At 42.7% G+C, this 61,897-nt stretch overlaps 2 protein-coding genes across 2 annotated transcripts in view; both read left to right on the top strand.

Moving 5' to 3' along the window:
• The first annotated feature begins 3,217 nt into the window (after positions 1–3,217).
• On the top strand, positions 3,218–20,039 carry adhfe1 (alcohol dehydrogenase iron containing 1). Its single transcript, XM_083991646.1, has 14 exons — positions 3,218–3,352; positions 5,936–5,973; positions 6,193–6,245; positions 6,378–6,431; positions 7,220–7,374; positions 7,574–7,770; positions 8,454–8,531; positions 8,608–8,713; positions 10,083–10,235; positions 11,160–11,258; positions 11,431–11,509; positions 12,329–12,425; positions 17,762–17,919; positions 19,115–20,039. Exons 1-14 carry the CDS (start codon positions 3,300–3,302, stop codon positions 19,196–19,198), a joined length of 1,404 nt encoding a protein of 467 aa, XP_083847772.1. The 5' UTR covers positions 3,218–3,299; the 3' UTR covers positions 19,199–20,039.
• Positions 20,040–49,524: 29,485 nt separating this feature from the next.
• The window catches only part of wdr33 (WD repeat domain 33), a 28,095-nt gene continuing 15,722 nt past the window's right edge, over positions 49,525–61,897 (top strand). Inside the window, exons 1-6 of the mRNA XM_083991628.1 lie at positions 49,525–49,737; positions 54,563–54,780; positions 55,554–55,622; positions 56,664–56,768; positions 56,896–56,991; positions 57,728–57,879. Of these exons, the coding sequence (XP_083847754.1) occupies positions 54,577–54,780; positions 55,554–55,622; positions 56,664–56,768; positions 56,896–56,991; positions 57,728–57,879 (626 nt within the window). The 5' untranslated portion in view covers positions 49,525–49,737; positions 54,563–54,576. The remainder of the gene's footprint in view (positions 49,738–54,562; positions 54,781–55,553; positions 55,623–56,663; positions 56,769–56,895; positions 56,992–57,727; positions 57,880–61,897) is intronic.

The following is a 61,897-nucleotide window of genomic DNA, read 5'->3' as shown; positions in this document are numbered from 1 at the left end:
GACAGGTAGTAACAGTCAGTATTGATCGGTAACGGTCAGTATTGATCGGTGACAGGCAGTATTGATCGGTAACAGGTAGTAACAGTCAGTATTGATCGGTGACAGGTAGTAACAGTCAGTATTGATCGGTAACGGTCAGTATTGATCGGTAACAGTCAGTATCGATCGGTGACAGGTAGTAACAGGCAGTATTGATCGGTGACAGTCAGTATTGATCGGTAACAGTGAGTATTGATCGGTAACAATCAGTATTGATCGGCAGTACAGGACAGATACAACATGGCGGACCCGGTTCTGTCGGTCCAGACTTAACAGTCCCAGCTCTGACTCAGCTACAGTAACAACATTACAACAACACAACAGCAACACAACGACAGGTAAGTAAAACATTTAACCTGTTCACCTTACCTCCACAGCGGGACACAGACGGTGACACAACAGAGACCTTGCTCTTTGGACTGGGCTGCTGGAGGAGGTTGTGTAGCTGTTGTGTAGCTGTAGGTGAAGGTGTGGTCACATGATGCTGATATACGACTCTGACCTGCTGGGGGAAGCTTTCTAACCACATTACAACCTTTCTACTAAAGGGTTATCTGAACTTTGTGTTATAACTCTGTATTTGAACCTATTTATTGCACTCACACTGCAAAAACTCTAAATCTTTCCAAGAATATCTGTCTTATTTCTTGTCCAAATGTCTCATTTCTAGTCAAAACTAATCTCTTTCCACTTAAAATAAGACTCATCACCTACAAATGAACTTGTTTTAGATCATTTTCACTTGTTTCAAACACATTTTCACTTGAAATAAGTAGAAAAATCTGCCAGTGAAAGTAAGTTTTTTGTGTTTGTAATAAGGAAGAAAAACTTGCTCCACTGTCAGATTTTTCTACTTATTTCAAGTGAAAATATCTTTGAAAGAAGTAAAAAGTGTCTAAAAACAAGCTGCTTTTTATGTGATGAGTCTTATTTTAGGTAGAATGAGATTTGTTTTGACTAGAAATAAGACAAATATTCTTGGTAAGATTTTGAGTTTTTGCAGTGCACCGCACTTTCTTTCTTTTTTTGTGTATGCTTGTCATTGACACTGTTGTATATTCTGGTGTGTGTGTGTGTGTGTGTATGAACAAGGCAGTTGTTTCTAACTGCGCTACTTGCCCAAGACAAATAAAGTTTATTTGATTTGATTTGATTTGTTGCAGTTGAACTGGTGTCTGTGTATTGATCTCCATCATGGCAGTTTTTATTCCTCTCACTCATGTTCCTCTTCCTTATTCTGTTTGATGGGAATACTTTACTGGGATTATTTCTTTGTCTTATATGTAGGCTATGTTGTCGTGTGTTGTCTTATCTGTGTGTTTAGTTTTAAACCAATGACTCACTATTAATCTGGTTGTTCATATGAAATCTTTGAAATAAGGAATCCCAAAACAAACAAACATACGTGAAGGTCGAGTTTTAGAGTGAGACTTTTTTATTGAACGTTTTTATTATAGTTGAACACACAGATAGATCCATCAAGACCAGACATTTAGGTTTTTAGTGAATGAGTTGGTTCCAAAGACAAAAACCAAACAACTGAAACAACAGAACAAAAGGAACAAACCCACAGATAGACAAGACCACCACTCTGACACTTCTCAGTAGATAAGGATGATCAATCATTGACAGCTCTGCATTATCACAGCAACCATGAACTACAGCCTGCAGGTCAAAGGTCACCGTCTCGTAGGCAGCTAGCTGGCTGTTGTTAGTCGTCATGTTGCCAAAACACTATGTCTATGTTTTATTTTCAGTTGAATAAACTTATTAACCATTTCTTTATACGTTGTATTAATGTTATTTAAACATCGATAGATAGATAGATAGATAGATAGATAGATAGATAGATAGATAGATAGATAGATAGATAGATAGATAGATAGATAGATAGATAGATAGATAGATAGATAGATACGCTTTATTTCGGTGTCACTCCACAACACACAATAAAAATCCAGAGACAATATAAAAATACAATATTCATTACAAAATTACCTGTTCCCCCTTGACAAAATTAAAAGTGTTGGGGACCACTCAAAAAGAGAGTTGTGAGACACCAACTAATAAAATCATGAATAAAAAACGCACATTATAGTAGGCTACCATACAAACAAAACAAAACAATTGTTTTATGAACTAGAACTCATGAGAGACAGTCTTCTATTGAGGATGAGGTGGCAGGCTTTGGCACATTCGTTAATGCAGTGTTTGCCAGCTAAAATTACACACAATTTATTCATATCATCAAGATAATTAAAATTAAAATAGGACTTAGAAAGTGTACTAAATAGATCAGCGCGAATGTCCGTATAAGTAACACAGTGGAGCCAGAATCACATAAAACACAGTAATGTCTCTCCACTGGGGTGTTTGTGTATCTACCAGTTTCTATTGCCACACCTAGATAGAATCTAGGCCTACATGCTCAATTAAACACAGCATTAATAGGCAGGGCCGTTGTCTAGGGGAGAAAGGTGGTGATAACTCTAGGGGCCCAGCGCCCAGTGGGGCCCATAAAAAACCCCAGTAGTCTAATCTTTGTATGACTGATTTATTCTGCGTAAGACCCTGACTAATACTCATAGTACACTGTAAAAACTCTACATCTTTACAAGAATATTTGTCTTATTTCTTGTCCAAATGTCTCATTTCTAGTCAAAACTAATCTCTTTCCACTTAAAATAAGACTCATTACCTAAAAATTTACTTGTTTTTAGATCATTTTCACAATAAATAGAAAAATCTGCCAGTGAAAGTAAGTTTTTTGTGCTTGTAATAAGGAAGAAAAACTTGCTCCACTGTCAGATTTTTTCTACTTATTCCAAGTGAAAATCTGCTTGAAAGAAGTAAAAAGTGTCTAAAAACAAGCTGCTTTTAATATGAGGAGTCTTATTTTAAGTAGAATGAGATTTGTTTTGACTAGAAATGACATTTTGACTAGAAATAAGACAAATATTCTTGCTAAGGTACTTGAGTTTTTGCAGTGTAATGCTGCATTAGCATCAAAACAAAGAAGGCTAAATAAAAAACCATAATACATACGTAGTCTAAGAAAAAAAAAGGAAAAGTTAGGGGGAGGGGCCCACTTTAGTATTCTTTAAGGGGGCCCAGAATTCATAGCAACGGCCCTGGTGGAGACTTTTACTTTGAAAGGACAGGACGGAAGTAGCGTGTAGTGGTGTGTGTCCCTCTGCGGAGACTTGGTGGTGTTGTTGTGACCTCGGTCCACAGCTCGTGAGGATCTTCAGTTCTGAGTCATGGCGGGAAGAGACCGGGTGGTGCATCTGCTGCGGCAGCTCCAGACCGCAGCGTGAGTAAAGAGTTAAACTTCTGTAGTCCGGTTCGGCCCGGAATGTAACTTTAAAACCTGTAAACACCGTGTAGAGGGGCAGGGGGGAGGGGCGCAGTGAAGTTAGTCTGAAGTTGGATATTGGCTACTTTAAAAATTCATATAAAATATAAGATGTGTTCAAATGCAATAACAAGAGGAGTGTGTCATTGAGCCAACAGGTCACATGACCTGGGAGTTATTGAGCTCTAAGGCTCAGATTTACATGAAATAAATTAATAATAAATATTTAGAGATGTGAAATGTAAAAACAAGAGATGTATCACATGACCTGGGAGCTATTGAGCATAAATGCTAACATTTACATATAAAAAGTTCATTAAAAAAAACGATAAACAGGTGTTAAATGTACAAACAGCAGCCAGTGGAGTAACATGCAACACTAGTAGGGAGCTCCAGTTATGTTATTCTAACATGCCCCTAGTTTCTATTGGCTCAAAACCAACACTAAGCCTCCTCTATGATACACACCTTTTTATTGCATTTGAACACATGTAATATTTTATATGAATTTTTAATGTAGCCTATTGAGAAGGAGCGAATGTCACCGCAGTGAAGTTAGTTCGAAGTTGGATATTTGACAGACATTTGCTCCTTCTCAATACATCTCATACAAAATTCATATAAAATAGTAAATGTGTTTAAATGCATTAAAAACAGCTGTGTGTCATAGAGGAGGCTTAGATAATTTACCATCCTGTGTTGGTTTTGAGCCAATAACAGGTCACATAAATTTTTTATATATTTTATACTGTAAATATGAGCGTTAGAGCTCAATAACCCAGGTCACCGACAACCAACACAGGATGGTAGAGTTAGTTAGTTAGTTAGTTAGTTAGTTAGTTAGTGAGTTAGTGAGTTAGTTAGTTAGTTAGTCACCTGTTGTTATTGCATTTAAACACATGTAGCCTAATATTTTATATGAATTTTTAATGTATTGAGAAGGAGCAAATGTCTGTCAAATTCCTTCGGGATTAATAAAGTAAATCTATCCATCTATCTATCTATCTATCTATCTATCTATCTATCTATCTATCTATCTATCTATCTATCTATCTATCTATCTATCTAAATATCCAACTTCAAACTAACTTCACTGTGGTGACATTTGCTCCTCCTCAATAGGCTACATTAAAAATTCATATAAAATATTACATGTGTTCAAATGCAATAAAAAGGTGTGTATCACAGAGGAGGCTTAGTGTTGGTTTTGAGCCAACAGGTCACATGAATTTTTTATATATTTTACACTGTAAATCTGAGCCTTAGAGCTCAATAACTCCCAGGTCATGTGACCTGTTGACTCAATGACACACTCCTCTTTTTATTGCATTTGAACACATCTTATATTTTCTATGAATGTTTAATGTATTGAGAAGGAGAGAATGTCTGTCAAATATCCAACTTTAAACTAACTTCACTGCAGCGGGGGAGGGGGATCTGGTCAGAAATCTGGCCATTTAAAAATGTTCAGGTCCAAACTGAGAGGAACCGGGTCCTGGATCAGAATCATGTGCAACCAGGAAATGAGCTGTTTGTTCTTTGTTAAAGGACAATTCCGGGTAAATTCACCTCAGGCTGTATGTTTCTAACATTTTAGGTCTAACAGAAGGAATCTGAAGGTTTTCAGTTTAATGTCTCCTGTTTTGCGGTAGTTGTGTCTGTCCCCGCATCGCCACGGCAGCAATGAATGGGAGCGGATGTAAGTTCTGCTGCTTAGGCTGTTTCCATCCCTCAAAGCCACAGACAGCGTCAGATGGAGACTCAAACATGCAGCCAGAAGTTTATTTACTTCAACAAGCCGACATGTTTGTAAAACTAGATCTAATTCAAAGTCTGGAGGAGTCGAGACCCAAGTTGACGCTCGGTGTGTTCAGGTGCAGTGGGAAGCTCCCGTTTGTGTCGTAAACACAGGAATATCAACTCTGCACTGCAAAAACTCAATATCTTACCAAGAATATTTGTCTTATTTCTTGTCAAAATGTCTCATTTCTAGTCAAAACTAAACTCTTTCCACTTAAAATAAGACTCATCACCTAAAATTAACTTGTTTTTAGATCATTTTCACTTGTTTCAAACTAAATTTCACTTGAAATAAATAGAAAAATCTGCCAGTGGAAGCAAGTTTTTTGTGCTTGTAATAAGAAAGAAAAACTTGCTCCACTATCAGATTTTTCTACTTATTTAAAGTGGAAAATTTGCTTGAAAAAATTAAAAAGTGTCAAAAACAAGCTGCTTTTTAAATGTGATGAGTCTGATTTTAAGTAGAAAGAGATTTATTTTGACTAGAAATAAGACAAATATTCTTGGTAAGATGTTGAATTTTTGCAGTGCGGTGTGTTCAGGGACAGTGGGAAAGCTCCCGTTTGTGTCATAAACACAGGAATATCAACTCTGGACTTGCTTTGTCCTTTAAGATGAGACACAACGTAGGACGTAGGACATGCGTGCACACATCTTTCCTACACACAGTTTTATGAATGAGCAGAGTTCATCAGGTGCTGTCTGACTGACACGAGTGTGTTTGTGTGTTTGTGTCCACAGGTGCAGGTGTCCTGCTCACTCACACACCTTCCACCAAGGTACACACACACACACACACACACACACACACACACACACACACACACACACACACACACACACACACACACCTTCATCAATACTTAACCTGGACGACCCCTCACCTCCAGAGGAAACTCAACAACACAACTTGTGTTAACAGACACACAACAGTGTTGTATCTGTGTGTTATTGATCAATAATCTGTCATGTCACTTATAACTGAGTTTGTCCTGCAGGTTCTGCAGGAGCTGCAGAATGTACGGTCGGCAAGACAGACTACGCCTTCGAGGTGACACACACACACACACACACACACACGCACACACACACACTCACACACACACACACACACGCAAGCACGCACACACAGACACACTCATACACTGTGCTGATGGGTTCCTGTCCTGTGTGTTTCTGTCAGATGGCCAGTTCCAACATCCGGTACGGAGAGGGAGTCAGCAGAGAGATCGGCATGGTAACTAACCACCATCATCATCATCTTCATCTTCCTCCTCCTCAGTGTGACCTGACGCTCACTGAGCTGTAACGCAGCTGTAAAGGTGCAGACACACCAACTCCGGCAATGGACGTCAAGTCAACGGATCCCATTCATTGTCTATGTAGAGCAGGAGCTCCGGCCGCGCGGTGCATCATGGACACAGCACGTCCAGTTGACGGCCCCGTCGCCGTATGTGAATTTGCATAAAGTTCGATAGATTGAACTTTATGCAAATGACGTCCGTCCAACGCAATGCGGCCGGCTCAGAAACTTTGTTCAAACTATCAAACTAGGCCGTGTTGATCAAATATGAATCAAGATTCTGTTACTGCACTACACATTTCCTGCCTCAAATGTGTTCAGAAACATACTTTAGTGTGTTGTTGAACTGTAAAATGAGATCGTTTGTGACCCGGCCGCCATGTTGGAAACGGCAGAGTGAAACTTAAGCTCCGCACCACGTCACACAGACCCGCCCACTCACCGGTGCGCTCGGCGATTCGTTGCGCCGGGATCCGTCGCCGCCGGAGTTGGTGTGTCTGTACCTTAATGCCGCTGCAATTTCGCTGTAACGGTGCTGCAATTCCGCTGTAACGCAGCTGTAACGGTGCTGTAACGGTGCTGCAATTCCGCTGTAACGCAGCTGTAACGGTGCTGTAATTCCCCTGTAACGCAGCTGTAACGCAGCTGTAACGCTCTGCAGTAACACTGCAGTAACGCTCCGTCTGCTCCGTCTGCTCCGTGTGCTCCGTGTGCCGCTCCAGGACCTGCAGAACCTCGGGGCCAGGAACGTGTGTCTGATGACGGACCAGAACCTGTCCCTCCTGCCCCCGGTCAAGGCCGTGCTGGAGTCTCTGGCCCGGAGCGGAGTCAAGTACAAGGTGTACGACCGCGTCCGCGTGGAGCCCACCGACGCCAGGTGAGCTCACCACTCAGACAGGAAGTGATGTCACTCAGTAGAGCTACAGATGTTTCATTAGTCTGAACCAAAGTTAATATAGTAAGACTACAGCTACAAATACAACTACAATGTGTGTCTCTCTCTGTGTGTGTGTGTGTGTGTGTGTGTGTGTGTGTGTGTGTGTGTGTGTGTGTGTGTGTGTGTGTGTGTGTGTCAGTTTTAAGGACGCCATCTCGTTTGCTAAGAAGGAGTCCTTCGACGTGTTCGTGGCGGTGGGCGGCGGCTCGGTGATCGACACCTGTAAAGCGGCCAACCTGTACGCCTGCCACCCCGACGCAGACTTCCTGGACTTCGTCAACGCTCCCATCGGGAAGGGGAAGCCCGTCACCGGAGCGCTGAAGCCGCTCATCGCAGGTAACCATGGCAACCGCCGATCAGCAGTTGGTTAGGTCTAAATAAAAACTGTGTTTTTCCTGCACTTTGAAGGGCTGGAAAAAATTATAGGTAACACTTTACAATAAGGGTCCCTTAATTAACCTTAGTAAGTACATATTAAGCATTAATTAACTGTTTACAGATATATTAACAATCATTATTATGTTTTACTTAGGATTAGGAAACACATTAATTAATGTAGCCTATTAGTAAGCAGTTAATTCATGTTTACTACTCAGAGTTAGTTAATGAATTTAAAAGTTGAATAATGTAATTAGTTATCATTATGTATGCATTACTCAGCATTAATTAACACATTAGTTTATATATATTAATGCTTAATAATGTACTAACTAACGTAAATTAAGGGACCCTTATTGTAAAGTGTTACCAAATTATATTATAGCGAACAATGGAACTGTGTATTATTTTTCAGGTAAAACCTCTTTTAGGCCGTGAAAATAGGCCGTTTCTTTGGGTCTGTTCACAACACTGTATGTTGTAAATCTCTGGGCAGGGCTATTATGGGCTGGCGTTGCTAACGGGAGGAGTGCAGAGAGTCTTCTACTGCAATTAAAGTACTTAGGGGCTATTTGGAGATCATACAACCCCACTTTAAAAACATGCTACTATCCCTTTAAACCCATCACTGTGTGTTTCAGTCCCGACCACGGCCGGCACCGGCAGCGAGACGACCGGCGTCGCCATCTTCGACTACGAGCCTCTGAAGGCCAAGACAGGTGGGTGAGGTTGCTATAGAAACGTTTCCTGATGACATCACGTCAGTCTGAGCTGTGATTGGCCGTCTTGTCTCAGGTATCGCCAGCAGAGCGCTCAGACCCACGCTGGGCATCGTCGACCCCACGCACACACTCAGCATGCCGGAGAGAGTCGCCGCCAACAGCGGCTTCGACGTGCTCTGGTCAGTCTGTCCCTCTGTCCACATCTGTCCACATCTGTCCACATCTGTCAACTAGGGATGTCATGATTACTTGTTTTCACAATTAACCGTGGTACTAGACGCCTAAATACCGCCACTTTCCAAAAAAGATAATATGTCAGAACCGTGTCGGTAAAGTAAAGGTAAATGCGCAGATATTGGTAAATTTAAATGTACGTATGTCGGTAGGAATGTAAATGTAAACCTGTCATTTGTAATTTAAAAAAAAAGATTTAAATAAATGTAAACATTCGGTGTAGATTTGAAACATTTCCCATGGGGGATTAATAATTGGTCCTATATTAATACATATTTAAAATATTTTGTGTAAACAATCAGTTATGTAAGTATATTTTGGCTATATTTGATTTTACACATTCATGGTGTTTAAAAGAAATTGATTATTACAAAATCATCGTCATAATCATAATACGGTGATTATTTCTCTGACAATAATCGTACCAAGAAAATGTATAATCGTGATATCCCTACTGTCCACATCTGTCCACGTCTATCTATCTAAATCTATCCTAAGACACAAGTGAGATCACACTTTGTATCCCAAATAAACACGTTTTTTAAAAATGGCTGCCAACCATACTTGAGAGGCCCATCATACCTTTGCTTCTGTTGTAGCTATAATAACTAACTTGGAGTCAAGGAATCCAATAAAATAGGATTCAAGACTAAAAAACAATGATGTTCTCCTTACCATGACTATTTGAGCGCGACTATTTGAGCTAAAATATGCTTTTTTCCACTATGAACTATAATGCTTTCAGCTCCTGGATTTTATCTACAGCTTATTTGTAACATGATTGCAATATTTCAGGATTGTTTCTCAGTTTGAATGATAAACAAGGACCTAATGTTTTTCAATCTTTTTTTTTTAAAGTTTTATTAATGTTTTTACATTAATAAAACGCAATATCCTGTCACACAAGCAGCTCCATGTCGTCTCAGAAGCTGTAGATCACACCCAGGAGCTGAAGGTATTATAGTTTATATGGACATTCTAAATGCAATGTGTTTTTGGCATGCGTTTTTATCTTAGTATCAAATTGTCATGGTAAGGAGAACATCATTGTTTTTTTAGTCTTGGAACCTATTTTATTGGATTCCTTGACTCCAAAAATGTTCACTTTGACACCAAATCAGTTATTATAGCTACAACAGAAGCAAAGGTATGATGGGCCTCTCAAGTATGGTGGGCGGCCATTTTAAAAGAAAACGCGTTTATTTTGGATACAGTGTGATCTCACTTGTGTCTTTGCATCATGACTTGAAGTCACTAATCCTCACAACTAAGTCTCAGTTGACTCAGTGTGACTCTGTGTTGCCATGGTTACAGCCACGCCCTGGAGTCGTACACGGCGCTGCCCTACCACCAGCGGAGCCCCTGCCCCCCCAACCCGCTGCTCCGCCCCGCCTACCAGGGCAGCAACCCCATCAGCGACGTCTGGTCCCGACACGCCCTCAACGTGGTCGCCAAGTACATGAAACGGTGGGTAACCACGGTAACCACGCCCTCAACGTGGTCGCCAAGTACATGAAACGGTGGGTAACCACGGTAACCACGCCCTCAACGTGGTCGCCAAGTACATGAAACGGTGGGTAACCACGGTAACCACGCCCTCAACGTGGTCGCCAAGTACATGAAACACCACTAGGGGTGTGCATTGGTACTGCCCTCACGATTCAATTCAATTCGATTCACCAGGTAACGATTCAATTCGATTCACGAGGTAACGATTCGATTCGATTCACCAGGTAACGATTTGATTCGATTCACCAGGTAACGATTTGATTCGATTCACCAGGTAACGATTTGATTCGATTCACGAGGTAACGATTCGATTCGATTCGATTCACCAGGTAACGATTTGATTCGATTCACGAGGTAACGATTCGATTTGATTCGATTCACCAGGTAACGATTTGATTCGATTCACCAGGTAACGATTTGATTCGATTCACCAGGTAACGATTTGATTCGATTCGATTCACCAGGTAACGATTCGATTCGATTCGATTCGATTCGATTCGATTCGATTCTACAATGCATTGCGATGCATCAAAATTCTACTGCACACAACACGGCAAATTTTTCATCAGTCATGAGGTCTCAACAGATTTTATCGGCTGCTATGTATTATCACTCTGCTGTATTAAATAAAATAAAATTGAATGGTACAGGGCAAAATCAATGTGACTGGACTATATGAAAGACTACGGGGCTTTTATTTTGAAGGGCCAGATACAGGAAGTCGTGACACTTTTTTGTTGTTGTTTTTTTACACAGCAGGTCTCTTGATGTATTGATCTATTAATTGATCGATTAATCTATTGATGTATTAATATATTGATCTATTTATCTATTGATCTAATCTATTGATGTATTGATGTATCTCTGCTCTGATTGGTCCAGAGCGGTGCGGGACCCTGAGGACCTGGAGGCTCGGTCCAGCATGCACCTGGCCAGCGTCTTCGCTGGGATCGGCTTCGGGAACGCTGGAGTTCACCTGTGGTGAGGCGTTCACTGCCCGTGGTAAAACTAAGACGCTGCTGCAACACACACACACAGCTGCATCACCCTGACTGTGTGTGTGTGTGTGTGTGTGTGTGTGTGTGTGTGTGTGTGTGTGTGTGTGTGTGTGTGTGTGTGTGTGTGTGTGTGTGTGTGTGTGTGTGTGTTGCAGTCATGGGATGTCGTACCCCATCGCTGGCAACGTGAAGACCCACTCAGCTAAAGGCTACAGCGTGGAGCACCCCCTGGTGGTGAGAGGCCGCCGCTACACACACACATACAGCTACACACACACAGCTACACACACACACACACAGCTACACACACACCACAGCTACACACACACAGAGATATTTTTTTATTTGCTTTGTGAATGTTAGTGTGTGTGTGAGTTTAGTTATCGGCCGTGGTAAAGGAGCAGTTCCATGATTTCATTGATCTGTATTCTATTGTGTGCTTTAAAAAAAAAAGACACCGGGTGTTGTACAGTTCGTCCAGAGAGGGGAGTGGGGGGGCATCCAATGATCTTTTGGGCTGTGAATCATTCATCACACACACACATCACAGCTACACACACATATATATATATATATATATTTTTTTTTTAACAACTTTATTATTGCTTTACAAAATACATAAACAGTGCATAAAACCATAATGAGCATCATATTAATAACAATTGGATAACAAATAGACGTGACAATAAAATAAATACATACATACATAGAAATAAATAATAGTAAAAAAAAATAAGAAATAAAAATAAAAAGGAAAAGAAAAAAGTAAGACACACCAGGGGATATGAGCAACGGAAATTAAATTGAATTAAAGATATTAAAGTGGGAGCACAGATTTATAGTTCTGATTTGCTTTCTTGTTATTAGCAGAGGAAACTGACTTGAAATAGCTACAACCTCCAGTTCTGTCATGAAAACACTAAACATGGGTTTTACTTTGGCAAATTTATACTTGTGGATATAAAACTTTGCAAGAACAGCTGTTAATGAGATGTGTCATCGTGTGTGTGTGTGTGTGTGTGTGTGTGTGTGTGTGTGTGTGTGTGTCCTCAGCCTCATGGTCTCTCCGTGGTCCTCACCTCTCCGGCCGTCTTCAGCTTCACCGCTCCGATGTGTCCGGAGCGCCACCTGGACGCCGCCGAGATCCTAGGTAACTGTTCACCACTTCACCTGTTCACCCATTCATTCACCTGCACACACAGCTACAGTCCTACGCTCTGATTGGTTCACACTAGTCTTGGTGTTAGTAGTATCATTTTTTTTAAAGTGTGGTTGTATGATCTCCAAATAGCCCCTAAGTATTTTAATTGCAGTAGAAGACTCTCTGCACTCCTCCCGTTAGCAACGCCAGCCCATAATAGCCTTGCCCAGAGATTTACAACATACAGTGTTGTGAACAGACCCAAAGAAACGGCCTATTTTCACGGCCTAAAAGAGGTTTTACCTGGAAAAAAACTAAAACTGTGTATTTTTTTTCAGGTAAAACCTCTTTTAGGCCGTGAAAATAGGCCGTTTCTTTGGCGGCCATATTGGGAAGGTCAACTCTCCCTCAGAGCATTAAGCCTCTGCTGCATGTTCTGCTGTAACGACCAGAACCCATTTCCAAACGGTTTGATTCTTTATGAACGTCTATGCAGTTATGATGCAGCAAACTTAGAATCACGGATCAGTTTAATCATGTACTTTTTTATATAAAAGTAACATTATAGTGACATTATGCAAATAGTTAAAGTAATAGCTACATACTGATTTATTTTTATGAATATGAGTTATGAATCGTTTTTTTAGTGAAGATGACTGTGCACTGTAATAGTCTACTTGCCAGCCCATAGGGCCCCATTGTGAACCCGGAAATGTTGAGTACCCCAAAGTTTTATGTTAGAAATAGATAGTATGGGTCCCCAGTATTCAGAAACTGCCGGATGCTAACTTATATATATTGGGCAATTAGCATAACTGACATAATTAGCATAAATTAGCATAATTGTATATATGGGCAATATTTCAACAAAATTGACTTGGCTGATCTGGGCAATATTGGAGTGGTTTTAGGGGTTATTGATGATGATGAATCCATTTCTGACATTTTCAAAATTCAAAATGGCTGTCTAAACCGGAAGGGACCAGATTGAAATCCATCGAAATCGGCCCACTGGCGGTTTAAATCTGGTCACTTCCGGTTGCTAATTATGTCAATTGTGCTAATTGCCCAATATATATAAGTTAGCATCCGGCAGTTTCTGAATACTGGGGACCCATACTATATATTTCTAACATAAGACTTTGGGGTACTCAACATTTCCGGGTACTCATTGTTGGCAAGTAGACTATAACTGCAGCCAGAGTCAGAGCAAGTTGCCCGTTCCAATATGGCCGACTGTGAGCTACGCCTGCGTGATATCGCGATATCTTTTTTGACGATTTTTAAATCGATTTTTTTTTTGAAAAAAAAAATCTTTTTTGATTTTTTTTTTTTTTAATATTGTGCAATGTGCATTTGTTCGCCTTTTTTATATCCAGAGAGTACAGGTTTTGAAAAGGGTTTAAGTTCACTTTATAATGGAGTATGTTAATTTATAGGCTCCTACAGTATTTGTGTGCAGATAAATGTTAAAAATGCTAAAGACTAAAAATCATAGAGAGAATCGGCAATATCGTAGAATCATAATTTAAATCGAATCACCATCCAAAAAATCATAGAAGAATCGAATCTGTGTTGTATTCAGGTGTAGTAACATGTTGTATTCAGGTGTAGTAACAGTCTCTGTGTTGTATTCAGGTGTAGTAACATGTTGTATTCAGGTGTAGTAACATGTTGTATTCAGGTGTAGTAACAGTCTCTGTGTTGTATTCAGGTGTAGTAACATGTTGTATTCAGGTGTAGTAACATGTTGTATTCAGGTGTAGTAACAGTCTCTGTGTTGTATTCAGGTGTAGTAACGTGTTGTATTCAGGTGTAGTAACATGTTGTATTCAGGTGTAGTAACGGTCTCTGTGTTGTATTCAGGTGTAGTAACAGTCTCTGTGTTGTATTCAGGTGTAGTAACATGTTGTATTCAGGTGTAGTAACAGTCTCTGTGTTGTATTCAGGTGTAGTAACATGTTGTATTCAGGTGTAGTAACGGTCTCTGTGTTGTATTCAGGTGTAGTAACATGTTGTATTCAGGTGTAGTAACAGTCTCTGTGTTGTATTCAGGTGTAGTAACATGTTGTATTCAGGTGTAGTAACAGTCTCTGTGTTGTATTCAGGTGTAGTAACATGTTGTATTCAGGTGTAGTAACAGTCTCTGTGTTGTATTCAGGTGTAGTAACATGTTGTATTCAGGTGTAGTAACAGTCTCTGTGTTGTATTCAGGTGTAGTAACATGTTGTATTCAGGTGTAGTAACAGTCTCTGTGTTGTATTCAGGTGTAGTAACATGTTGTATTCAGGTGTAGTAACATGTTGTATTCAGGTGTAGTAACATGTTGTATTCAGGTGTAGTAACAGTCTCTGTGTTGTATTCAGGTGTAGTAACAGTCTCTGTGTTGTATTCAGGTGTAGTAACAGTCTCTGTGTTGTATTCAGGTGTAGTAACATGTTGTATTCAGGTGTAGTAACATGTTGTATTCAGGTGTAGTAACATGTTGTATTCAGGTGTAGTAACAGTCTCTGTGTTGTATTCAGGTGTAGTAACATGTTGTATTCAGGTGTAGTAACAGTCTCTGTGTTGTATTCAGGTGTAGTAACAGTCTCTGTGTTGTATTCAGGTGTAGTAACAGTCTCTGTGTTGTATTCAGGTGTAGTAACAGTCTCTGTGTTGTATTCAGGTGTAGTAACAGTCTCTGTGTTGTATTCAGGTGTAGTAACAGTCTCTGTGTTGTATTCAGGTGTAGTAACATGTTGTATTCAGGTGTAGTAACATGTTGTATTCAGGTGTAGTAACATGTTGTATTCAGGTGTAGTAACAGTCTCTGTGTTGTATTCAGGTGTAGTAACGTGTTGTATTCAGGTGTAGTAACAGTCTCTGTGTTGTATTCAGGTGTAGTAACATGTTGTATTCAGGTGTAGTAACAGTCTCTGTGTTGTATTCAGGTGTAGTAACATGTTGTATTCAGGTGTAGTAACGGTCTCTGTGTTGTATTCAGGTGTAGTAACATGTTGTATTCAGGTGTAGTAACATGTTGTATTCAGGTGTAGTAACAGTCTCTGTGTTGTATTCAGGTGTAGTAACAGTCTCTGTGTTGTATTCAGGTGTAGTAACATGTTGTATTCAGGTGTAGTAACAGTCTCTGTGTTGTATTCAGGTGTAGTAACATGTTGTATTCAGGTGTAGTAACAGTCTCTGTGTTGTATTCAGGTGTAGTAACATGTTGTATTCAGGTGTAGTAACAGTCTCTGTGTTGTATTCAGGTGTAGTAACGTGTTGTATTCAGGTGTAGTAACGGTCTCTGTGTTGTATTCAGGTGTAGTAACATGTTGTATTCAGGTGTAGTAACATGTTGTATTCAGGTGTAGTAACGGTCTCTGTGTTGTATTCAGGTGTAGTAACATGTTGTATTCAGGTGTAGTAACAGTCTCTGTGTTGTATTCAGGTGTAGTAACATGTTGTATTCAGGTGTAGTAACAGTCTCTGTGTTGTATTCAGGTGTAGTAACGTGTTGTATTCAGGTGTAGTAACGGTCTCTGTGTTGTATTCAGGTGTAGTAACATGTTGTATTCAGGTGTAGTAACATGTTGTATTCAGGTGTAGTAACAGTCTCTGTGTTGTATTCAGGTGTAGTAACAGTCTCTGTGTTGTATTCAGGTGTAGTAACATGTTGTATTCAGGTGTAGTAACATGTTGTATTCAGGTGTAGTAACGGTCTCTGTGTTGTATTCAGGTGTAGTAACATGTTGTATTCAGGTGTAGTAACGTGTTGTATTCAGGTGTAGTAACATGTTGTATTCAGGTGTAGTAACGGTCTCTGTGTTGTATTCAGGTGTAGTAACAGTCTCTGTGTTGTATTCAGGTGTAGTAACGGTCTCTGTGTTGTATTCAGGTGTAGTAACATGTTGTATTCAGGTGTAGTAACATGTTGTATTCAGGTGTAGTAACGGTCTCTGTGTTGTATTCAGGTGTAGTAACATGTTGTATTCAGGTGTAGTAACGTGTTGTATTCAGGTGTAGTAACATGTTGTATTCAGGTGTAGTAACGGTCTCTGTGTTGTATTCAGGTGTAGTAACAGTCTCTGTGTTGTATTCAGGTGTAGTAACGTGTTGTATTCAGGTGTAGTAACGGTCTCTGTGTTGTATTCAGGTGTAGTAACATGTTGTATTCAGGTGTAGTAACATGTTGTATTCAGGTGTAGTAACATGTTGTATTCAGGTGTAGTAACGTGTTGTATTCAGGTGTAGTAACAGTCTCTGTGTTGTATTCAGGTGTAGTAACAGTCTCTGTGTTGTATTCAGGTGTAGTAACGTGTTGTATTCAGGTGTAGTAACGGTCTCTGTGTTGTATTCAGGTGTAGTAACAGTCTCTGTGTTGTATTCAGGTGTAGTAACAGTCTCTGTGTTGTATTCAGGTGTAGTAACAGTCTCTGTGTTGTATTCAGGTGTAGTAACAGTCTCTGTGTTGTATTCAGGTGTAGTAACAGTCTCTGTGTTGTATTCAGGTGTAGTAACAGTCTCTGTGTTGTATTCAGGTGTAGTAACGGTCTCTGTGTTGTATTCAGGTGTAGTAACAGTCTCTGTGTTGTATTCAGGTGTAGTAACAGTCTCTGTGTTGTATTCAGGTGTAGTAACAGTCTCTGTGCTGCGTTCAGGTGTAGTAACGGTCTCTGTGCTGCGTTCAGGTGTAGTAACGGTCTCTCTGTGCTGCGTTCAGGTGCAGTAACGGTCTCTCTGTGTGTTGCGTTCAGGTGTAGTAACAGTCTCTGTGTTGTATTCAGGTGTAGTAACAGTCTCTGTGTTGTATTCAGGTGTAGTAACGGTCTCTGTGCTGCGTTCAGGTGTAGTAACGGTCTCTCTGTGCTGCGTTCAGGTGCAGTAACGGTCTCTCTGTGTGTTGCGTTCAGGTGTAGTAACGGTCTCTGTGTTGCGTTCAGGTGCAGTAACGGTCTCTCTGTGCTGCGTTCAGGTGTAGTAACGGTCTCTCTGTGTTGCGTTCAGGTGCAGTAACGGTCTCTCTGTGTTGCGTTCAGGTGCAGTAACAGTCTCTCTGTGCTGCGTTCAGGTGCAGTAACAGTCTCTCTGTGTTGCGTTCAGGTGCAGTAACGGTCTCTCTGTGTTGCGTTCAGGTGTAGTAACGGTCTCTCTGTGTGTTGCGTTCAGGTGCAGTAACGGTCTCTCTGTGCTGCGTTCAGGTGTAGTGACGGTCTCTCTCTGTGTTGCGTTCAGGTGTAGTGGCGGTCTCTCTGTGCTGCGTTCAGGTGCAGTAACGGTCTCTCTGTGTTGCGTTCAGGTGCAGTAACGGTCTCTCTGTGCTGCGTTCAGGTGCAGTAACGGTCTCTCTGTGTTGCATTCAGGTGCAGACATCCGGCAGGTGAAGCGTGCCGACGCCGGCGCCGTTCTGTCCGACACGCTGCGTCAGTTCCTGTTCGACCTGCAGGTGGAGGACGGACTGGGAGCGCTGGGATACAGCAAGGACGACATCCCAGCGCTGGTCAGAGGAACCATCCCTCAGGTCAGTGGGAATACATGGTTAAAGGGATAGTTCAACATTTAGTCAATCTGGCCCATCACCATAATCCCTATAGTCATAGCAGTAGGTTCGTTACCTTTAATTGTCGGTGCAAGCTGTTTTTAGAACGGCGGAGCAGAGCCGTGAGCTGCTCAGAGCTACGCTACGGAGGCTCATTATGGGATTTCTTGGTTTCCCCTCATCAAACTCATCAAATACACAATCCAACAACTCCACAACGCTCTGGTGGACAAGTTGTGAGCTGCACGTTCACCACGCTATGAGATAATAACACAACGTTACCACACAGAGTTGTTTTAGAGGGAAATACATGTAAAACCACTGATGCGTGTTGCCTTCAGGGACAGTTTTTCATCAACAGTCTCTGTATTTCCCTCTAAAACAACTCTGTGTGGTAACGTTGTGTTATTATCTCATAGCGTGGTGAATGTGCAGCTCACAACTTGTCCACCAGAGCGTTGTGGAGTTGTTGGATTGTGTATTTGATGAGTTTGATGATGAGGGAAACCAAGAAATCCCATAATGAGCCTCCGTAGTGTAGCTCTGAGCAGCTCACGGCTCTGCTCCGCCGTTCTAAAAACAGCTTGCACCGACAATTAAAGGTAACGAACCTGCTGCTATGACTATAGGGATTATGGTGATGGGCCAATTTAGTTTTTATATGTGTGTTATGTTTCTGATCCAGTGTTTTAATATTAATCTGCCTGTTCTTGTGTTAATTTATAGATCTTGTCATTTTTTATCCCACTTGACCCTTCATTGAAGCTGACTGTTGTGTGGCAGTCCACACTAGATAATAAGATCTAGAGCTGCAACAATAATCGATTATTAAATTAATCATCAACTATTCTGATAATCTAATAATCAATCATCAACTATTCTGATAATCTAATAATCAGTTTGAGTCGTTTTTTAATTAAAAAAAAGTCCAGATTCTCTGATTTCAGCTTCTTCAATGTGAATATTTCTGGTTTCTTGGTTCCTTTATGACAATAAACTGAGTCTCTCTTTGGTTTGTGGACAAAACAAGACATTTGAGGACGATGTCGTCTGGTGGTTTGAGAAACACTGAACGATGTTTTTACCATTTTATTGACCAAACAACTAATCGATTAATCGTAGTGTATTCAGATGACTGATGTGATGCTGTTGTTGTGTTGTTGTTGTTGTTGTTCAGGAGCGAGTGACCAAGTTGTCTCCCAGAGAACACAACGAGGAAGACCTGACGGAGATGTTCTCAGCCTCCATGAAGCTCTACTGACCCTGAACGCACCACAAAGCTCTACTGACCCTGAACGCACCACCATGAAGCTCTACTGACCCTGAACGCACCACCATGAAGCTCTACTGAGCCTGAACGCACCACCATGAAGCTCTACTGACCCTGAACGCACCACCATGAAGCTCTACTGAGCCTGAACGCACCACCAGACCCTGAACGCACCACGCAGCTCTACTGACCCTGAACGCACCGTCCACCAGCTGCAGTTCCTCTACCGGCCACTAGACGGAGCTGCAGCTCCACCTGTCACCTGTGTGACATCATCACCTCATCTTTTTTTTTTTTTTTTTTCAAAACTTTATTGAAAAGTTGCAGTCTCAGTCAGAACATCGACCATGGACAGAACAAACACAGTCTGGCTTCTCAAACCAAGAACATAACTAAATAAATAACTAAATGCAGTATGAGACATAAAGTGAATGACATGCGTCAGTCAGTACAGAGGAAGTTTAAACATTATAATAAAAATAAGTGAAATTAAATAAAAAAAGAAAGAGAAAAAAAAGGCAAGACATATTATGTTAACGGTGTTTATACATTTCTTATTATACATTCTTTTAATACATTCAAAGTAGTTATTGAAATCAGTTTCAGAAACAGGGAAGGAAGGTCGACCTCTGGAAAACTTGGTTTCATGTGGAATTTATGCAATTACAATAATCAAATTAATTAAGTGTTGCATTTTCCTATCATTATTATTATAGTATAACAGTAAATCTTTGGCTTTCAAATTAACTGGTATGTTGGAATGTGATGTGACGTAAACTTCAATTTTTTTCCAAAAAATCTGGGAAAAATTACATAAAAAAAAAAAGAAAAAGGTGCCAAATTGTTTCCACTTAGAAAATACACAATTAACATCAATATTGATAAATTTTGACAAAACTATGTTAGTGAGGTAAATGTTGTGTATCATTTTATATTGAATCATCGTCACCGTGTGGATCGATCACCTGGCTGTGATGTCATCGCCTCCGTCGTCCAATAGGAGACCAGGACTTTTACTCATGAACGAATCATTGAGGAGTTTTAATGGATCAATAATAAATATTAAAACTGATCAATAACATGAAACCACCTCGTTAACTCGTCTTTACAGAGTCGACTCATCTAATCAATACGGTTAATTATTGATTATGAATGTTAATGAGCCCCGAGTCCGAGTGTGTGTGAGCAGGGCCGTTGTCTAGGGGAGAAAGGTGATGATAACTCTAGGGGCCCAGCGCCCAGTGGGGCCCATAAAAAACCCCAGTAGTCTAATCTTTGTATGACTGATTTATTCTGCGTAAGACCCTGACTAATACTCATAGTACACTGTAAAAACTCTACATCTTTCCAAGAATATTTGTCTTATTTCTTGTCCAAATGTCTCATTTCTAGTCAAAACTAATCTCTTTCCACTTAAAATAAGACTCATCACCTAAAAATTAACTTGTTTTTAGATCATTTTCACTTAAATTCACAATAAATAGAAAAATCTGCCAGTGAAAGTAAGTTTTTTGTGCTTGTAATAAGGAAGAAAAACTTGCTCCACTATCAGATTTTTTCTACTTATTCCAAGTGAAAATCTGCTTGAAAGAAGTAAAAAGTGTCTAAAAACAAGCTACTTTTAATATGATGAGTCTTATTTTAAGTAGAATGAGATTTGTTTTGACTAGAAATGACATTTTGACTAGAAATAAGACAAATATTCTTGCTAAGATACTTGAGTTTTTGCAGTGTAATGCTGCATTAGCATCAAAACAAAGAAGGCTAAATAAAAAACCATAATACATACGTAGTCTAAGAAAAAAAAAGGAAAAGTTAGGGGGAGGGGCCCACTTTAGTATTCTTTAAGGGGGCCCAGAATTCATAGCAACGGCCCTGGCTGTGAGTGTGTGTGTGTGTGTGTGTGTGTGTGTTTCTGAGAAGAGTGTGTGTTAATCCAGTCTAACCTGATCTAGGAACAGTTGTTATATAAACTGATCTGACTCCATTTAACGGGTTTAACCCCGGGAACAGAGAGCGAGCTAAACACAGTCTGACCTTGAACGCACCACAGAGCTGCACACACACACACACACACACACACACACACACACACACACACACACACACACACACACACACACACACACAGCTTCAGTCTCAATATGGATCAATCACCTGATCAATAATCAATATGTCTGTTTCTCAGAGTTTAAACTGACCAATGAGAATCAACAGATGAGGAACTGAACCTGAACACACCTCATGTCCCGTGTGTGTGTGTGTGTGTGTGTATGTAACAGACACACACACACACACACACACACACACATAGAGGATTAGTGTGTGCAGGTATTTAAGCTCAGTGTGTGTGTGTGTGTGAGACAGAGAGAGAGCATCCATCCCATCATGCAGCAGATCTACAGACAGTCTGATGAACAGTTTGAGGTTTTTACCACCGTCTTCTCCCCCCAAGGTGAGTCCACACACACACACACACACACACACACACACACACACACACTAGCTTGTGTTTTCAGCTTAAAGGGATAGTATCATTTTTTTTAAAGTGGGGTTGTATGATCTACAAATAGCCCCTAAGTACTTTAATTGCAGTAGAAGACTCTCTGCACTCCTCCCGTTAGCAACGCCAGCCCATAATAGCCCTGCCCAGAGATTTACAACATACAACTGTGTTTTTCCTGCACAAAAAATTATATTATAGCAAACAATGGAACTGTGTATTATTTTCAGGTAAAACCTCTTTTAGGCCGTGAAAATAGGCCGTTTCTTTGGGTCTGTTCACAACACTGTATGTTGTAAATCTCTGGGCAGGGTTATTATGGGCTGGTGTTGCTAACGGGAGGAGTGCAGAGAGTCTTCTACTGCAATTAAAGTACTTAGGGGCTATTTGGAGATCATACAACCACACTTTAAAAAAAAAAAAGATACTATCCCTTTAATATCAATCAATCAATATAAACTTTATTGTCCCCGGAGGGAAATTTGTCTTGGACGGTGAATGTCTCCAGCAGCTGTATGTCATTAAGTTTAGTTTATCAGTTTATTAAAGGGACAGTTGTGTAATGACATTAATCATTTGCAGAAAAAAAAAATGAAGAGATGTTTGCACCAGATTTAACTCACAGCTCATTTCCATCTGTAGTCCCGACACGTTACATTAAAGATGACAAAATACACAGACCACAAGCTACTATACAAAGGTGATACACAGAATGACACACTTAGACAATACAGAAACATGTACGAGGTAGACAAACTGCACACACAAGACACAAGACAGACTTAACAGCACATTTAAATAACATAAAACATGTTTCCATTCACTCCTGAGTGAGTAGCTACAGTTCACAGACCAGCACAGCCCTTGTTGCCTTGGTTGCAACCAGGAAAGAAAAGAAGTAAACCTACAATAAATCTGGTAAATACATAAGTACTGTGTCTTGGGGACTTCTAAACAAAAAAGAAAAAAACTCTAATCTGAGTTAAAGTGGACAAGGTGTGTGTTGGTGCTCCACAACACAACCCACACAACACAAACCCACAAAGAGACTTTAAGATGGTTGAGTTCATTTCACACAACAACGACTGAGAAGATGTTTATACAATTAAAAAAGAAAAAAAACAAGAGAAAAGAAGAATCCCCTGGACCCTGAACTAGAAGTTATTTATATTCCTGTATTGTTACTGGGTGACAGAAGGAGTCAGTGTTAACCTGCTGAAGTCTGATTTGATCAACTTTATTAATCCCAGAGGGGCAGTCCACTAACAATAAAACAATACAATACAAACTCATCCACATTCGTACCTACTTACATACAGTACAGGTCAAAAGTTTGGACACTCTCAATGCATTTCCTTTATTTTCATGACTATTTACATTGTAGATTCTCAGTGAAATTCCACTAATGAACCTGACAAGGCTTCACACTGACACCTGTGAAGTGAAAACCATGTTCAGGTCAGGTTGAAGGTTCACCTCTTGAAGCTCATCAAGAGAGAGAGAGAATGCCAAGAGCAAAAAGCAGTAATCAGAGCAAAGGGGGGCTACTCTGAAGAAACTAGAACTGGTGGAGGGCAGAGATAGAGGAGGAGGAGGAAGAAGGAGAGGAAGAAGAAAAGAAGAAAGAGAAGACAAAGAAGAAAAGACCTGTTTTCAGTTATTTCCCCCTGAACATGTGTTCATTCATAGTTTTGGTAGAGAATTTCTAATATTGTCAATAGACTGGCTCTGGTTTTGGTGCCTTCAGTGAGAATAAAGGAAACACATTGAATGAGAAGGTGTGTCTCCCCCTGGTGGTGAGGAGGAGACACCGTCAGTCAGAGTCTCTATGGAGCTCAGACTGGAAACAGACTGACTCTCTCCTGAGACACAACCTGGGGTGTTTCCATGGTTTCCATCCATGTTTGTGAACAGCTGTTGTGTTACCGTTGTCTGAGCTTTAATGAGCGATCAGCCACAGAGACAAAGACCTGCTATTGGACCATGGTGCTGCTGCTCCTGCAATGACATGAAAGAACAACAACAGTTTGCAAAGTATTGTGGGTAATTTCACCTTGCACTATGTTCCTAGTCTGCCTCCAACCGGTTACACGCTGTCATTCTGACATCCCAGCATTCAGCATTCCTACAAGGCTTCCAATAGAAGGAAATGTGTGTTACCCTCTAGTCTACCTGGTCTCTTTACTAAACTTAAAGGGTCAGAAACGGCCGCTTGTCCTGTTTGTTGCGCCGAGTTGTCACGAGCTGCAACACGAGTTTACCCGAGTAAGGAAAACTAATCTGATTGGTCGTTATCGAGCGGGCGGGATATTCAAAGCTTGGGGCGAGACCGAGCTCCGTGTGTGTGTGTGTGTGTCTCAGATGTTTGATTGATGGATGACGGATCCAATATCAGTGGCTGATGAATCGTAGCAACGTGACGTATAATCCGTGTGCCTGCATTATCCAATGAGGAAACAAACTACCACACTTTCATCCTGGATTTACTGGAAAATAGAATTTAGCACAAAGTTTGTACGACATCGTCTGATAGATGAGTTATTACACTGATGTTAAGACCCACAGTGGAATCAAATTCTATTTTCTTTTCTGAACACCTTTAACCCTGTTTGGCCCAGTCGGTTCCTTTCCTCCTTCCTTCCTTCCTCTTTTGATCCAACTGACCTGATCTATTCCCTATACCTCCATCTTTCTTTCCTTCCCTTTTCCCTTCCTTCTTCCTTCCTTGGACAAATTTATTCCCTCCCTCCTCTTTCCTTCCTTCTTTCCACCATTCTTTTCCTTCCTTCCCTTCATCCTTCCTTTTTGATCCAATCTGTTCCCTCCCTTCTTCTATCTTTCCTCCCATCTTTCCCTTTGTCCTTCCTTCCTTCCTTGACCCAGGAGGACAACAGGAGGGTTAAACTCCTTTCTTCATTGCTTAACTGTGGTTTAAAAAACGACCATATTAGTCAAGAATTGTCAGAATGACGGGACGTTTGATAGAAAATGAAGTGTTGCCATTTAGAGAAGTAGAGGCCGATGTGGGACTGATGGGATGTTGTAAAACTTTGTGGAGTAAAACTGTGGAATAATATGAGTAACTGAAATCAAAAAGAATTTGAGTGTAATCATGTTTAAAAAGAGACGTAAAGAAATGATTCTCCAGAGGTACACTGAATAATTCACACAAGGTGTTTACTTACTTACTATCTGGATTAAAATGTGTAAAATGTTTAATTAGAACATATTTGATAGGGGTAGGATTAGATAAATTTATACTTCTTCCTGCTCCTTTTCACTCATGTAAACTGCTTATGAGATGTTACTGTTTTTGTGTATACATTTTTGCAGTTCACTTATTATAGCCTATTATTATTTTATCTTATTTATTTTATTATTTTATTTTTTTACATTGTCGTTTACATGATCGAAATAAAGATATTAGTCAATCAGTCATGGTGAACACTTCACTGACCCCCCCCCCCCCCCCCCCCTCTCTGTGTCTCAGTGTGCAGGAGGACCAGGACCAAACATGTGGACGATGAGAAGGTAAAGGATCAGTGCGTGTGTTAATCAGTGTTACATCAGTCAGCTCAGGGCATTTGCAGCTATTTAAAGGAGAGAACAGGACACACAGCGGCGTCCTGCCAGAGGAGCAGGTTTGATTCCTCATGGACCTCAGGGACTGACTGGTAGATTACCATCAATAGATAATAATAATAGTAGGGATGTCACAATTTATCGTGGTATTAAACGCCACAATTAATCGATCGTAAAGATTCCTAAATACCGTCACTTTCCAAACAAATATTCTGTATGAGCCGAAGGTGAATAAATGCTCAGATTCTGGTCCATTTACCTAACGGAGCATTGAATTGGTAGGAATTTAAATGTTAGAATGTCATTTGTAATAATAAAAAAAAAGATTAAAATTAACTTAAACATTTGGTATCAATGACAATTAATGACTTATATATTTCAAACACTTTAATAATTGGCCATATTTTAATAGATACTTTGTGTAAATAATTAGTAATGTAATTATATTTTGACTATATTTGATTGTACACATTAATAGTGTTTGAAATTAATAAATGCTTAATAATAATCATGATAATCGTACGTAGAAAATCTGTAATGGTGACATCCCTAAATAATAGACCACAGACTCTAATGGAGGTTTTAATAAGAGTCATTTCCTGTCCTTCAGACTTTCAAAGTAAAAGACAGGTGGATCTCAGACGGTCGTTAAAGGGTTAACCTCCTGAGACTGCGTCCTCATACGAGGACATTACATTTTTGCCTCTTAGCACCATGATACTCCATTTTTAAAAACTTTGACCTATTAGCCACATTTAGGGACACTGCCTGCACCATCTTGTGGTGATATCACAAATTTCACCAATTTCTTTGGGGTAAATAAATGGTGGGAATTTCAGCCGGAGCCTTCTATGGCAGTCCCCAGAAGATAAAAGACCAAAGTAAGAATTTAATGACATTGACACATTTTAGTAATAGTAGCAGACTAGGACATCAGTAAATGTCACATCCTCGTTTGTTGTTTTCAAAGAAATTTGTATAATTTGTGATATCACCACAAGATGGTGCAGGCAGTGTCCCTTAATGTGGCTAATAGGTCAAAGTTTTTAAAAATGGAGTATCATGGTGCTAAGAGGCAAAAATAATGTCCGGGCCAATCTGATGTGGCATTTTAGAATAAAACCCCTTTGAACTTCCATATGTCACTGCATCTATATACAGTAGGATTCATTGTTTTTCGACCCAATGTCCTCGTATGAGGACACTGATTTTTGAGAGAACTACTTATTGTAGAAAGCTGAAATTTTGAATTTACACAAATTGGGCCCTTCTGGTCCCAAACAGCAAATACAGTTTTTTTATGTTGAGATAATCCCAGTGTCCTCATATGAGGACATAATTTTTTGCAAAAACTACTTCCTGTACAAAGACAAACTGTAGGTATTGTACTTATTAGGTCCTACTTATCCCAGATAGCAAGGAGAAATAAAAAATGCACACCAGAACAAAGCTGGGGTCTCAGGATTAATGATGAGGGAGGCGGGGTTACGAGCTGCTCTCTGCTCTCTGATTGGCAGGTGGTGGTGGCGGTCCAGTACCGGTCCCGCCAGGCCAAGGAGCTGGACCTGAGCCGGGGAGACCAGATCGAGGTGCTGTTCAGGGAGGACGACACCTGGTGGTTCGGACGCCGTCTGTCCAACGGAGACGAGGGATACTTCCCCTCCGCCTGCGTAGAGCCCAGAAAGGTGACGCCTCAATGTCCCTCATTATCTCCTCCCCCTCACGTGGACTAAGGGCTGGGAGAAGTTTCAGAGTCCACCGTCCCTTCTCTGAGTTACAGGGGGTCTCGGCGTAGCAGTGAATTTCAATGCAACGGTTGCAAAGGGACACCAGAGCTCTTCGTAAAAAAACACACACAAAAAAACATCCAAATACCTCCATGATGCTCGTATGTAATGTCCGTCTTGTGCTGAAGCCCCAAAATGAGAAATTGTCCCGAAAAAAATTAAGTAAGTCTATATTTTAAGCTTGTTTGTAGCGGAAGCTTCTCGAAGCTCCTCTTCCTGGTCCGTCCAAATCTCGCGTGATTCGCAGTAACCGCACTGACGCCGGCGCAAATCACGCGAGATTTGGACGGACCAGGAAGAGGAGCTTCGAGAAGCTTCCGCTACAAACAAGCTTAAAATATAGACTTATTTAATTTTTTTCGGGACAATTACGCAATTTGGGGCTTCAGCACAAGACGGACATTACATACGAGCATCATGGAGGTATTTGGATGTTTTTTTGTGTGTGTTTTTTTACGAAGAGCTCCGGTGTCTCTTTGCAACCCGTTGCATTGAAATTCACTGCTACGCCAAGACCCCCTGTAACTCAGAGAAGGGACGGTGGACTCTGATAATTCTTCCAGCCCTTAGTCAACATGAGGGTGAGTAGATAATGAGCGAAATATCATTCTAGGGTGAACTATCCCTTTAACTAACATATTTTCTGGGGGAAACACTGGTCTTCGTAACAAAAAGACACACCAAAAAACATCCAAATACCTCCATGCTGCTCGTATGTAATGTCCCTCTTGTATTGAAGCCCCAACATGAGAAATTGTCCCGAAAAAAATTAAGTAAGTCTAGGCTATATTTCAAGCTTGTTTCTGAATAAGATTGTCATGCGTAGGTAGGTTGGTTTGGTTCTTTTCTCCTTTTTATTTTTACTTGCTTAAGTGTATGTGTGTGTGTGTGTGCGTGTAGGGGCACACCATATCTTTGGCTTATTTCCCCTGGCTTTTAAATGTTGAATGTCAATTTGAATGTGTTGCTGAGACTCTTTTCACGTCATGCTGGTTGTGGTATTGTATTGTCCTTTGTTTATTTATGTATTTATTCAACATGGCTAGGTGCAACTGCAAACTGAATTGCCCATTGGGATCAATAAAGTTTTCTCTCTCTCTCTCTGTTTGTAGCGGAAGCTTCTTGAAGCTTCTCTTCCCAGTTCGTCACATTTGGACGAACCATGAAGAGGAGCTTCCGCTACAAAACAAGCTTGAAATATAGACTTACTTAATTTTTTTCGGGACAATTTCTCATTTTGGGGCTTAAATACCAGAGGGACATTACATACGAGCAGCATGGAGGTATTTGGATGTTTTTTGGTGTGTCTTTTTGTTACGAAGACAGTTGGTATCTATTTGCAACCGTCATATGGACATGCACTGCTACGCCGAGACCCCCTGTAACTCAGAGAAGCCACGGAGGACTCTGAAACTTCTCCCAGCCCTTAGTCCACATGAGGGGGAGGAGCCTAGATAATGAGTGCAATTTCAATTCTGGGTGAACTATCCCTTTAACGTCTAATGTCTGAACTTTGAGCTTCAGCTGGAACAGGAAGTGACCAGTTAGGAGGGTTGGAGATCCTTCTGGAGACCTTTTCACTGAACCTTTAACACTCCAGAGTTTAATATCTGGTTCTGGTCTCAGTCTGGTTCTGGTTCCTGAGGGTCTAAGGACAGAGGATGTTGTTATTATGGGATGTAAAGCCCTTTGAGACAAACTGGTGGTAAAAACGGGCTATACTAATAAAATTGCCTTGCCTGATCATGTCTCAAACGGTTCTGGTTCAGAGATCCCAGCTGGTTTCCACCACAGACCAAGCTGAGCCCTGATTGGCCGACAGCAGCAGTGATGATGTAATGCCTGTGTGTGTTTCAGGCTGGCGAGTCGCCCAGTGCCACGCCCACTCTGCTGAGGAGGGGCTCGGTGCCGGTCAACGTGACGACCACCGCTGCCTCTTGTGGCTGCTCCAGGTAACTATGGCAACACCTGACCAACACCATTTTTTTTTCATGCTAGAAAGTGACAGTTTAGTGGTCAGTTTATCCAGACAACGGCTGTAAGGAAATGCAGAGCAGAGCGGCTAGTGAAAGAGGCAGCGGCGGCTAGTGAAAGAGGCAGCAGCGGCTAGTGGCTAGTGAAAGAGGCAGCGGCGGCTAGTGAAAGAGGCAGCGGCGGCTAGTGGTTAGTGAAAGAGGCAGCGGCGGCTAGTGGTTAGTGAAAGAGGCAGCAGGGGCTAGCGGCTAGTGAAAGAGGCAGCGGCGGCTAGTGGCTAGTGAAAGAGGCAGCGGCTAGTGAAAGAGGCAGCAGCGGCTAGTGAAAGAGGCAGCAGCGGCTAGTGAAAGAGGCAGCAGCGGCTAGTGGCTAGTGAAAGAGGCAGCGGCTAGTGAAAGAGGCAGCAGCGGCTAGTGAAAGAGGCAGCGGCGGCTAGTGAAAGAGGCAGCAGCGGCTAGTGGCTAGTGAAAGAGGCAGCGGCGGCTAGTGAAAGAGGCAGCAGCGGCTAGTGAAAGAGGCAGCGGCGGCTAGTGAAAGAGGCAGCGGCGGCTAGTGAAAGAGGCAGCAGCGGCTAGTGGCTAGTGAAAGAGGCAGCGGCTAGTGAAAGAGGCAGCAGCGGCTAGTGAAAGAGGCAGCGGCGGCTAGTGAAAGAGGCAGCAGCGGCTAGTGGCTAGTGAAAGAGGCAGCGGCGGCTAGTGAAAGAGGCAGCAGCGGCTAGTGAAAGAGGCAGCAGCGGCTAGTGAAAGAGGCAGCAGCGGCTAGTGGCTAGTGAAAGAGGCAGCGGCTAGTGAAAGAGGCAGCAGCGGCTAGTGAAAGAGGCAGCAGCGGCTAGCGGCTAGTGAAAGAGGCAGCGGCGGCTAGTGGCTAGCGAAAGAGGCAGCAGCGGCTAGTGGCTAGCGAAAGAGGCAGCGGCGGCTAGTGAAAGAGGCAGCAGCGGCTAGTGAAAGAGGCAGCAGCGGCTAGTGAAAGAGGCAGCAGCGGCTAGTGGCTAGTGAAAGAGGCAGCGGCTAGTGAAAGAGGCAGCGGCGGCTAGTGGCTAGCGAAAGAGGCAGCAGCGGCTAGTGGCTAGCGAAAGAGGCAGCGGCGGCTAGTGGCTAGTGAAAGAGGCAGCGGTGGCTAGTGGCTAGTGAAAGAGGCAGCGGCTAGTGAAAGAGGCAGTGGCGGCTAGTGAAAGAGGCAGCGGCGGCTAGTGGCTAGTGAAAGAGGCAGCAGCGGCTAGTGAAAGAGGCAGCGGCGGCTAGTGGCTAGCGAAAGAGGCAGCAGCGGCTAGTGGCTAGCGAAAGAGGCAGCGGCGGCTAGTGGCTAGTGAAAGAGGCAGCGGCTAGTGAAAGAGGCAGTGGCGGCTAGTGAAAGAGGCAGCGGCGGCTAGTGGCTAGTGAAAGAGGCAGTGGCGGCTAGTGAAAGAGGCAGCGGCGGCTAGTGGCTAGTGAAAGAGGCAGCAGCGGCTAGTGGCTAGCGAAAGAGGCAGCGGCGGCTAGTGGCTAGCGAAAGAGGCAGCGGCGGCTAGTGAAAGAGGCAGCAGCGGCTAGTGGCTAGCGAAAGAGGCAGCGGCGGCTAGTGGCTAGTGAAAGAGGCTGCGGCGACTAGTGGCTAGTGAAAGAGGCAGCGGCGGCTAGTGAAAGAGGCAGCAGCGGCTAGTGAAAGAGGCAGCGGCGGCTAGTGGCTAGCGAAAGAGGCAGCGGCGGCTAGTGAGAGAGGCAGCGGCGGCTAGTGAGTCTGAAACACACAAATAACTGTTCTTAGTCGATGTAGCTCAGATCAGGGTCAATGGCAAAAAGTTGTGGTAAATTGTGTTAATTGTGTTAAGTTGTGACTTACCAACTGTAGCTTCAGAGAGTCTTGACATGTAGTTGTGTAGGAAACAGCATGATGACCTCATCCAGCTGCTAGAATGACTATGACATGATGATGATGTCATGATGACCTCACTCCCCCCCCCCCCCCCCCCCCCCCCCCCCCCCCCCTCCCTCTGCAGCGGTCACAGCACTCCCCGGCTGCTGAGGAAGAACAGCCTGCGGCGGCCGCTGGGTCTGGACGGGCCTCCTGGGGGGTCGGGGGGGGGCAGCGGCTCCCCCAGTCTCCTCCACAGAGTCCTGGCCAAGTCCCGGAGGAAGAGCTGCCCCCACCTGCCCCACACCCCCCACGCCCCCCCGCACCCCCACAACGGCTCCATCAACACCGGCTTCCAGCCAGACTAGACAGGAAACAGCTGATGGCTAAGCCCCGCCCCCCCCCCCCCCCCCACAGGAAACAGAGGCTGCACTGATCCTGGACCTGATGTCACACCTGGACCTGGACCTTTAAGTTTCTGAGACTTGGTATGAACTCCAGTTCCTTTCTTGACCCTCAGCCTCTAAAAGATGTTGAGTTGAGGGACAAGTTTAAAGGCTGAGATTCTCCGACATCACCCTGGGAGAAGCGCTACCCAGAATGCAGTATTTTCTTTGTTAATAGAGATATAAACATTGTATAATCTTAGTTAAGCGCCATTTTATGGATCATTTACCTCATTGTTGCATAACATTTATTTTATATTTCATGACCTTTTGTCAATACTGCCCTACTAAGCCAGACCGCAGTAACTACGCAAACAGCGAAACTGAGAAAAATGGCTTTAAAGTTTTTTGATTTGCCTTCTAAATGTGTTGTAGGTAGATTTGTGAAAATACACAGATTTGATTAATTGATTAATTTCATTAAGTAATATTCATGCAATTAATATATGATGACATATTTTACATTTGACCCCTAAAAAGCAGATACTGCGCTCTGCTGCCAGGTTTCCTTCAACAGATAGACAGACTTGCTGAGGCAAAGTGCAGTAACTACAATGTTGTTGTTTTCTTCCAGCTTTTATTACTTAACTACTAACTTTGGCCACCTCAAAAATGATTAATAATTTGACAGTACAAACTTTAGTGAGCTAACATTTAATGTCCAGTGTTTAGCTAAAGTGTTATGTGCTTGTGCTAACCTGCTGAAGTACAGGGAAACGAGGCAGAGTGCAGTAACTGCACAGTTAAGTTACTGCTTAGCAGGGCAGCCATGTTGTTATCGTTTAGTTGGTGGTGATGTAGTTGTTAAGTTGTTTACAGGCTATGTACAATGTTCTCAGATGACCGGGCTGATGTCATCACCCGTAGCAACAGTTACGTAACCATAGTTACAGCTGGTGTTTACCTGGTATGTAGCAGCGGTAAAAACCAAACTATCACTCAGTGCATCCAGTGTTTCCCATTAATAAACCAGTCTGTGGCGACCGCGCTGGTGCACGCACACACACACACACACACACACACACACAGGCACATGTACGGGTCACGTTGTAACGGTAGTAAACAAATGCACTAAATCTCCCTAATGTGTTCCCTAGCAACCCTGTAGTCTAAGACGTGTCTGTCCCATCTCTAAGTCACAGGACAGAACAGCTTAACACCTGCTTCAGAGTTCAGCTGGAGGGTTCAGACAGGAACTGGAATTCACCTTTAGACCCGGTCCAGGTGTGACGGTGGTCCAGCTGTGACGGTGGTCCAGGTGTGACGGTGGTCCAGCTGTGACGGTGGTCCAGCTGTGACGGTGGTCCAGGTGTGACGGTGGTCCAGCTGTGACGGTGGTCCAGCTGTGACGGTGGTCCAGGTGTGACGGTGGTCCAGCTGTGACGGTGGTCCAGGTGTGACGGTGGTCCAGCTGTGACGGTGGTCCAGGTCCAGGTCTTAGTCTCAGAGATCAGGTCCAAGTCTCCAAAGTCCGGTGCCAGTTGCAGATTCCTGGTGTCCCTGTGGCCCTGAGTCTGTTCAGTCTGGATCGGTCCCCGTCCCTCGGTCCTGCTGAGTCCAGCTGGAGCTCAGACCGGTCCAGGTCCTGGTCCAGGTCTGTGAACCTGGTCTAAACACAGTGACTCTTAAACTCTTTAACTCTGTGAGAAACCAGACTGGATCACTCTGTCTCCTTTATTTCAGTCAAATAAACATCTACACGTTCTGCACAAACACACTTCTACACAAATAAAGAATCCACAGACACACGTTCATCTCTTCTCACAGTCTAGCTCTGGTTTAAAAATAAAGCGTTGGAGTAAAATTAATAAATACTATGTAAATATGTTTGTTTAAAATGTCAAAGTTGAATAAAAATCTAGAATCTTTAAAAAGCTAAAAACGAGTTTTCATTTAAAACAAGTTGTTAAAAGATGGTTTGTGTGTTAACTGCTCAATAAATCAAACAATAAACCATCAGCTGCTCTCACCTGAGGAGAGAACAGCTGACACAGTCTGCAGTCAGCTGGGCATGATCCACACACACACACACACACACACACACACACACACACACACACACACACACACACACACACACACACACACACACACACACACACACACACACACACACACACACACACACACACACACACACACACACACAGAACCTGCTGCTCTCACACTGAGCATCATCACTTGGCCAAGAGGAAGTTGAGGATGAAGATGAAGGTCAGGATGAGGATGAGGATGAAGATGAGGATGAAGGTCAGGATGAAGATGAAGGTCAGGATGAGGATGAGGATGAAGATGAGGATGATGAAGGTCAGGATGAAGATGAGGATGAAGATGAGGATGATGAAGGTCAGGATGAAGATGAGGATGAAGATGAAGATGAGGATGATGAGGATGAGGATGATGAAGGTCAGGATGAGGATGAAGATGAAGGCTCTACGTAGAGTCGGGCCTGCTCCGTCAGACTCATCTGGTCGTCTGTTTTCCCAAACATCACCACCTGCAGCTCACCACTCAGCTACACACACACACACACACACACACATGAACACATGAACACACACACACACACACATGAACACATGAACACATGAACACACACACACACACACATGAACACATGAACACATGAACACACACACTAGCTGAGTTGTAAATCCTCCCTCCCTCCCTCTCCCCTACATCATGTAGACCAGTGGTCCCCAACCACCGGGCCGTGGACCGGTGCCGGTCCGTGGATCATTTGGTACCGGGCCGCAGAAAGAGGTTGAAAAAAAAATAAAATCGTTTTGTTTCGTCTATTTCATACTTCCGGTCGTTTTATTTTGAAAATGTTGCCACTTCTGTTTGTGCATCGTTCCAGCGCTGCGCAATTGACAGGCAGGTCCACAAACATAAAAGAGTGAAAAACACATGTAGCCGGGCCGGGAAAAACTCAATAATGAGACGACAGAAGACCCGACGCCTGCCAACAAGAAGAAAGCTGTTCTAAAAGAAAAACCACGAGTCCTGTTTAAATGACGGGTTCATTGCAACAGGTGATTCACATGCTCCAAGCTCCGCAATGTGTGTAATAAATGTGCGGGACCCGGCCGGCTCTCTGCCGCTTCATCACTTAACAGAAAACTTCTCTCCCTGCGTTCTGGATTTAAGCAGAATATCCTGAGATCACCACAAAAGCACTGAAAACCTGCTTCGATCACAAACATATTATTATGTTTGTGAAACTGAGTTTTCTGCAGCTTCAGCAGCAAAACGAGATGACAGAGTAGACAGGACCTGAGATGACAGACGGAGCATCACCCCCAGATGACTGACATTATTATTGTGATCCTATATTATGGTGAGTTGTAACAAAGAACGTAAACGTAAGAGAAAACTATGTGACCGTCTACAATCCCGCTTATACAGTAATGTAAATAGGAGAACGTACGCCGCCGCCGCCCCTGGTCCGCGGGAAAATTTTCCACCGGTGCCCAGTCCACGGGGATAAAAAGGTTGGGGACCGCTGATGTAGACGATGTAGGGAACGACAGGAGCATTCACACGGTGACTCTCTGAACATGGTTGCGTCAGCAGATGCTCCAGGTGTTAGCGTGTTAGCCTACTGCTGTGAAGCAGACGCACCGAGAATCATGTAAACAAACCAGAAACATAACAATAAAATAATAAAACCGGACACTTGCTGGAACATTTGAGGATGTGATTCTGTGTGGTTGTGTTTCTCAGACAATAAACTGTTGAAATATATGAAGTTTAGTTTGGTCAACTACTGTTGTGTGTCCCGACCGTGAGCTGTGGCTATTAGCTTAGCTCGTTAGCTGTGGCTATTAGCTTAGCTCGTTAGCTCGCATTTACTACATATTCTACCTACAGTTTCTTTATTAGATTGATTTAAAGGAGCATCAACGCAAATCCAAATTCTTAATTGGGCCACTAGATGGAGCCAGTGGCGCAGCTTATCAGATATAAACAAGTGGGCGTCTCTCCTCCTACATGTTACGCTTTATGGTGTTTAGAAACCAGCTGTCAGAGAGAGAGCAGCCTCGTTTGGTGATAAGAAGAACAAGTTCTCTAGTGTAGGACATGAGGAGAAAAATAAAGCGTTAATAACGGTGAGAGGACAGCTGAAAACAGACACAGGGACGTGGAGAGAAAGTCTTCTACTGAGCGATTCAGTGACTGTAAGCAGCCTAACACTGCTACATTACAATTTACCGATTTTTCCGAGTGCAATTGAACGCAGCAAGCGCCAGGTTGGCTTGTGTCATATAAAAAGACAAATTCTGCATTTGCCCCACGTATTTTCTTTGTAAATTTAGTTATGGCTCCCCCCGACCTATCTTTTGCATATTTCAGCCTATTTTATGCTAATACTGCTGTATTTGCGATAATGCTCCTTTAATGCTGCCTGTTATTGTTGGGATGCTGCTGCCCAACTCCTGCTGCTCAGGCAAACGGAGCGAAGGCAAATACGTCTGAGGAGTTTACTGCTAAATAACCTAAAGAAATCCTAGCTAACATGCTAATTAGCTTGGTGCTCTTCTTCTCTGGCAAAACACGACTGCATTGTATTGTGGGATACGGGAATAGTTCATACCTCGAAGGGGTTGAGTCTGTGGGCGGGGCAGTCTGGAGAGAGCAGGTAGCTGATTGGCTGCTGACACCACCACACCTCCACCTGGCCCTCCAATGGGAAGCAGCCCGACTGCTCACAGCTGGGGGCGGAGCCAGACTCCTCCTGCACCTGCAGCGTGGGGCTCAGCAGACTCTCCCCCTGCACCTGGTCCACACGGCAACAGCTTTCATTGGTTGATTGTTTTTTTATTTCGTATGAATGACAGAAATACATACATACGAAAAGGATAGGTAAGAGGCCAAACCTACCCCCTTGCAACTGTTACATTTACAATCAATCATGGTGTAGAGACAATATCACTAAGGTACTTACATATAATACAGAGACAAGTTTGAAGACATGATTCAGTCAGCAAACATTGTTAAATAAGAAAATCAGACGATGAGTATGGTTGGGTTGCTCTTGCAGAATTCATACATAATTCATACCTCACACTTGATGAGAAATGAGGAATAGCTTTCTTATAACTTATTAAAGCAATTTCATAAACAAAGAAGAACAATGATTAACTTAATTTCTTAAACTTAAACAGCTCTTCATTTACACACCCTCACAGCCGCCTGTGTGTGTGTGTGTGTGTGTGTGTGTGTGTGTGTGTGTGTGTGTGTGTGTGTGTGTGTGTGTGTGTGTGTGTGAGAGAGAGAGAGACCTCAGAGCTGCTGGCCGACAGCTGGCTGTCCGGGTCGACACTCGTCTCCTCCCACGTCACCGTGGCCTTCCTGATCTGACACACTGACACCTGGACACACACACACAGGGACTGCACCGTCATCTTCATCTTCATCATCATCATCATCATAATAACAACACATTTTATTTAAAAAGCTCCTTTCAAGCCGCTCAAGGACACTTTATAGAAGAGAACATCAAATTAAATCATCAATAAACAACATCCAAACATCCAGATATCAGAAACATTCAAACAAAATGTAGGACATTTAAGAAAACATCAGCAGTGTGTCGTTAATTTGTCTAAATACCAGCTGTTTACTATTTTGTTCGGACAAATTTGACGCTACTCAAGCTAGCCGTTGTTAATATAATACATCCATGGTTGTGACCAACGCACTTCCTGTTACTTTCACAAAATAAAACACCTGATGCCCTTTACATACAGAAAACCATGACGATAGAATTTGTGCTTTTACTTTGAAATAGGAAGCTAACCTACCCTCGATGTAGCTAGCTTGAACCAAAATAAACCAGTGTTTGAGCTAAGCTAATTACGGGCGATACGGCTCTATCTCCCTTGTTACTGCACGCACAGTGGAAAGGATGGTGTCTATCTGCTGGTCATGGACTCAGGAGTGAGGCAAGACACGAAAAAAATAAAATGTTGGTGTATCCCTTTAACCTCTGGACTCTGGTGGATCAGCTGGTGGACCATGTGTGTGCTCACCTGGTCCTGGCTGCAGGTGTTGATCTTCAGTGGCGTTGGCGTCTGTGGAGCCGCCGCCCACAGCACTCTGACCCTGTCTGTGATCTCAGCTGCAGTCCTGAACAACAAACAGCTGTTTACTGTCACCGGGGAAACCAACCAACCAACCGGCAGGTTTACTCTGCAGGGTTTACTCACAACTCTCTCATCTGGACACGATGCTTTGGTAACACTTTACAATAAGGGTCCCTTAATTAACCTAAGTAAGTACATTATTAAGCAGTAGTAGTGAAAAAGGTGACAAGTTACAAAACTAAAACCCTCTTCATTCACTTCTACTACTCTGGTTGACATTAAAAAAAAAGGTGACTGTAGCCAAAAGGTGACCAGTTTGCAGGTGTGATTATGTGTTACTTAGGATTAGGAAACACATTAATTAAAGCAGCCTATTAGTAAGCAGTTAAAGGATAATTTCCGTTTTTTACAACCTGGACCTTATTTCTAGCATAAAATAAGATCATTTTACTCACCCAGAAACTTTGGTGTCATTTGGAGTTGTTTTGACGAAATTAGCCCCAGTGGAGCGGCGCGTATATCCGTATAATGCGAGAACACGGGGCACGCAATGCAGCCTCTAAATAACACATTATCCGCCGCAAAACTCGTTCATTTCGCCAATATTTAGTTCTGATACACTAGTGCTATTCCCCTCCGAGCCCGTGGTGGCATGTTATCAACATGCTGCGCCTGTAGGTTGACTACTAACCTCCGACCTGGATGATGTCATCTCCGACCGCTGCCCGGCGCGGCTAACTTGCTACCGCTAATGCTATGGTTCGTTTCTGCGTGTTTCTGACTTGTCAGAACAAAATGAGCAGCTGGATGAAGTTCAGCTTCCACAGGCTTCCTCTCCTCAACCTGGACTCACTAAAGCTCCGGCTAGTTGAGATAAAAATGGACCCGAATGCCGAAGCAGAATGATTATTATCAGAATGAGCCGGGCGGCGGTCGGAGATGACATCATCCAGGTCGGAGGTTAGTAGTCAACCTACAGGCGCAGCATGTTGATAACATGCCACCACGGGCTCGGAGGGGAATATCACTAGTGTATCATAACAAAATATTGGCGAAATGAACGAGTTTTGCAGCGGATAATGTGTTATATAGAGGCTGCATTGCGTGCCCCGTGCTCTCGCATTATACGGATATACGCGCCGCTCCAGTGGGGCTAATTTCGTCAAAACAACTCCAAATGACACCAAAGTTTCTGGGTGAGTAAAATGATTGTATTTTATGCTAGAAATAAGGTCCAGGTTGTAAAAAACGGAAATTATCCTTTAATTCATGTTTACTACTGAAAGTTAAAAAAGTTGAATAATGTTATTAGTTATCATTATGTATGCATTACTCAGCATTAATTTATATAGTTTATATATCAATGCTTAATAATGTACTAACTAACATTAATTAAGGGACCCTTATTGTAAAGTGTTACCTATGCTTTTACTTTGAAGAGTGTGTCCTGTGGTCTTTGTCCTTCCTGTCTCTGTCCTAGTCCCCTCATTGTTGCCCTCGGGTGTCACCCCTGTGTCTGCTCTGGTTCTGGTTCTGGTCCTGGTTGTGTGTGTGGTTTTAGTTCTGGTTGTGGTTGTGTGAGGACGTACCTGGTGCTGAGGCTGCAGTGGACACAGGTCTGGTCCTGGTCCTGGTCCTGGTCCTGGTCCTGACTGGGCTCCGGGTGTTTGAGGGAACAGACCGGGGTCGAGGTCAGAGCTGGACGCTGCAGCTTCAGGTCATCAGCAGCACTGACGCCCAGCAGCTGAGAGACAGACAGACAGGTTAGAGACAGACAGACACACACACACACACACACACACACACACACACACACACACACACACACACACACACACACACACACACACACACACACACACACACACACACACAGGTAGAGACAGACAGTCTGTACCTGAGAAGGAGAGAAGCTGGCAGCTCCCACTGCACTGGTCCTGGTCCAGGAGGACGAGTCTCCACTCAGCAGCTGCTCCTTCATCCCTACAACCTGAACACACACACAGCTGACCCTCTGTGTGTGTGTGTGTGTGTGTGTGTGTGTGTGTGTGTGTGTGTGTGTGTGTGTGTGTGTGTGTGTGTGATGGCCAGGTGGTTGTGTGTTCTTACGTAGCTCCCTGACAGGTCGGCGTCTTCTCTGCACTGGCAGGTGGACAGTGATGATGTCACTTCCTGTGGCCTGCAGCTCCAGGTGTGTGTGCCCTGTGATGAGTTCAGGTTCAATTTAGTTTACACACACACACACATGTAAAATGTTGTCCTTTCAAAATAAGAGCGTGGTGTTTTACTGCGTCTGCCAGCTCCGGCGCCACCGTCAGCTCACACATGGAGGAGTCGTATCCTGAGGAGGAGGAGGCGGAGACGCTGGAGAACAGGTGGGCGTGGCCACACAGCTGTCTGCAGCTGCTCAGCTCACAGGTGGAGCAGCTGGACTCGTCCTTCACCGTGGACATGCTGTCCCCCTGTGGACGGAGCAGTGTTAGCAGCATGTAGCATCATGTAGCAGCATTAGCATCATGTAGCAGCTTTAGCATCATGTAGTATCATGTAGCAGCATGTAGCAGCGTTAGCATCATGTAGTATCATGTAGCAACATTAGCATCATGTAGTATCATGTAGCAGCGTTAGCAGCATGTAGCATCATGTAGCAACATTAGCATCATGTAGTATCATGTAGCAGCGTTAGCAGAATGTAGCATCATGTAGCAGCATTAGCATCACGTAGCAGCATTAGCTTCATGTAGTATCATGTAGCAGCATGTAGCATCATGTAGCAGCGTTAGCAGCATGTAGCATCATGTAGCAGCATTAGCAGCAGCTGGACTCGTCCTTCACCGTGGACAGACTGTCCCCCTGTGGACGGAGCAGCGTTAGCAGCATGTAGCAGCGTTAGCAGCATGTAGCATCATGTAGTATCTTGTAGCATCATGTAGCAGCATTAGCATCATGTAGTATCATGTAGTATCATGTAGCAGCGTTAGCATCATGTAGCAGCATTAGCATCATGTAGTATCATGTAGTATCATGTAGCAGCGTTAGCATCATGTAGTATCATGTAGCAGCATGTAGCAGCGTTAGCATCATGTAGTATCATGTAGCAACATTAGCATCATGTAGTATCATGTAGCAGCGTTAGCAGCATGTAGCATCATGTAGCAACATTAGCATCATGTAGTATCATGTAGCAGCGTTAGCAGAATGTAGCATCATGTAGCAGCATTAGCATCACGTAGCAGCATTAGCTTCATGTAGTATCATGTAGCAGCATGTAGCATCATGTAGCAGCGTTAGCAGCATGTAGCATCATGTAGCAGCATTAGCAGCAGCTGGACTCGTCCTTCACCGTGGACAGACTGTCCCCCTGTGGACGGAGCAGCGTTAGCAGCATGTAGCAGCGTTAGCAGCATGTAGCATCATGTAGTATCTTGTAGCATCATGTAGCAGCATTAGCATCATGTAGTATCATGTAGTATCATGTAGCAGCGTTAGCATCATGTAGCAGCATTAGCATCATGTAGTATCATGTAGTATCATGTAGCAGCGTTAGCATCATGTAGCAGCATTAGCAGCAGCTGGACTCATCCTTCACCGTGGACAGACTGTCCCCCTGTGGACGGAGCAGCGTTAGCAGCATGTAGCATCATTAGCATCATGTAGCAGCATTAGCATCATGTAGCAGCGTTAGCAGCATGTAGCATCATGTAGCAGCATGTAGCATGTGGCCTGTGGTAGGAGGAGGAGGAGGACCTTGGTGAGGACGGCGGTGGTCCTAGAAGCTCCACTGGACCTGGACTGTCTGCAGAAGGAGGAGGAGCTGAAGGAGGAGTAGCAGCTGTGGAGGACCTGCAGGTAGCCCTCCTTCTCCACCTTCTTCTTCAGGGTCGAGTTCCAGTGGTTCTTGATGGAGTTGTCTGTCCTGGGGACAAGACAGGGACCTGAGCTACAGGAGGTCTAGAGGAGGCCTAGAGGTGGTCTAGGTACCTACAGGAGGTCTACAGGAGGTCTAGAGGAGGCCTAGATGAGGTCTAGCTACCTAGAGGAGGTCTAGAGGTGGTCTAGGTACCTACAGGAGGTCTAGAGGTCTAGAGGAGGTGTAGGTACCTACAGGAGGTCTAGAGGAGGTCTAGAGGAGGTCTAGAGCTGGTCTACATACCTGCCCGGCAGCAGCTTGGACATGTTGGCCCAGCGGTTTCCCAGCAGCCTGTGGGCCTGACAGATGACGCGGTCTTCCTCCAGAGTCCAGCAGCTCTTCTTCACCGTGGGGTTGAGGTGGTTGTGCCAGCGCTCGCGACACTGCTTCCCGTTACGACTGTGGAGGTGTTTGGCGATGAGCGACCAGCGTTTCATGCCGTACTTATGGACCAGCTCCATCACCTGCACAGGAAGTGACGTCACAACAGAAAAGAGTGGCGTACATGTTTATTACATTTAAAACAGACCAGTTCTATCCACCACTTTATTTTCCCATGATCCATTGCGTCACACCACAACGGAAGTGGGTTTTAGTAGCATTCTAGCGAGCGGCTAACTGGTAGCGTTAGCCACCAGTTCTAGCGAGCGGCTAACTGGTAGCGTTAGCCACCGGTGTAGGTACCAAATGTGGGGGCTCCGGGCTGCCAAAACCGGTTTGACTAAATCTGATGTTTGTTAAGTCTATAAAACGAATTATTGAACAAACATTACTATTTCTGTGTGCATGTTTTTGTAATTAGTCATGGTTGTCGTAGTTGTTAGCTTTGCTGCTGCTAACAGCTAACAGCAGTAGCTAAGCTAACAGCAGGACGTCAGCTGTTAAAACCCTCCCGTTGTGGGACACGACATGAAACTACTCCAGTTAGCTCAGTCATGTTGGAACTAGGATATCCACTGGAGAAAATATTTTTTTCATGGACCGTTTATTGAGTTATTGTTTATTGACACTGCTAACGGCTAACAGCTAACGGTTAGCCCAGCTAATCTAAAATGTTTGTTCAACAATTAGTTTTATAGACTTCATAAACATCAGAGTAGTCGCAACGGTGATATAGTGACGTGAAAATGTGACATAAAGCTAAAACCTCGTCCGTATTGTTCTCATTAATATTAGGTGATGATTATAAATAAAGTCATCACGGCCGATGTCTATCAACCAGTCTATGCTATCAACAATACAGTAACGGTGGGATGGAGTGTCATGGCGACACCCAGCGGCATTCTCCCGAAAGTGGTGGATAAGTCTGGGAACCCAGTTTAACTATGTGACTGCTCATACCGCACATTTTAACTGTAACCCCGGGGTTTATTTATATGGATCTGAGCTGGTCTTCTGTTTTTTGATCTGTTAGTTTTACTTTTTATTTCTGTGGACTATATTATGTATCCATCCTTTAGTTCTAGAAGTGAAAAAATGTATTTAAAAAAATAGTTAAAAGAAGAGGGAGAACAGCTGCAGACGTTGGGGTCTGGTCCAGACCGGTCACATGACCCTGAGTCTCTACCTTGGCGTCCTCCTCCTGAGTCCAGGGACCTTTCACCAGCTCTGGGTTCTTGATCTGCTGCCACCGCCGCTGACAGTCCACGTTGGACCTCTGGCCCTGACACACACACACACACACACACACACACACACACACACACACACACACACACACACACACACACACACACACACACACACACACACACACACACACACACACACACACACACACACACACCACAGTTCATCAGATCATCTACTGTGTTTTCTACTTCCACTCATCTACTGTGGCTGTTTAAAGGGATAGTTCAACATTTTGGCAAACCGGCCCATCACCATAATCCCTATAGTCATAGCAGTAGGTTCGTTACCTTTAATTGTCGGTGCAAGCTGTTTTTAGAACGGCGGAGCAGAGCCGTGAGCTGCTCAGAGCTACGCTACGGAGGCTCATTATGGGATTTCTTGGTTTCCCTCATCAAACTCATCAAATACAGAATCCCAAAACTCCAAAACGCTTTCGTGGACAAGTTGTGAGCTGCACATTCACCACGCTATGAGATAATAATGGAACGTTACGAAACTGAGCCGTTTTCGAGGGAAATACAGAGACTGTTGATGAAAAACTGTCCCTGAAGGCAACGTGCATCAGCGGTTTTGCATGAATTTCCCTCTAAAACAACTCTGTGTGGTAACGTTGTGTTATTATCTCATAGCGTGGTGAATGTGCAGCTCACAACTTGTCCATGACAGCCTTTTGGAGTTGTTGGATTGTGTATTTGATGAGTTTGATGAGGAAAACCAAGAAATTCCCTTAGCCTCCGTAGCGTAGCTCTGAGCAGCTCACGGCTCTGCTCCTCCGTTCTAAAAATAGCTTGCACCGACAATTAAAGGTAACGAACCTACTGCTATGACTATAGGGATTATGGCAATGGGCCAATTTGCCAAAATGTTGAACTATCCCTTTAACGTTTCATCTGCTCACACTTTGCTGTCACTTGTCGCCTCTCTGTGTCATGAAGCTGCTCTCTGTTGTAGTGATGTCACCATTACTGGTTTTCACACAGTTAATCGTGGTATTAAACGCCACAATTAGTTAATCACAAACGTTCCTAAATACCGTCACTTTACAACAAAGATGAACAAAACAAAGTTACACAACAGCCGTGTGTGTAACTTTGTTTACGTTCAGTACCAGTTGCAGACAGTTTGTCAGAGGAAGCTGATTCTCTCACATTAATGTTACTTTACCTATCGTAACACTGGACTGCTAGGAATTTAAATGTTAGTGCCTCATTTGTAAGAAAAAAAAAGCAATTAAAAATAACTTCAAACATTTCCTCTGGAGGATTAATAATTGCTCCTTTATTAATAGATACTTTAGTAATGTCATTATATTTTGACTTTATTTGATTTTACACATTCATGTGTTGTCAAATTATTTAATATAATAATCATAATAATTTCTCTGACAATAATCGTACCAAGAAAATCTATAATCGCGACATCCCTGCCCTGTTGTCATGACGACACTCACCTGTCACCTGTAACACCTCAACATCAGCGGCATGAAGCCACCTGAACTCACCCTGAAGTGAAGGGACACTGACGACCAGCTGCTGGAGCCAAACTCCTTCACCAGTCTGTGGAGCTTCTCATCCTGAGGAGGAACAAGATCATCATCATCATCATCCTCATCATCCTCATCATCCTCATCATCATCATCATCATCATCATCATCATCATCATCCTCATCATCCTCATCATCATCAGCCTAACATTTTAATTCTCTATAAATCCCTCTGTGTGTGGAGTTAAAGACGCAACAGAGAGTTTAGTTGTTGCTGTCGCTTTTAGCAGCAGTTTCACAATAAGAGCCCTGCTGCTTCCTGCTACACATGGAGGGCTTTTACTGTGAAGGACAGTTTTATTTCTGACTAGGGATGTCACGATTACTTGTTTTCACAATTAATCGTGGTATTAAACACCACAGTTAATTGATCGTAAAGATTCCTAAATACCGTCACTTTCTGAAAAAGATTATATTGGAACCATATCTGCAGATGTGGCACCAAAGTAAAGGTAAGGTAAGATACTGGTCCACACTGAATTAGTAGGGATTTAAATGTCAGCGTGTCATTTGTATTGTGAAAAAAAATTATTAAAATAAACTTAAACATTTGGTATAGAGGACAATTAATGACATAAATATTTCAAACACTTCCCCCAGTGGATTAATAACTGGTCCTAGAGATTAGTACGGTAATGTAATTATATTTTGACTTTATTTGATTTTACACATTCATAGTGTTGTGAAATGTATTGATGCATAATAATCGTGATGATCGTAACACCGTGATTATTTCTCTGACAATAATCGTACCAAGAAAGCTATAATCGTGACATCCCTGTTTCTGACAACAGCTGTTACCTCTCCTTTGGTCCATCCAGGCTTCTGTAGACTCACTCTGGAGTACCGGCCCTCCAGTCTCCTCCCACCCACACACGAGACACTCTTGGTGCTGGGGCGGAAGACAGAGGGACAAGGGGACAGAGGAGGGACAGGTGAGGGACAAGGGGACAGGTGAGGGACAGGTGAGGGACAGAGGAGGGACAGCAGGGTAAATACAGGAATCTTGAAGTTAATTTTAAAACCTTTTTAAGACTTTTTCAAGACCTTCTCAATATTTTTCAACACCTCACCGCCACTTCAAGCTGTAACCATTTACATCAGTGACACTTTTAACTGAACAGTTTTAGTTTGTGATAAAGACTATATAGATCACTATGATACAACAGAATTCAAAATAGGCTAGAATAATAAATCATAGGCAAAGTTTATAAAAAAAAAACACATTGCTCCACTCTCAAAAAAGAAAAACGGCAATCATGACATGTGCCTCAGCTCGTTTGATTTTGTTTCCAGTAGGGCTGTAGCCGATATCCGAGTACTCTACTCTAGAGTTTTTTAATAAAATGAATAAATTCACACACTTTCACAATGTTTTTTAGGACTCAAACTCTTGGACAGCTAATTCAGAAAAAATACCTTCAAAATTTACGACTTTATAAAGTCATGAAAATACTTTTTAATACTTTTTAAGGGTCTTCATTTTCACAAAAGTGATTTACCACCTTTTAATACTTTTCAAGACCCTGCAGATACCCTGGACAGGTGAAGGGACAGATGAAGGACAGGTGTGTAGCTCAGTTCTTACCAGGACCTGCGGCTTCTGCTGCTCATCACTGTTGCTCATCAGAAAACCCACACACTAAAGCACAACACACACACACACACACACACACACACACACACACACACACACACACACACACACACACACACAGAGCTCAGGTTAACATGGTGTCACAGCTCAGTCCCAACTGTCGAAGGGACAGATACAATAAATCTTTCCTACCACATGTCATCACACTGTATAATAACAGCTGAAGAACTCTGCTCATAACTTACAGTCACTACGCAGTTACACACATGGCACATTTTTTACTTGCACTAAAATCAACACTGCCAATTTGTTGTATATACTTTTGTACATTACATTTTATTTTATCTCTTATATTTGACTATTTTATTATGTATAGTTTGTTCTTTATATTCTTATACTAGGCTATATGTTTACCATCACAGTGTGTCTGTGTAATGCTGCTGCTGCACTGTAACTTCCCAGCTTGGGATCAATAAAGTCTATCTATCTATCTATCTATCTATCTATCTATCTATCTATCTATCTATCTATCTATCTATCTATCTATCTTATTAGTTTATTTTGATGACACTTAATGTATCCTAATCCTTTGTTTTTGTCTGCTCAATGTATTTGTATGTATCTCTGTCATTGATGAAACTATAGTTTTAATGTATCTGACTGTGTTTTTGCTGGTTATTTTCTGTAAAGCCACATGGTCAACATACATAGGTTGTTTAGAAGGAAACGTGACCTTGACCTTTACCAAAATGACCAGTAACCATAGTGATGAATAAAACAATAATAAAATGGCGGTTGTGTAGCGGTTGTTTCCCCACCTCGTTAAGAATCAGCCCCTCAGATCTGACACAGCGGCCTCTGCAGAAGCCTGGACCACAGGTTGGACACCACAGCTCCACAGCCTGAGGAGGAGGAGGAAGGTCAAAGGTCAAGTCCGGTCAAGAACTAACAAAAACACATTCAACCACTGCTTCCTGTAATGACTCTGAGCTAGAAATCTCCACTTCAGCAGCACTTACAGACACCAAACCTTCCACTTTGATCCCTTTCTATATTCTGAAGGTTTTTACAGAGGGGATTGTTGATATATCATTCACAGCCTCATTTATGCAACATTTTATTACTAAAAACGTGGCGAATTTTTTTTTTTTTTTTTTTAGGGCTGGTGACAGTATTTTTTCATTTACAGAGTGATAAAAAGAGATATCCACAATCCTCCTCTGTAAAAACGTTTCACTATAATGTGTCAACACAATAAAACAAGAATTTTGAAAGTAGCTTTATCCATTGATCAGATTTCTGTTCTGGAAATATATGCAAATTAGCACATATTTAACGAGATATTACCTCATTTACATATTTAAACATAGAATTTGACAAAACTTGTAATACAAAAAATATTTGTTTTAATGTGAGTGATACACTTGGGAAGTTTCATGGTGAAATCTGTTTAATTTGTTTTTTTTTTTACCCTATTCACCTGTAATGTCTCACCTAAACATGAAAACAACAGGACGCTGGTCCCTGAGGCTAGTTAGCGAGTTAGCACAGCTGACAGTTAGGCTAGTTAACGAGTTAGCACAGCTGACCGTTAGGCTAGTTAGCGAGTTAGCACAGCTGACAGTTAGGCTAGTTAGCGAGTTAGCACAGCTAGCCGTTCGGCATAGATATCGTTAGGCTAGTTAGCGAGTTAGCACAGCTAGCCGTTCGGCATAGATATCGTTAGGCTAGTTAGCGAGTTAGCACAGCTAGCCGTTAACGTTAGATTAACTGGAGTTCAACTAGCCGTTAGGTTAACCGGACCTAGCACCGGTAAAAACAAAGGCAGAACAAACAGACAATTTAACCGGGCGACAGTCCCCTCTGTCCCGGTACTTTACCGGAGGAGGACAGTGGTCTCTGTCCCGGTACTTTACCGGAGGACCGTGGTGATTTCGGTAACGTTAACTTACCGGCGGTTAGAGGAGGAGACGGAGCACGCGACAGTTCAGGACGGTCTGACCTCACAGCACAGACTCTCCTCTGATTGGACCAGGCCGAATGACGTCACTAGCTTCATTTATTTATTAGTCAGAAAAACATTAGACATAAGTCACTAAAAACCTCTGCATGATTATTAGAAAAGATAACCCCTATTTTCAATTCAATAGTGTAAATCGATTTTGTTTGGTTTTTGGTTTTGGTTATAGTTTTGGTTTGTTTGGGGTTTCTTTGGGCTGTGTATAAAATAAAATAATATATAGCTCACAACCTCAGAATAGAATTTATATAATAGATATATTAAATAAACAATAGATGAAAGAATATAACTTTTTCCAGAGAGTTTAACATCAACATCACATCACAGTCGCCCCCCCCCCCCCCCCCCAGTTAAACACACATCGTTCTCCTACAACCATACAGCATAACAAGAGAGAAACTATTCTGACAAACACAAGTATACATAATACCAGAAGTTATCTGATAACACTGGCATCAAAATGTATCTCATCTTATTTAACCCAGGCAGGGTTAGAGCCACAGCGACCTCTGCTGGCTCCACACAAACACTGACAGGTTACAACCATAGACTGTAAAAAGAAGATTACAACTCTGTAAAAGTCAAATATGTAGCTATAGCTGGCTCTAAGTCATTTACAGAGCTGGTAAGAAAACTGTGTAAAATCATACACTGTATATAAAAGATAAACATAGACAAGTAGTGAGTTGAAGGTTATCTCAGCTCGTGTTGACTCTTAACGTAAGAGAAAAACATCATGACGATGTTACATTACAGGACAAAACATTAGACCGTGTTCAACATGCAGCAGCGACATAAGAATATTAATAAAAATCAACATTATCCATGAACGTTAGAGGAAAAAGTAATTTTTTTAATGTAAAAACTCTTCTTTTTTTTAAAATAATATTTATTTATCATCAAATAACATCACCAATTGAACAAGGAACAAAAAAACAAAGCGACAGACATTCCAAGACATGACAAAGGCAAACATTATCAAAACATTTAAAGAACTAGTAGATAAATAATATAAGAAATATAGAGATGATAAAATAATAAGTAAAACAATTAAATAAATAAATATGTCTAATAAAAGAAATAAATTATTTTTAAAAAGACCTTAAAAAATGAAATTAAAGACATAGAACAAGTTATAAAGGCAGACAAGATTACTTAATTTGACTGAAAATAATGGGAATGATGGGGTTGTATTAGACATTTTGGCTTTATGAATATGGAATTTACCGAGTAATATGAAGAGATTAATTATGTTAATTTTATTATTGTGAGAGGAGGAGCCGAAAATAAAAATTTTCTCATCATGTAAAAAAAAAAACTCTGTTTCCCATAAGCCTTCGCGCGGTGACGCCACGAACTCCCGCCCGTTGTGAAAAACTCCCAGCATGCATTTCAGCAGGGCCGAGAAGAAGAGGCGTCATGATGGCGTCCGCTGGAGGCTGAAGAGACAAACAGAGACCCACAGAGCCCACACAGAGACCGGACTGGCCTCTAGCCCCGCTGATCTCAGCCTGGAGCTCCATGCTACCGCAGAGAGACCAGATTCAGACCGCAGACTGCGAGCTTTGATGCCCCACGGAGAGTAACCTGCGCCGCGGAGGAGACAGGGGACTGTCGGTGAGTGTGTAGCTTATTGTAACCGCCTGGGCCGCCATTGAACCCGGGCTAACGGACACAACAACACCGGGAAACCAGCGGAGCACAGCCGGGCTGAGGCTGCCTATCAGCGGGCAGAGGGAGGAGGGAGGTCCGGTGTAAAACATCCGCATCAAACACACCATTAGAGCCCCGTGTGGGTGAGAGTTTATACCGTTACAGGCTCAGGTAGCATCGGTTAGTTAGCGTTAGCCTGCTAGCTAGCGCCGTTAGCCGCTGCAGCTAAGCTAAGCTAAGCTAAGCGCGGTCCAGCCGAGCCGAGCCGAGCTGAGCGGGTTTAAACACAACACTCTACCGAGGAGGAGAGCGCACTCTCCCGCAGAGTCTCCCCCAGACTCCCGCTGTCTCCCCCCGGTGCCCGGTACCGGTAGATCCACGGTAACGTAACGTAACGTAAAGTAACGTTAACTGAGCTGCAGTGGAAGCGGTGAAACCTCGTGTTGCTCCTCCACAACAACACTGCAAGGAAAGGCATCTTTATTTATATAACATTAACTGTTAGTTAGCGCGTTTCAAAACAGTTTTTCATAAAAACAAAAAACACAGAGTTAAAAACAGGAGCAAAGAAGAATAAAAAAGTAAGAAAGTAAGAAAATGGATAAAGTTTAAGTTCTTAAAAGAGCTCAGCTACAAGCACATGAAAAGAGAAATGTTTTAAACCTGGATTTAAAAGTGCTGACAGTTGGGGCTGATCTCAGGTCTGCTGGTAGTTTGTTCCACTTGTTGCAGCATCACAGCTAAATGCTGCTTCACCATGTCTGGTCTGAACTCTGAGCTCCACTATGGTCCACTAAAGGTCTAAGAAAAACGAAGCAAATACTCATAAGTGCATGTAGTTGCATGTAGTTCTGGCTGCTTTTCCCTCTAAAACAACTCTGTGTGGTAACGTTGTGTTATTATCTCATAGTGTGGTGAATGTGCAGCTCACAACTTGTCCACCAGAGCGTTGTGGAGTTGTTGGATTGTGTATTTGATGAGTTTGATGAGGGACAGGGGACCTGGACCGTTCACTGAGCAGCTCATGTCTCTTTCCCCCGCTGATCTCAAAACAACATGCACCCATAATTTAAAGGTGATGAACCTGCTGCTGTGACTATAGAGGAAGAATCTGACTAAATGTTGGACTGTCCCTTTAATGGTCCGTCTCAGGGTCGGTCCAGGTTTTAGTCCGGTTCACCTGAGGAGCTGGGATGTTTTTATTCAGGTGGATTGAAGTTGTTGTGATGATGCTCAGCAGCAGGTTGTTGCCATGGTAACGTGTGTGTAGCTGTGTAGTTGTGTAAACCTGCTCTGATTGGTCACCTGAACGCCTCACAGGGACCGGTGCTGGTTAAACCTGTAGCTCTACCCGTCCACCTAGTGTCTCTCCATCAGAGCCTCTGTTACCATGGTAACTACAGAGGCTGGGAAGCTGCAGCAGAACCTGTAGTAACGAGTCATTACTACTGCTGTAACTACTAGTGTTGACGTGTACATAAACACTGTTAGGCCCAATCCCATTTCACCCCTTGGCCCTACCACTTACCCCTGCCCCTCCGTTTGCGCGTTCACGTGTAGGGGTAGGGGTGTCCCAATTCCCCGTTAGGACAGAGGGGTAGGGGGAAGTGGTAGGGCTACATACCCCTCCAAACGGAGATTTTTCAGAGGCACACTCCAAACGGAGGGGTATGAAGAGTTTCCCAGAATGCATCTCACGGCAGCCGGCAGCGGTGGCTGTAAAATGAAAAGCTGTTTTATTTCTCACTGTAGCGCGGTTATTACGTCACTTTATCAAGTTTTTATATTTTTTAATGCGAGAAAGTAGCTGCTTAGGTCCTAAATGTGCGGTTAGTTTATCCAAATGACGGCTGGTTAGAAGTGAAGCTCCAGGAGGAGCGGCTCCTCACAGAGGCAGCAGCCGGTCTGCAGAGCTGCTCCGCCGGCCAAACTACGTCGTCATCCCGGGAGAAAAGACCATTGCTTATTAACTTACCCGCAGGTTTTTAGAGCTTTACCACCGGCTGGTTACATTCTTTTTAGCATTTAAATGTTGGTCTCATTGATGAAATCTGACAATTGTGGCAGTAGCATTAGTTTATTTGAATGAAAAGTGAAGCTTTATCAGACACAGTCAGCGCTGCCTCTGGGCTCTGTACGTACAGAAATCACCACAGTGGGATGTGACTCGCCTCTCATTTAACATTGTCTTTGCCTCGACCCCCTTGGGTCGATCAAGTGCCACTTGATGTTTCTCATATGTTATCTGTACTATTACTATGTAATATGCACAGTACTTTCTATATTTTATTGCGTATTGTGATGTAGTGTATGATGGTTTTATCTACGATGTGAAGCACTCTGTGTATTCGTACTGAGAAGGGTGCTATACAAATAAAGTACTTACTTACTTACTTACTTACCACATTTACATCAGTAAATAAATGTTTTACAATGAACCGATCAGTCTGCATTAAGTTTTATGTTATTTTATTAAGTTATATGGAACACGCTATTTGATTTCTGGCAAAAGCTCGCCGCATCAGCTTACGTAAAAGCCAGTGGAGACTATGTGATGACGTATGTGATTGTTGAAGGGGTGTCCCAATTCGTAGGGGTTGTCTTTCTACCCCTACCCCTTGTAGCTCCGTTTCAAGGGGTAGGGGTAGAAAAGAGAAATGGGATTGGGCCTAACTCTCTGTAGGAGCTCCGTTGATGTTGTAAAATACGTTTGTTTTGTAATAATAATAATAATAATAATAATAATAATAATAATAATTCTTTATTTATATAGCACTTTTCGCAGCACAAAGTCACAAAGTGCTTCACAAAACATAATAAAACAACACAACAAGAGCAGCAGAGTCCTTCATGAAACTTAATAAGACAATGCAGTATATACATAGATGAAGAGCAGCAAAGAATACAGCAACAACAGTAATTAAGTGCCATGCAGTTCAAAGGCCTGTCGAAACAGGTACGTTTTTAACTGCGCCTTGAAGGCTTCAATCGACGCAGAGGCTGTGATAATAATAATAATATAATATATATATATATTATATATATATATATATATATATATAATATATAATAATAATAAATGAAGTGAGCAACTGTTTTTGTTGAAAAGCCTTTAATTGAACTTCCAGAGTCTGTTGCTCACATGAATAAACATTGTCCACCTTTTTCCCAATGTCAAAAACGTAGCCGGTTTTGCCGGTTTTGCTCTTCCGGTGGAGTTTTATGTTTACGTTGCCATGGTTTCAGTAGTTGCTGTAAACGCATGGATGTGTTTGTTTTTTTGTTTTTTTCAATGAAAATGTGTAAAACGCGTGGATCACCACAGCAGCTTTTAACAGTGGATATCACACAGACTGACATCCGTGTTAAAAACCAGCGTTAATAGATCCATGCGTTTACCGCAACTATGACAACGACTGAAAACCATGGAAACGTAAACGTGCAATTCCACCGGAAATGCAAAACCGGCTTCTGGTTTTAACCAGAGATGATGTTGGGACACTTGTGGATATGTTAACAGGTTCATATGCACTGTTACATACAGGTGTATGTGTGTAGATGATTATTATGGGCTGTTATGTGGTGATTGTGTATTAAAACCTAGAGTTCCCGTGTTTGTCCAGTCGACTGTTAAATAAAACACACCAAAGCGTGTAGACTGAACCCTGACCAGCGGCAGGTCGGTCACATCTGGTGACGACAGCCCAGATGTTCTGCTCCAGCATCTGGACTGGTCTAAAGAACACTTTGTTACGTCTGTTTTTAAAGGGATAGTTCACCCTAAATTCAAATGCCACTCATTATCTCCTCCTCCCCCTCATGTGGACTAAGGGCTGGGAGAAGTTTCAGAGTCCTCCGTGGCTTCTCTGAGTTACAGGGGGTCTCGGCGTAGCAGTGCATGTCCATATGACGGTTGCAAATGGATACCAACTGTCTTCGTAACAAAAAGACACACCAAAAAACATCCAGATACCTCCATGCTGCTCGTATGTAATGTCCCTCTTGTATTGAAGCCCTGACATGAGAAACTGTTCCGAAAAAAATTAAATAAGTCTATATTTCAAGCTTGTTTGTAGCGGAAGCTCCCAGTGTTGCTCTTCCTGGTCCGTCCAAAGAGATTCCGGCAGAGCAACACAGGGTATCAGCGGGGTCTTGAAAAGTATTAAAAGGTGATAAATCAATTTTGTGAAAATTAAGACCCTTAAAAAGTATTAAAAAGTCTTTTCACGACTTTATAAAGTCTTCAATTTAAAATAAAATAAATAATAAAAGTTATTTTTTCTGAATTAGCTGTCCAAGAGTTTGAGTCCTAAAAAACATTGTGAAAGTGTGTTAATTTATTCATTTCATTAAAAAACAAAGATGAACCGGTACATGAAAAAGAAAAGAAGATTTTTTTGTCTTTTTATTTATTATCCCAGCCTATTTTGAATTCTGTTGTATCATAGTGGTCTATATAGTCTTTATCACAAACTAAAACTGTTGCGTTAAAAGTGCCACTGATGTAAATGGTTACAGCTTGAAGTGGCCGTGAGGTGTTGAAAAATATTGAGAAAGTCTTGAAAAAGTCTTCAAAAGGTTTTAGAATTAGCTTTAACATTCCTGTATATACCCTGAACACTGACATTAGAATTTTGGGTGAACTATCCCTTTAACTTGGTCACTAAATCAGTACTCTGTGATCCGGTCTGGAGGTTGTTGATCACAGCCGCCTCGTTTCAACTCCTCTCTCTCCCTCCTCCATCTCTCCTCCATCTCTCCATCCCTCCATCCCTCCACCCCTCTGCAGGTAGAGCGGTCACCATGGCGACGGACATCGGCTCGCCGCAGCGGTTCTTCCACATGCCGCGCTTCCAGCACCAGGCGCCGCGGCAGGTGTTCTACAAGCGGCCGGACTTCGCCCAGCAGCAGGCCATGCAGCAGCTCACCTTCGACGGCAAGCGCATGAGGAAGGCCGTCAACCGCAAGACCATCGACTACAACCCCTCCGTCATCCGCTACCTCGAGGTCAGCAGCCGCCACCGTGCGCCGTGGTGGAAAAAATTATAACAGGGTATCTGCAGGGTCTTGAAAACCCTTAAAAAGTATTAAAAAGTCTTTTCACGACTTTATAAAGTCTTACATTTCGACGGTATTTTTTCTGAATTAGCTGTCCAAGAGTTTAAGTCATAAAAAACATTGTAAAAGTGTGAATTTATTCATTTTATTAAAAAAACAAAGATGAACCGGTACATAAAATAGAAAAGAAGATTGTTGTTTGTTTGTTTTTGAGAGTGGAGCAATGGAGCAAATTTTTTATAAACTTTGCCTTTGATTTATTATCCCAGCCTATTTTGAACTCTGTTGTATCATAGTGGTCTAGAGTCTTTAATCTATTGGAGCCACAGACACACACAGATGGGATCGTTGTAAAGGCTGAAGTGTCCCGCTTTCATTTAAAAAAAAAGAAAAAGAAAAATGACGTCGCTCTCATTGTCCATTCCGGAAATAGACCTGAAAGAGTAGCTACAACGACAGCCCTGGTATCGCTGCTGATGCTGCAGATCTCTCTGAGTTTTCTGACCAGAGGGTCAAGATTCTGAAACATCTTAATGTGTGTGGTGAGCTGTGTTTGAACAGTTTTGATCGTATTGTGTGTGGTGTGCTGCGATATTCCAATCACAGATTTTTTATCTTCATGTGTGGGGTCTCTCACAGATAAAGAATGGGTTGAGATTAATAAAATCTTTGTGTGTGTGGCAGGCTTTAGTGAAGTTCTCTGTGTTTATGTTTCTCTTTAGAACCGGCTGTGGCAGCGAGACCACCGAGACTTCAGAGCCATCCAGCCCGACGCAGGATGTTACAACGACGTGAGTACACACCATACTGACACTAGAGACTAGGGACGTCACCGTTATAGATTCACTTTGTACCATTATTGTCAGAGCAATAATCACGGTGTTACGATTATCACGATTATTATGCATTAATTAATTTCACAACACTATGAATGTGTAAAATCAAATACACAGGGTTCCTATGAAAGGATGGAATTAGATTTTCTACATTTCCAGGTCTGGAACAGTCTGGAAAATGGAAACTGTTGTATGGAAATATATTTATCTTGTTCTGGGTTTGGTTTTATCTAAAGTTGTTTGGGTAAATTATTTTGTATGAGCTATTAGCTATTAGCACTTAGCTACAATCTCCTGGAAATAATTAGGTGACATAATGGCATACACATTTAGAATAATGAAAATCAATGAATAAAATACAATTGATTGCATAATTTATTTATATGATACACATCTAATGTTTCAAATGTGTATGAACCCTGAATACAGTCCAAATATAATTACATTACTAATTATTTACACTAAATATTTTAAGTATCTAGTATTAATATTTATAACCAATTATTAATACTCCAGGGGAAGTGTTTTAAAAGTCATTAATTGTCATCGATACCAAATGTTCAAGTTTATTTTAATCTTTTTTTTTTAAATTACAAATGACACACTAACATTTAAATTCCTACCAATTCAATGATACGTATGGACCAGTATCTGTGCATTGACCTTTATTTTGGAGCACATCTGCCAACACGTTTCATACATGTTTTTACCACGATTACCACAAATCATTAAATGTCATTTATACCAAATGTTTAAGTTTTAAATCGTATGTTACGTAGGTAAATGGACCAGTAGAGTTTCTAACAGTTACCTTCACTTTGGTGCAACATCGGCCTCTGTGTTTACAACATCATCTGTTTTGGAAAGTGACGGTATTTAGGAATCTTTACCATCAATTAATTGTAAAAAAAAATGTTTAATACCGTGGTTCATTGTGAAAAGCAGTAATGGAGACCTCATGTTCCTCCTGATCATTATCTCCTGGTGTGTCTCCAGCTGGTTCCTCCCATCGGGATGGCCAGCAACCCCATGAACGCCGTCACCACCAAGTTCGTCAGGACGTCCACCAACAAGGTCAAGTGTCCCGTCTTCGTCATCAGAGTGAGTCTCTTCCTGTTCTCTTTCCTCTCCTCTTCCTGTCCCGTTGTTCTTGTGCAGCAGTGTGATCTGTGTGTGGATGTTAGAGGACTGAGGACGACCTTGTTGTGTCTTGTCTCTTGTGTGTTAGTGGACCCCTGAGGGCCGGCGCCTGGTCACGGGAGCGTCCAGCGGAGAGTTCACGCTGTGGAACGGACTCACCTTCAACTTTGAGACCATTTTACAGGTAAACAACCTCCACACCTGTCCTTTATTATTATAACGACAGGTCACATGACAGTATGAGAACATGTGTCAGGGAGCTGTGGATGTGTTTAAAGGGATAGTTCAACATTTAGTCAAACCGGCCCATCGCCATAATCCCTATAGTCATAGCAGTAGGTTCGTTACCTTTAATTGTCGGTGCAAGCTGTTTTTAGAACGGCGGAGGAGAGCCGTGAGCTGCTCAGAGCTACGCTACGGAGGCTCATTATGGGATTTCTTGGTTTCCCTCATCAAATACACAACCAAACAACTCCACAACGCTCTGGTGGACAAGTTGTGAGCTGCACATTCACCACGCTATGAGATAATAACACAACGTTACCACACAGAGTTGTTTTAGAGGGAAATTCATGCAAAACCTCTGATGCACGTTGCCTTCAGGGACAGTTTTTCATCAACAGTCTCTGTATTTCCCTCTAAAACAACTCTGTGTGGTAACGTTGTGTTATTATATCATAGCGTGGTGAATATACCGACAATTAAAGGTAACGAACCTACTGCTATGACTATAGGGATTATGGTGATGGGCCAATTTGCCAAAATGTTGAACTATCCCTTTAAGAAACATTTGTGAAAGTGGTCTCTTATTGTGTCCAGAAATGAATGTACACATTTAATTATCTATTAGTATAATTTAAATAAAGCGATGCTCCATGTTTGACCCCTGGTTTCTCCGTGTCCCCCCCCCCCCCCTGCAGGCCCACGACAGCCCGGTGCGGGCCATGACGTGGTCTCACAACGACATGTGGATGCTGACGGCGGACCACGGCGGCTACGTGAAGTACTGGCAGTCCAACATGAACAACGTCAAGATGTTCCAGGCTCACAAGGAGGCCATTAGAGAAGCCAGGTTTATACCCATCTACCATCATTTTCCTGTAGTTTCCCCGAGTGTCGGTCGGCCGCTACTGCTCTCTGTCGGCGCCGCAGCTCCACTCTGCAGCCACAGGGGGGCGCCTCATGTTGTTGTTCTTGTTGTTGTTCTTGTTGTTGTAAGTGTGTGCTGTTGCAACACTGCCGTATCTGTGGCTGTTGAGCCGTTGATTGTGTTGAATAAAGTCATGGATTATTTATTCATTCACCTGGTTTTGGCTGCGTTAGGTCTCAGTGCTGTGGAGAGGAGCCGATCAATAATCAATAAAGGCCCCGGCTTTGACCTTTTGACTAATAAAGTTGTAGCAGTAGCAGGGATCAATAAAGTGAAGAGGAGGTTTTGTGCACAGTCACACTGCTGCTCTGTGTTTAAATAAAGTTTACACTTCAACTTCAGACCTCGCCCCCCCCCCCCTCCCCCAGCTCTCACCTGTTAACGTTAAAGTCAACTGAAGCCTACACTACCCAGAATGCAACAGCCGCATAGAGCCTTTCATTAGAGCCCGAGTCCCGGTCCGGTCCGTGTTCTGTTCCTCTGTGACCTTCACGCCAGTCTCTGAACTGACTACACTACCCATGAGCCTCAGTGCTCCGACCTTCACGCCAGTCTCTGAACTGACTACACTACCCATGAGCCTCGGCGCTCTGTTGACACCTAAAGGCTGAAAGAACAAGTGTGACATCACACCGTCCTGTTCCCTCCAATAGGCGCAACTGTTAGCTTAGCATACGCTACGGGAACACGGAAAACTGTTTGCTTAGCGTATGCTACGGGAACAGAGAAACTGTTAGCTTAGCATACGCTACAGGAGCAGAGAAACTGTTAGCTTAGCATACGCTACAGGAGCAGAGAAACTGTTATCTTAGCACAAACTACAGAAACAGGGAAACTGTTAGCTTAGCACAAACTACAGAAACAGGGAACCTGTTAGCTTAGCATATGCTACAGGACAGGGGAACTGTTAGCGTAACACAAACTACAGGACAGGGTAACTGTTATCTTAGCACAAACTACAGAAACAGGGAAACTGTTAGCTTAGCACAAACTACAGCAACAGGACAACTGTTAGCTTAGCACAAACTACAGCAACAGGACAACTGTTAGCTTAGCACAAACTACAGAAACAGGGTAACTGTCAGCTTAGTATATGCTACAGAACAGGGAAACTGTTACCTTAGTATATGCTACAGGACAGGGGAACTGTTAGCTTAGCACAAACTACAGAAACAGGGAAACTGTTACCTTAGTATATGCTACAGGACAGGGAAACTGTTAGCTTAGCACAAACGACAGAGACAGGACGACTGTAAGCTTAGCACAAACGACAGGAACAGGGAGACTGTCAGCTTAGCACAGACTACAGGAACAGGGAGACTGTCAGCTTAGCACAAATGAGGAAACAGTTAGCATAGCACAAACTACAGAGTAGAAACTGTTAGCTTAGCACAGACTGTAGAAACAGGGAAGCTGTTAGCTTTGCACAAACTACAGAACAGGGAGACTGTTAGCTTAGCACAAACTACGGGAACAGGGAAACAGTTAGCTGAGCACAAACTACAGAACAACTGCACAAACTACAGAGTAGAAACTGTTAGCTTAGCACAGACTGTAGAAACAGGGAAGCTGTTAGCTTAGCACATACTACAGGAACAGAGAGACTGTTAGCTTAGCAAAAACTACAGAAACAGGGAAACTGTTGTCTTAGCGTACGCTATAGGGACAGGGAAACTGTTATCTTAGCACAAACGACAGAAACAGGGAGACTGTTAGCTTAGCACAAACTACAGAAACAGGGAAACTGTTGGCGTAGCACAAACTACAGCGAGAGGACAACTGTTATCTTAGCACAAACTACAGAAACAGGGTAACTGTCAGCTTAGCATATGCTACAGGACAGGGAAACTGTTAGCTTAGCACAAACTACAGAAACAGGTAGACTGTCAGCTCAGCACAAAATACAGCAAAAGGACAACTGTTAGCTTAACACAATCGATGGGAACAGGTAAACTGTTAGCACAAACTACAGAAACAGGGAGTCTGTTAACTTAGCACAATCTAAGGGAGCAGGGAAACTGTTAGCTTAGCATATGCTACAGGAACAGGGAAACTGTTAGCTTAGCACAAACTACAGAAACAGGGAGACTGTTAGCTTAACACAATCGATGGGAACAGGTCAACTGTTAGCACAAACTACAGAAATAGGGAAACTGTTAGCTTAGCACAAGCTACAGAAACAGGGAAACTGTTAGCTTAGCACAAACTACAGAAAAAGGGAGACTGTTAGCTTAACACAATCGATGGGAACAGGGAAACTGTTAGCACAAATTACAGAAACAGGACAACTGTTAGCTTAGCACAAGCTACAGAAACAGGGAAACTGTCAACTTAGCACAAACTAAAGAAACAGAGAAACTGTTAGCTTAGCACAAACTACAGAAACAGGGACACTCTTAGCTTAGCACAAGCTACAGAAACAGGGAAACTGTTAGCTTAACACAAGCTATAGAAACAGGGAAGCTGTTACTTAGCAAAAATTAGAAACAGGACAACTGTGAGCTTAGCACAAGCTACAGAAACAGGGACACTTAGCTTAGCACAAGCTACAGAAACAGGGAAACTGTTAGCTTAGCACAAGCTACAGAAACAGGGAAACTGTTAGCTTAGCAAAAGCTACAGAGGGAGAATCAGGGAAACTGTTAGATTAGCACAAATTAGAAACAGGACAACTGTTATCTTAACACACACGACGGGAACAGGGACACTGTTAGCTTAGCACAAGCTATTGAGAGTGAGGAGTCACGTGCCGATGGTCGGCCATGATGGAAGGAGACGCTATCGGTTGCCAGGGGCAACGTCATCAGAACAGCACAGAGACGCGACTAAATTCTAGCTCTTTTTTGTGCCAACAGATCAACAAATTACTAGAAAGAATAAGGAGAAAGTAAATCACTGAAGCAGTTTTTAACACAGCAGTGGTTTCCGGTATTGTAAAACAGTAAATTACGGAGTAGACGATTTTGTTTTGCCCATAGACTAGTATGGCTTTTGCCACCGGAATCCTTCCATCATGGCGGAGAAGGGGGGCGGGGCTCTGACATGGATGTATTAGGGCTCTGAGCTGTGATGACAACTCCTCACTCTCAATAGAAACAGGAACACTGTTAGCTTAGCACAAGCTACAGAAACAGGGAAACTGTTAGCTTAGCACAAGCTACAGAAACAGGAACACTGTTAGCTTAGCACAAGCTACAGAAACAGGGAAACTGTTAGCTTCGGGAACATGGAAACTGTTAGCTTAGCACAAACTACAGAAACATTGAGACTGTTAGCTTAACACAAACTACAGAAACAGAAACTCTTATCTTAACACAAGCTATAGAGGGAAACTGTTAGCTTAGCACAAGCTGCAGAAACAGGAACACTGTTAGGTTAGCACAAGCTACAGAAACAGGAACACTGTTAGCTTAGCACAAGCTACAGAAACAGGGAAACTGTTAGGTTAGCACAAGCTGCAGAAACAGGAACACTGTTAGCTTAGCACAAGCTACAGAAACAGGGAAACTGTTAGGTTAGCACAAGCTGCAGAAACAGGGAAACTGTTAGCTTAGCACAAGCTACAGAAACAGGGACACTGTTAGCTTAGCACAAGCTGCAGAAACAGGAACACTGTTAGCTTAGCACAAGCTACAGAGGCTCATCAGTGAATTGTACCATCAGAGTCTCTAATGTTGCAGTGAACCAGTTCAGCTCTGATGTTCTTGCTGCTTCATTTCCTCTTTTTTTTGATTGATTAGTTTTTTGTGAATCAATAATTTTTTTTTTTTTTTACACTTTCAAATCTCTGATTCAAAAACAAGAAATATCACCGTGAGACACCGGCCCCAGAGGATTGTGGGAAAAGATTCACTGAAATTCACTCAAATAGATTGAAACATCACGTCACTTTATCTCAAACTATAGTGTGTGTGTTAGATCAGTGGTTCTCAACTGGTGG

Source organism: Trachurus trachurus, assembly GCF_905171665.1.
Source record: "Trachurus trachurus genome assembly, chromosome: 17".
NCBI lineage: Eukaryota > Metazoa > Chordata > Actinopteri > Carangiformes > Carangidae > Trachurus > Trachurus trachurus.
The sequence above is the reverse complement of the archived record's forward strand: the minus strand, read 5'-3'. Positions and strand labels throughout refer to the sequence as shown.

Coding starts and splice junctions, on each gene's coding strand:
- adhfe1 (XM_083991646.1), top strand. CDS start 3,300: ATGGCGGGAAGAGACCGGGTGGTGCATCTGCTGCGGCAGCTCCAGACC. Junction 7,771..8,453: donor GCTGAAGCCGCTCATCGCAG/GTAACCATGGCA, acceptor TGTGTGTTTCAG/TCCCGACCACGGCCGGCACC. Junction 11,510..12,328: donor GCGTGGAGCACCCCCTGGTG/GTGAGAGGCCGC, acceptor GTGTGTCCTCAG/CCTCATGGTCTCTCCGTGGT.